The sequence below is a fragment of the Diabrotica virgifera genome, chromosome 6 (genome assembly GCF_917563875.1).
Source record: "Diabrotica virgifera virgifera chromosome 6, PGI_DIABVI_V3a".
NCBI lineage: Eukaryota > Metazoa > Arthropoda > Insecta > Coleoptera > Chrysomelidae > Diabrotica > Diabrotica virgifera.
In genome coordinates, this window is record NC_065448.1 from 251046180 (window position 1) to 251118268 (window position 72089).

At 32.3% G+C, this 72089-nt stretch overlaps 1 protein-coding gene across 1 annotated transcript; it reads left to right on the plus strand.

Moving 5' to 3' along the window:
* Positions 1 to 37547: 37547 nt before the first annotated feature.
* Positions 37548 to 43807, plus strand: LOC114338420 (cytochrome b-c1 complex subunit 8-like). The gene is made up of 2 exons (XM_028289020.2): positions 37548 to 37770; positions 43428 to 43807. The coding sequence occupies exons 1-2, from the start codon at positions 37617 to 37619 to the stop codon at positions 43610 to 43612; spliced, it is 339 nt and encodes a 112-aa protein (XP_028144821.1). The 5' UTR covers positions 37548 to 37616; the 3' UTR covers positions 43613 to 43807.
* The last annotated feature ends 28282 nt before the right edge of the window (positions 43808 to 72089 follow it).

Genomic DNA, 72089 nt, shown 5'->3' on the forward strand with positions numbered 1-72089 from the left:
CTGGGCAGGCCACTTAGCTATAACGCAAGATGGTAAACACGACGAATGCTGAGAAACTACAAACACAACCATCGACTAGATGGGCCTACACAACACAAGAGGATGCTGTAGCGAACATTAGACAAACTTAGGGAGGCCTATGTCCAGCAGGGAACGCAATTTATCGATTAAACTGCGCAGGGCATTTATCCAGAACTCAAGATTATGAATACTACGAATGGTTGAAAACACTAGCACGACCATCTACTAGGTAGACCTACACCACAACAGAGTAAGGGAACGCAATTTACTGATTAAACTGGGCAGGGCACTTAGCTAGAACGCAAGATGGTAAACACGACGAATGCTGAGAAACTACAAACACAGATATCGACTAGATGGGCCTACACAACACAAGAGGACGCTGTAGCGAACACTAGACAAACTTAGGGAGGCCTATGTCCAGCAGGGGATGAAATTTACTGATTAATGTTGATTATTATTTAAATAAATTTAAAAAAAAAATACGACATGTTTTATTTATCTATTTTAAACTAAGAATTGTTTTATGATTATAAACAGAAGCCTATGTTCAAAATTGGATAAAAAGGACAAAAGAAATAATACATAAATTACAACTACAAATATACCAATAAATATTGTTTACCCATTAATAATAAAAATAAAACAAGTAATTTACAAATAAAAATAAAATATATATATTACCTAACAGTTACTTCTTGGCTGATTGTCTAGACTACTAGATAATCTTAATACAGTGTTTTCGATTTTATAGTTCTTAATTGACCTTTTTAAAATTCATGATGTTTAAAAAATTAGTATTCAGAATCTTAGATCCGTAATTATTTGCTTAATTCATTAAAATTCAGAAGTCAATAAAAATAATTTGCATACATTAGATTTCTTTTATTGATATTCTTAAGTGGTTATATTAACAATTTATGCAAAATTCGTAGATAGAATCAATAATGTGTTATTATATAATTTTGTATACCTAAGACAGGTATTTTTTGGTAGATTTTTGCGAGAAACAAATACAGAGATATAGAAATATTATTATATCAAGATATAATAATTAGTTCCATTACTGCATACTTAATTCACGCATATAGTCCCAGAAAATGAGAACTAAAACCCTAGAATATAATTCCACTCAATCAAAATAGCTGCCCTCAGACACATCTCTTATCCAGAACTGTGAAAACGGCCCTAAGTAATATTCATGATCCCAAAACCCCTACATGGTGTGGAAGGATAGCGATTTCATACCCCCATATCATTGTTTACGTGGGGTTTCAGAATCCCCCTTCACTGTATAGATCACGTTCGACTTTATGAATCAATGCTAATTTGGCCGTGCTTTGATTCTAGAACCCCCCCTAAACCCCTACTTATATTGTTTATATGATCTGTAAGTTTCATCGGTTTAAAGTCCTTATTATTGAAAGGGCTGTAGTTAAAATGGGTTGAACGAGTCACTAATCACGAATGTATGCAAATTTAGAAACACCAAATCTTAATCAATTTTTGTCTAATAGAAAAACAAAAAAATACATGATATTCAAAAAAGCAAATCTGACTTTTTTTGTTTTTCGAGATTTTTGGTATCTCTAACAACTTTTAAGTTATTTAAAAAAAAGCATATTTTTCAAAATTTAAATTTTTAAAAATTTTACTTTGAAACCAATTTTTTTCAAAAATAAGCACTTTGAATCGAAGAAACTTACAGATCATATAAACACAACATAAGTAAAATAATTTGTGGAGCGGTAACGAATAATTTCATTTAAGTTGCTAATTAAAGGGTGGTCTTCCCGATTTTTTTTTTACAAAAACAAAAGGGACCGTCTTTATTTTGAACGTAACTTGTTTAAATTTAATGCTAGAAACTTTTTGTAAAAACAGAAATAAAGCTTTTTTAAAACACTTTAAAAAAGTTATAATGAGTTTTCCCCAAAAGTGCTTAGTTTTTTGGATATTTCACGTCGAAGTATTCTATTTGAAATTTGGTGAATATGAATATATCTTTCATTGGCTATAACTCTGGTTCTACGAGATCCAGAGACCTAACGCGTACACCATTTTTTTTACTTTTTCATGGGCTATATTTTTGCTAGGAACGTTTCTTTCGACAAAATACTTACTTTTTGAGTTATTTGCGAAAAACCGTCTAAAAATGTGGTTATTTTGTTAAAAAATGAACATATTCACTCGCAAATAACTCGAAAAAAGTTGACTTGGCGAAAAAGCTCTATATAACAAAAGTTACTTAAAATTAGTCAGTTTACCTATTTCCGGACTTATTTTGGACATGTATTTTTTCACCCCCAAGAGGGGGTGAAAGTCACCCCCAGGGCAAAAGCAAACATGGGCACAATATCACTTTTTTTCTTTGACATGTAAGCTATAAGTATGCCAAATTTCATGTCAATCCAAGCGGTTCTTTAAAATTTAGAGCAAAAACCGTGAAAGAATGGACTAATAATTTCTATTATGATTCTTTTATCACAATTTTCCTGCATTTTTTTATTAAGCATAGATATAGTAGCATGGTTCTATGATTTTTTTATCTAAAGTTTATATTGTATAATAAAGTACATAAATTACCTAAATGGAGTTATTCCAAAAACCAGCCTTACCTGGAACAAAAAATATGATTAAAATATATCACATTAAAGTATTTTAAAAATACTAATAGCACATAAAACAACATCAAAAATGAACCTTCTCTGGTTACACCTCCGAGGCTTCTAAAATTTGCAAGCCATAACGAATGCTGAGACTAAGGAAGATGAGGGAATTTTATAATTTATAATTTACGTCCCATCTCCTCAGCGTGGTAAAGTTCCAACGAGAATGGCTCCCTTCGTACTCCAATCAGAGTAAACAAGTAAATCAAAATTGAATAACCATTTTCAATTTCGTTGCTACACGAAACTACAGCCGCATCATATTCTAGTTCAATCAGAGAGTGCTGCAAGCACCTCTACTGGTTTTGAAATTTATTAGTCTCTCATCAGGAGGCACATATGCTGCTCTCTCTGAGCCAATCAGGACAAACACCCGCGTGCAGTTACGAATTGCAACGAACGAAATGGCATGTAGCGGCAACTGCTAACAAAAGACTAAGTTTTCAATAGTAATACCACTAGTGATTCAATTTTCGCGATAAGTCTGTCGATTTACTTCTAAACGAAACTGAGTTGCTTGAAAACACCACGAGTCCGTAGGACGAGTGGTGTTTTCTTTAAGCAACTCAGTTGAGTTTAGAAATAAAAGACAGACTTATAAGATAAATTAAATCACAAGTGGTATTTTATTAGACTATTTCACGAACAAAGTGATAGGTCAAAAATTCAGTAGAATGAGAGGAAGGAATTTAATAATAATACATTTGATCTAGGTAACCCAAATCTACCCATTTTTTGAATAATTCACAATTAGTCATAATCATGAAATATTTATTATAACTATAAATAATTTGTTATAATTATTTTTTACCTATAATGGTAGGGGAGCAAAGTATGCTAAATGTGCAGTCACTCGAGCGCTTTGGGGACCTATTGGGTTGTGAAGAGTAGGTCCTAAAACCAAAAAAAGTTAAGTAAAGTTTTCCATTTTAGGGGGCGCTTGCCATTTTTTAATTTAATTTTTCATTTCCAACAATCGTTTTTTCCGACTATAACGCCATCTATCCATAATTCGAAAAAATGTTTTGAATAAAAGTTACTTATTTTTACGTAAGGAATCCAAATCCGTAAGAAAAAATGGGGGCTCCTATTTAAGATTTTAAAGTAACCCCCCACCCCACTCCCATGGGGGGTTGTGTTTGATGCCATCCGATAGATTTTTCAAAAATATTAAATAAGTGTATTTTACAGTTTTTCGATCTGATGTTTATTTCGCGAAATATCGCGGGATTCGTATTTAAAATATTAAATTTGCCCCCCACCCCTCTCCGTGGAAAGTCGTGTTTGGTATCATTCGATAGATTTTTAAAAAATATTGAGCACATATTTTTTAGTTTCTCGATCTGTCATTAATTTCGCGAAATATTCGTTTTTTTCTTGTGAAATTTTGGGGCTCACCCATTTCCTTACGCCTGGCTCAAATCGCCAGATTTTTGAAATATACACTCTTTTGCATGTACTTACCTTATCTTAATCTGACAATTTCGAGTTTTTTTAAGGATAGATTTTTTTTTCGGGCCCCCCTTAACGAACTCCCCTGTGTTAAGACCCAATATATGGTAGAGGTACATCTGCAGTGTACCAGGTTTCTCCCCATATGATAATCTGACGCGCTCGAGTAACTGCAAAAATCCCCGCTTGGGCTCCCCTACCATAACAATAAATATATTTTCTTCAATGTTTTGGTTTATAACTTCGTTTGAAGTACCACCGAAACGACTCATTTTGACGTATACAGCTACAATAATTTTTTTGGCAAACGTCAAACTTTGCTTTGCGATCGGTATCCATGGTTACGTCGTTGAAAACACGAAGCTGATAGACCAATCAGAATTGAAAGACAGTTGGTGTTTTCGCGATAACAAGCTGTCTTTGGTTTGTGATTGGTCAGATTATGTGAAAATTTTAAGATGAGTGAAATAGTCATTATAACACAATAACATCTTTTCAATATCTAAACAACATTTTTGATGTTGTTTTATGTGCTATTAGATTGACTATTTCACTCATCTTAAAATTTTCACATAATCTGACCAATCACAAACCAAAGACAGCTTGTGTTATCTCGAAAACACCAACTGTCTTTCAATTCTGATTGGTCTATCAGCTTCGTGTTTTCAACGACGTAACCATGGATACCGATCGTAAAGCAAAGTTTGACGTTTGCCAAAAAAATTATTGTACGTCAAAATGAGTCGTTTCGGTGGTACTTCAAACGAAGTTATAAACCAAAACATTGAAGAAAATATACCGAGTAACACAACCAAATCTAAATCTTATATATGGAGACAATTTATGATGTTCTGTGTGGATCGCAACTACAAATTAGATGCAGAAAATAACAACGAAAGACTAGCATTCATTCTAAAAGACTGGGCCTTCAACATGCGAAAAATTGATGGTAGTGATTACAAGGAGAGTGTTATTAAAACCATATGGAAGACTACTGCAAAATTGGTACAAGAAAAATATTTCTGTGAGTATCAGAGACATATTGATCCCTTCAAAGATATAACCTTCAATGAAGCGAGAGCGGCTCGTGATAGTAAGAGAAAATTGTTGCAAACTGTACCCGATAAAAGGAAAATGAGTTCTGTATTATGACTAATTGTGAATTATTCAAAAAATGGGTAGATTTGGGTTACCTAGATCAAATGTATTATTATTAAATTCCTTCCTCTCCTTCTACTGAATTTTTGACCAATCACTTTGTTCGTGAAATAGTCTAATAAAATACCACTCGTGATTTAGTTTATCTTATAAGTCTGTCTTTTATTTCTAAACTCAACTGAGTTGCTTAAAGAAAACACAGTGTTTTCAAGCAACTCAGTTTCGTTTAGAAGTAAATCGACAGACTTATCGCGAAAATTGAATCACTAGTGGTATTACTATTGAAAATTTAGTCTTTTGCAGTTGCCGCTAGGGCATCTATGCCATTTCGTTCATTGCAATCTGTGACTGCACGCCGGGGTTTCTCCTGGTTGGGTCAGAGAGAGCAGCATATGTGCCTCCTGATGAGAGACTAATAAGTTTCGAAACCAGTAGAGGTGCTTGCAGCACTCTCTGATTGAACTAGAATATGATGCGGTTGTAGTTTCGTGTTGCAACGAAATTGAAAATAGTTATTCAATTTTTATTTTAAAAAGGTTTTGAAGCTATTTTCATGTTTCATGTTAAAAATTGTGAAACGGAGTAGTTATAAGTAACTAGGATCGGCATTACAGAGTAATGGAGAAATAGACGGTAATAGAAATATATGGAGATATATGCAGTAGAATTAGGGCTGGATGGATAAAGTGGAAGGAAGCGATGTGTTGTGCTGTGTGACAGAAAAATTCCAATGAAGCTGAAAAGAAAATTCTATAAAACAGCCACAGAACCGGCTTTGATGTACAAAACTGAATATTGGGCAGTTAAAGAGAAAGAGGAACAACGAATGTATGCGGCGAAGATGAGGATATCTAGAGGGATGAGTGGACTGCCAAAAAAAAAGAATAAAATTAAAAATAAGTATATTAGGGGAAGTCTAGGTGTGGCACCAATTGATGCCAATATAAGAGAACATAGGTTAAGACGGTTTGGTCATGTTCAACGTCGAGACGACAATCGACGACGACGACGAAGAATTGCTGATGTGTAGGTTCCTAGAAGGAGTAGGAGAGGAAGATTAAAGAAAACCTGGGGGAAGACAGGAAGACAAAGAGGATTAATATTAATATGAACCAAGATACTAGAAACTTACGGAGAAATACAATTAGAAAAGCACACTCATAGGCTTAAAAGGAAAAGAGAGTGATAATTATGTTAAAAATTAGATCACAGTTGATGGCAATGAGAAATATTTAAATTTTTTTGACAATTCGATTTCCAGTCCTTACATTATTTACAAAAGTTTTAAAATTTTTTAAGTTTATTTATATAATTTTTACAGATTTACAGTTTTACAGATAAACGATTCTAGCCTTTTATTTGTAAAACTGTAACGAAAAGTTTATCAAACATTTTATTTTTTATTGTAGTCCAGAAAAAATTTTAAGAATTAGTTGATTGGTTTGTTGCAGGGGTATTTGAACCTCCACATTTCATTGCACAATCCAAGGTGCAAATACATAATTACTTTTTGAGTGGTTTTACTTTCTTATTAATAATAATATAATAGTCTCCCGTTTTATACTGCTGACGCGGCTTTAGGGCAGTCTGCTATATCTCCAAAGTACTCATTTTATTCAGGCTGAGTCGACCTAGGGCCTATAGACTATAGACATTTTAAAAATGTCCAGATGTTCTCGTCGGCGCTGGGATTTGAACCCCGGCCTACCAGCACGCGAGTCAAGCATACTACCGTCTAAGCTATGCTGGCTCTTTCATACTATATGATCATATTCTTTATTTATTAACACAAATAATGACATTTTCCCATATTTACTACTTTTATTAGTTTTATATAAATTTTTCACTAAGAGTATTGTTACTTCGGTATTAGTCCAGAAAGCCACTGCGCATCCGCTAGGGAAAATATTCTAATTCGGATTTTTTGCACAATCTTACTCAAAAAGGCCTACTTTTAACAAATTTGCATGTTGCCAGAACCAAAAGGTGGTCAAACATTTTTTAAACGTTTTTTTTTGTTTTTTTCCTAAAATTATTTTTTTTTTCATGGAAAAAAGTTTTTTTAGGTTTTTTGGATCATTTCAAACAGAAAAGGTCTTTAGTGACTTTTCTCTAGAAATGACAGTTTTGACATATAAGCGATTAAAAATTGAAAAATTGCGAAATCGGCCATCCTTAACCCTCAAAAACTATATAAAAAACTGAAAATTTGAATGTTGCCAAGGTAGGTAGATATTCTTTAAACATCGATTGAAGAAATCACGAAGAGTTTTTTGCAATACAATATTCAAAACTCCTTTGTTTTTTAATTGCCAATCAAGCGTGCGCGACACTATTTTCCACCGACAGTATGGTGCAAATGAAAGGAATAAATTCGTTATTTCGTAAACCGGCGACTTTAAGGAAAAATCTCGAAACAGGTCGACTTTTATTTTTAAGTTATGATATTGTGGCATATATGGTATACTAGTGACGTCATCCATCTGGACGTGATGACGTAATCGATGATTTTTTTAAATGAGAATAGGGGTCGTGTGCTAGCTCATTTGAAAAGTTCTTTAATTCTCTATTCAGTAATATAAACATTTACATAATTATTTATACAGGGTGTCCAAAAAATTTTTATTAATTTAAATTATTTGACAAAAAAATAAGTCGAAGGACACCCTGTATAAATAATTATGTAAATGTTTACATTACTGAATAGAAAATTGAAGAACCTTTCAAATGAGCTACCACACGACCCCTATTCTCATTTAAAAAAATCATCGATTACGTCATCACGCCCAGATAGATGACGTCACTAGTATACGATATACGCCACAATATCATAACTTAAAAATAAAAATGGACCTGTTTCGGGATTTTTCCTTGAAGTCGTAGGTTTACGAAATAACGAATTTATTCCTTTCATTTGCACCATACTGTCGGTGGAAAATAGTGTCGCGCACGCTTGATTAGCAATTAAAAAACAAAGGAGTTTTGAATATTGTATTGCAAAAAACTCTTCGGTATTTCATCAATCGATGTTTAAAGAATATCTACCTACCTTGGCAACATTCAAATTTTCAGTTTTTCACATAGTTCTTGAGGGTTAAAAATGACCGATTTCGCAATTTTTCAATTTTTAATCGCCTATATGTCAAAAACTATCATTTTTAGAGAAAAGTCACTAAAGGCCTTTTCTGTTTGGAATGATCCAAAAAATATAAGAAAACTTTTTTCCATGCAAAAAAAATAATTTTAGGAAAAAACAAAAAAAAAACGTTTAAAAAATTTTTGACCACCTTTTGGTCCTATCAACATGCAAATTTGTTAAAAGGAGTCCTTTTTGAGTAAAATTGTGCAAAAAATCCGAATTAGAATATTTTCCCTAGCGGATGCGCAGTGGCTTTCTGGACTATATGGAATTTAATATTTGCAGATATAAATTAAATAAATTTAAATCCCACACAGTCTAAATGTCGCATGTCGGCTCACTGTTATTTTTGATTACAAAAGTGAATTTAAATTAACACAACGATGCTGCATATACATAAACGAACAGTCCTACCTGTTAAGTATCATGTTTTAATTGCCGCCCCCTAAAATAATGTCAAAACGAAAACATGAAAATATAAAGTAAGTGGGTAGAAACAAAGTTTCCACGAAAATCTTTCATTAATCACTTTATAAAGTTTCTGTAGGTTATATTATATTTCTTGGTGTTTACGAATTGGAAAATATTTATAACGTAATGACAAGTCGATATATGCTTTTCCTTTAAAAAAGGATTCGGCAATTATCAGGAAAATGAACTTTCTTAAATATATTTCTATTTTAATGCTGCATAACCGTTTTTATATCTGCACCTTTATCTAGTTTATTCACAAACCAAAATGTCTAGCAGTGTTAAATCGCAAGATCTTGGAGGCCAATTCACGGATCCGAAACAAGAACTATGCGGTTACCAAACGTTTCCTTCAATAAATCAATTGTCGAACGAGCTGTGTGATATGTTGTGGCATATTGTTAAAACCACAGCTCCTGGGCATCAAAGCTCTTCAATTGAAAAATGAAAAAGTCAGTAATCATGGCACTATAGCGGTCACCATTTATTGTAACGTTCAGGCCAACGTCGTTTTTGAAGAAGTACAGAACAATGATTTCACCAGCCTATAAAGCACACCAAACAGTCAATTTATCTGGATGTAATCGTTTTTCAACATACCTATGCTTGAGGATTTTCTTCACTCCAAATACGGCGTTTTGTTTGTTGACGTAGCCATTCAATAAAAAGTGTGCTACATCGTTAAACAAAATTCGCTTATGAAAATCGGGATTAACGGCAATCTCGTTTTGGGCCCATTCACCGAATCTACTCCTTGCTAGGTGATCATATAGCTTCATTTATAGCACCAGTTGTATTTTGTAAGCAAATAAACTACGATCTTTCCGCAAAATTTTCCATAAAATGGATGGATACATATCCATAAAAAAAAAGAGAAAACTTGAATATCTGGGGCATATAATGAGAGGTAGCAGATACAGGATGCTGCAGTTAATACTCAATGGAAAGAGACGGAAAAAGAGGAATTGGTCGAAAGAAATATTCATGGCTCCGAAACCTTCGTCAATGGACTGGCTTATCAGCAGATCAATTATTACATGCCGCACAAGATCGAAAACGATATCGGCAAATTGTTATGGAAGCTACCCACGCCTAAAAATTTGGGCACGGTACTTAAAGAAGAAGATATCCAGCTGCTATGCACTACGGCGGATAGATTGATTCGGATCTTTCTCTATGCTCTACGCTTTAAAGTAGCAACACCTTCTTCTGTACGCACTGTATGACGTCTCTGTAGATGCATGTTATCATTTAGAGTAAACGTGGTGTAAGAACGTTCCATGGTTAATCGAATTAATTGTTCTGATGGACGATTAGATTGACCATAAAATGGACGTAGTACGCGATATGTATTTCGGACAGAACCATGATTTTCAAGATAAAGCACTCTTTGAAAACGTTTAGACGTCAGCTTATTCATTCTGCCATGTCAAACCAAACTCAACATAAATCAGTAGACAGCTATCATAATAACCTGCAGTTAAAAAAGTGTTAAACCAAATACCTCTAAATAGCACCAATACTATTACCCACATTAAATCATGTGACTTTATTAAAATCTGCAAAAAAACTAGATTCTTTGGTCCCTGTTAACCATGTCAACTATTATATTATTAAAGTAAATTTACCGCATCCACCAACAGGTTATTAGCGGCATTACTTGATAAACAAAGGTTAACAATGATTTTTAACAAATAACAAATAGCTAGATTTGGTACAAAAATATTGATTTAGATTAGATAGTTAGTCCTTTACTGGACAGTTTTCTCCTGATAAAGCTGGTAGAGTGTTCTATACGTAGGCGCGTTAGAACCGTTTGAATAAACCGTGAACTAGCACTTGTTTTCCACTGTCGTGTGTCTGGTTTTACTGATCTTAAATTAGATTTCGACAGAAACCATTCGCGTTGCCACTGACCAATCACTTTTTGTTAAAAGAAAAACGTTTTGAGATCATTACATACACACTCGCACACTAATTCAGAATTCCGCACTTAATGCTGCATTACGAGAAACTTCTGTCTACCTCTTCCTTGCCGATAATTCCTATAATATGTGATGGGATCCATATAAATTTCGGAGTCGTGTTGTTTTCTTGTGCAATTTGTAGTTCAGTTTTTATTAGTTTCTCTAAAGGACTTTTAGGATACAGGTGCTGCATTGCAAGGAGAGAGTTGGGTGAGTCGGTGAGAAACAGAAATATTTGACAGGTTTGCATGTTTCAGGGCGCGATACAGAGCAAATAGTTCGTTGCAAGTAAAAAAGGAGAATATAAGCTGCTAATCTATGATGACTGTGATATATCACTTTCTAATCCGGAGCTCACCTCTCCAAGATGAGCAAGTATTTTTTTATTCAAGTTGGTCAGCCTTGTTTTTATTGATCTTTCTTTTAAGTAGGGACGGATCTTCTTTAACATGTCACTGAGACCTCTCAAATCAGAAGTGTAGTCATTGAGATTATGGGGTTCGATAAGCCAGCTATGCTCTCTAGGAGGAGGACTAATTGATCGCAGTTCAACGGAAATGGTGGTTCGTGATTATTGATGAAGGTTTTGGCAGGATATATCATGCCAAAAATGGATACATTGGAATGCGTTGTTTCTTCAAGTTTAGATGTCTTTGGCTTCTTTCGAGTTGCTGTAGGTTTTGGTACTACAAATGGGTTTTCTTGAAGTGTAACGTCGGTTTCTGGAGAGGCGACTTCACTTATAGAGCGTTTTAAATGAGTTTCTTTGTTTTCGGTAACTTCTGTATTTAGATTTGGTAATTTTGACTCAGTATGTTGTGAAAAGGTGCTTTGGTGTGATAATGTGGTTGGAGTTTGATTAGATTGGGACGTTTCAGGTTGGTTAGTCGTACTGGTAAGGGTTTGCGTAGGAATTGATGCTGTTGCTGTTTCTGCAGCCGAATTGGCTACAGTTGTAGTATTTGAAGTTATAGAGCTTAGTGGAGTTTGTTGTGTCGCAGATATATTTGTAGGTTCGGTGCAGGCTGCTGTCACGTGTCCTGGTTTTTTGCATTTGAAGCAAACGTTTCCATCTTGAGAAAAGAATATTGTGTAGTTTGTGTTTTTGAATGCTATTGTTGTGGCGCTTGGGATGGTTAAATTGTGAGGGCTAACATATACTTGCCGTCGAAAGCTTAGGATATGGCTATACTCGGGAAGATTTGCGCCGATTTTTAGAAATGTTATGGGAGATACAAGATGTAGACCGATTTTTTGCAGTTCTTTTTCAAGAACATGGTGTGGAATCGACGGGCATACCTGTGACATAACAATTCTTTCGGCAGGTGTTATAAGTCGTCTAGCCTTTAAAAGTTCTCGTCGGATAGTGATTTGGCCATGGTTATCTAAAAACTCATCTAGGATATTTTTGTTTGCAAGGTACATGCAAACTCGGTTGTTGGAAAGGCGGGAGGCAAAAATGATATTTTTAGGTTGAACAATGTTACCGAGAGGGATTAGGTAGTCATGAAGTGGAGTATTTTCGATGGCACTGAAGACTAGTGCTAGCTGTCTTGAAGGGAATTTAAATTGATTTGTCACTGCTGAGTAGCTTTTCGGTGAAATTTGGTTTTGTTGAGATTGTTGATCCATGCTTGCTTCGGTGGAGATCATTTTAGAAGAACTGGTATCACCCGCAAGAGTGAGTGCGGCCCTGTCCCCTATTGGGAACGGAATCCAGTTTTGTCAGTATAAATCGCAATAAAATTGAAAATGTGTTTAAAATGTTACTGGTATACATATACGGTCATTGTACATTATAATACAATAAAACATTTACTATTTCAAAAATTTACGTGTATATAATATACCGTATATAACTTACTGCTTTTTTGTATGTACCACTTTCACAAAAACTTAACTTAGGTATATATAAATAAAATTTTATTTATATTTACTTGTTGAAACGACAAATTTTCTGCTAATTGCTTTTTGATAACTAGGTACAGTGGAACCTCGATAACTCGGATTAATCGGGACCGCGACAGATCCGGGTTATCGAAAATCCGAGATAGCCGGAGAATATGGTAAAAATTAATAAAATACGGTATACTTACAGATAAACTCCGTTAGAATTGAAATAACATGAAATATATTTATAAATATGCACAGTACCTACTCATTAAAATTACTAAAAAAAACACCAAACCCAAACGTAAGCAAATGGAAGCGAACAATACAAGACACACAATACTAAAGACCATTGTTTATAAAATAATTTTTTAAATAGTCTTTCCTAAAACAATGCTGACAGTTTGAAATAAAAAGGAATAGATACTACAGACAGGTGGCTGTTGTTTCAGCGGCGTGTGCTATGAGTCATTTTTAATATCGTATAGTTCAAATTACACACATAAGTACACATTATCTCTCAAATATTATATTACATACATTTTTATTGTTGAAAGGTTTGTCTGATAATTAACTATTTTGATTGGAAATAAGCCACAATTAAATTGAAAAATACAAAATATTGAAATCAAAATGTTTATCTGATGAAAATCGGTCCGGGTTAGCCGGACTTCCGGGTTATCGGGGGCCGACTTATAGGGGTTCCACTGTACTTAGCTCGTCTTCGATACGATGTTAACGGTACAAAAGTTCAAACTCGAATCCGTCAACTATTATAGTTATTAACTAAATAAATACTTTTTTTCAAAATGTTTGTTTCCTGATTTCGTTAGCAAATCCTTGTTATTCGTAGGTCAACTTTTACCTGTTGAGTACGGCCCTGATTGAAGTGCTCGCCCTAAATAAACCTCATCACATCAACTTGTTGAATATGGTTGAAGGTACATTTACAAATTCGCAGCCTAGAATAGGATCGCTGAAAAGTTAATAGAGTACGGGGACGGGGTTCAAGGGCGAACATTCAATGAATATTCCAGCAAGTGTTTGACGACAACTTTCTCGTATAGGTTGTTTTTTGTTTTGTTATTTTGTCATCCGAAAATAAACAGGGCCTTGTGTTCTTTCCAAATTACTGTTTTTCTTATTGTTTACACAGTAAAAATGGTCTGTGAAGTTCTTTACGGGAGAATGGATATGAAAAGTGTTTAAATTTTATATAAACATACGAAATAATAATTATAAGTTAACATGTGCTATTAAATTAACTGTTTGATTTATTTTGTTATTTTAAATGAAAGTAAATAACTTCAAGAATACTCTCTGAAAATTCCAGAATGATCGAAGTAAAATTACTGGAGATACAGCGTGTTGAATAACCATACCTTCGACTCGCATTGCAGAGGTTTCGTACCAGCACGCTTGAGCGTAGTGAGAAATATTCAACAGCTGTTCCTTTTCTCTTTTGTAGATTATTCCACGATTCAAAAACATATTCCGGTCTGCATCACCTTTCTCAAAATTGATTTTTCCAAAGGCGGTAAAGATTGTAACTCAAAAATTAATTGACTGGTCTAATTGAAATTTTAAATAGATTTTCTATAGACATTTTGTGACGTAACGCTGTCGAGATGTTTTTTGTTTTATGCCTATTTTTTTAATCAACAACAAATAAGTCGTTTTTCACCTTTTTACAAACAATTTCGGTATTTTGATTACTGAGAGATACCAAAAAGTCAAAAATCGTTGAAACTAAAAAAACTCTAAAACAATACCTCGAGACACTCAATAAGCTTATAAAATCTTCTTGATTTGTTTGCTTCACATGATCCAATGACGAGTTCTGATATCCACCGCAAAATCTATTTTTGTTTTGTTATTTTGTCATCCGAAAATAAACAGGGCCTTGTGTTCTTTTCAAATTACCGTTTTTCTTATTTTTTGTTAGGATACAACCGTATGTTTATACAGTAAAAATGGTCTATGTTTACGGGAGAATGAATATGAAAGGTGTTTCATTTTCATTTAAACATACGAAATGATTTAAAATATTTCGTCAAGTTCCATTTTTAAGAGCAAACAGTAGCAATCAACAGGTAGCAACAAACGCTTTCCAAGATTGCGGCTCTAATTTTGAATATTTTGTCGGAATATTTGGCACACATATTCGTAATATAATAAAGAATGGCGGTACAGAGCCTAATTTTAGAAATATGTTAGTATGTGGAAATTACTCTATAACTGAATAAAATATTGAAAAAAGGAGCCTGTACCGCCATTAAGAAAGACAAAAAATACACTTTCTTCAAATAAACTTTTTTATCCCGTGCCTATATTTTGTGTCACATTGGAACTACTAAAAATTAATTTTTTTATAATAAGAAATCGAACGTCACTGACTTGGCAACATTTCGCGCCTATGTGTATAAAAATTATTGTTTTTGATAGTATAAACGTCACTGTCAGTGTCGACGCACTGTTGCCTCACTTTTGAAAGTTCGCAGAACTTTTGAAATCTTGAACCGCTTTTGTTGCTACCTGTTGATCGCTACTGTGTGCTCTTAAACGTCAATTTGATAATATATATATATATATATATATATATATATATATATATATATATATATATATATATATATATATATATATATATATATATAATTTGTACAAATATTATCGACCGTACTGTGTTAAATAGTAATGTTTGAATAACGGCAATTCGGTCAGTTGAAAGAAAACTCTATTTGTTTTAAGTCTCAATATTTCGTCACTATTTGGTGAATTTTTTATATATAATATATATATTTTTTTAATACATAACATTTAAATAAACAAATTACCCAATTTATCTTCTAATAGTTAATCTACCTCAATTTTATTTAAATTTCTAAATACCAGTCTTACACTAACTCATGAAGTACCATCAATTAAATTTTATAAATCAATTTAACTTACTCTAGGTCCTTTGTAAGTTTTCTACTATTACCTTTCCACCTTAAAATTTCGTAAATGTATAATTTCCTTTTTTACTTTGACCTATTCACTAAAAATTGTATATATCAGATAACATTCTATTAATATAAAATATATTGCAGTTACCATAACTCCCCAATAAGTCAAAATAAAATCTGTCATTTTCTAAATCAATTTTCAAAATAATGTTAAAGAAATTTAAATTTTTACTCTTATAGTTGTAAGTATCGAAATATTTAAGTTTGTCCATGTCTAATATTAATAAATTTGCAGTTTTCTCCTGAAGAAGTCACCAAATAGTGACGAAATATTGAGACTTAAAACAAATAGAGTTTTCTTTCAACTGACCGAATTGCCGTTATTCAAACATTACTATATATATATATATATATATATATATATATATATATATATATATATATATATATATATATATATATATATATATAGTTTTGGGTAGATTTTAAATTTAAGTGAACATGTGCTATTAAATTAATTTATTTTAGATTTATTTTTTTTATTGTACATGAAAGTACATAACTTTAAGAATACTCTCTGAAATTTTAGATTGATTGAAGCAAAATTACCGGGGATACAGTTGAATATGCTGAATAACCCTACCTTCTACTCGCATTCCGAAGGCTGCCAACACGCTTGAGCGTAGTGAGAAATATTTAACAGCTGTTCCCCTTCTCTTTTGTAGATTTTTCCGCGATTCAAAAATATATTCCGGTGTGCATCACTTTACGATTTGACAGACAAAAAATAAATTGAAAATAAGTTGTCAAAACTTTAAACGCGTTTTTCTCAAAACTGCTTTTTTCAAAGGCAGTGAACATTGTAATTCAAAAATAATTGTCCGATCCACTTGAAATTTTGTATAAGTAGATTTTCTATAGACATATTGTGAGATAACGCTGTCGAGATATTTTTTGTTTTATGCTTAGTTTTTGTTTAATAAGTACAAATATGTCGTTTTTTCGCCTTTTTACAAACAATTTCGGTATTTTGACTTCTGAGTGAAACCAAAAAGTCAAAAAGCGTTAAAACTTAAAGAACTCTACAGTATAGGTACCTGATCTGTAAATAGTTGTAATATGTATTTAGAGTTAATTAAAAATTAATTAGTGATTAATTAATTTAGTTGCTACGTATTCTTACTTATATAACCAATACTTAATACTTTTCCTTATATAACCAATCACATCAGGTTTTTTATTTCTTAGTATAAAACCAAAGTAGCTCATTTTTTTCCTTCATAGTGTTGAGTATTTCTTTTTTTTTCTTCATCTTTCTTAATGTTTCCGTGTTTGCTATGTGTTGTGTCCATGATATTTTTTACATTATTCAATAACACCACATCTCACCAATGGCAAGTCTTTCTTCAGATGCGCCCGTGATTGTGCAGGCTTCGACTGACGAGTCTGACGAAGAAGAAGAGAATTAATATTTAAGCTCAGATGAGGGGTTTGAAGAAGATGTACAAGATTAGGACACCGAATTTATTTAGCTTATCCTTTTATACTTTTCTACCTATATATTTATAATAATAAATTTGCCTTTTTCTATCATATTTGCAAAATCTATTGTATAGTACGTATTATTTTCCTTTGATTAACAAAAAGTTACTTAAAAAACTATAATACATAATAATTACTCTAACGTTTCGAGGCACAACAACATGGGTATCGCTAGGTCACGTGATTTTTCTCGAGCGAACGGACTCGCTCCGCGAGAACAGAGGACGCAAACAGCTATCGGTATACGCCCTTTCTCACATTGCTGCTTACCTATAGCGCTTTTCATTTATATGCACGCGTAATTTGTTTGATGACATGGCAGTTGGAAAATTTCACCAAAAAAACCTGTCTTTAGAATATTTATTTTTAATATTAAAAAATATTCTGTCAAAATAACAATTGCACCTCCTTGTCCGGATAGAATATACCTAGCTATTTATGTATAGTTGTATATTTTATACTCGTTAATAGTATGTACAGATTCAGATGAAATCTTCTGAAGTTCAGATGCATCCCCTGAAAATAATCCTGGGACGCCCATGCAAGTATCTTGCAAAGTTAAAATCGCCCTCAAATCGCCTGGCTTGTTTATTTTCTTTATATTTGAATACTTAAATTTACTTTAAAGTCACGTCAATGATATTTTTTGTAATAACAATTTTTGCCCTTTTTTTAACTTTGGGGGGGATTTTTGGGGAAAATAACCGCTACCCTCCAGCCAGACCGGCATTTTTGTATTAGGCTATCATGGAAGAGTCACCTGAAAAATTTTCAGATTGCCTAAAATACCTACTCAAAAATGTCTCACAGCTCTTGGACCATAACATTAAAATTACGAATACATTATTACATTTCTTAAAACAACTTTATTTTTTGTCAATTCTCATTTTTGACTTGGGGTAATTTTTTACCCCCGTTGGTCATCCGTGTAACAAAAAAGGTTGGTCATCGGAAGGTTAATGTATGCTGATGATATAGTGTTAACAGAAAATAGTGAAAGATACGAAAAAAACTGGGACAGTGGAGACAAATTCTGAAGGAAAAAGGTTTTAAAACTTAGTAGGGCAAAAACAGAGTATTTGGAATGTTCATTTAAAGATGTAGTTACTACAAATAAAATGGTTTCTTTGGATGGTGAAATGATTGTGAAAAGCAATAGTTTTAAGTACCTGGGTTCGCATTACAGAGTAATGGAGAAATATATGGAGATGCATGCAGTAGAATTAGGGCTGGATGGATGAAGTAGAAGGAAGCGACTGGTGTATTGTGTGACAGAAAAATTCCACTGAAAATGAAGGGAAAATTCTATAAAACAGTCATAAGACCGGCTATGAAGAGGAACAACGAATGCATGTGGAGGAAATGAGAATGCTTAGATGGATGAGCGTAGTGACAAAAAAGGATAAAATTAAAAATGAGTATATTAGGTGAAGTCTAGGTGTGGCACCAATTGACGCCAAAATGAGAGACCATAGGTTAAGTTTCCTGAAGTGCCTTCCCTAATTACTGAAGTGCAGATTCCTGGAAGGAGTAGGAGAGGCAGACCAAAGATGACCTGGGGGTAGATGATTAAGCAGGACATGTTGGTAAAGGGGATTAATATTGATATGACCCAAGATAGGATTGTGTGGAGAAATGCAATTAGGGAAGTCGACCCCGCATAGGGATAAGGCAAAGATAATGATGATATTCACCATTATTATACAACATATTCTGAATATATATTGAGGAAAGTACTAAACTAAAAAATCAACCATTTTACGAATAGCCTAGACTATAATAACTAAAATATATCCATTGCAAATAGTTTCGAGAATCTCTCAACCCTTACGAAAATTATTTAAAGCAATTAATTAGTCGAAATGTTCTTCTACTAATTAAAATAAACAGTTCTCTAAGTTCTTAACTAATATTAAATTACCGCAGATAACTTTAATATAATTTCGCCAATGTAGTTAATAGGCAGAGGGATGAGAGAGAATTTGAGGATGCGGTTTGTCGGTACAATTGCTAAACAAGTTACTTTGACAGAACTTCAAGTAAATACAATTATTGAACTTAACTTATGTAACTTATTTAACTGCTTTTAAAAGTACTTTTTATTATTTTAAGTTGATTATTCTTGTACTGTTAGGCAGGCCGCACATCAAAGAAACATGAAACGTAAATTACGTTTCATGGAAATAAACCACTGCTAAACAAATATATATCCGGCCATTTATGAAACTCTCCGAAAATAAAAATGTGTCATGAGCATGAATCACACTCGTTTCATTGGTAGGCGGACTTTGAGATTTGTTTAGCAGTGTTTTCTTTTCATGAAACATGTTTTTCGTTTCATGTTTCTTTGGTGTGCGGCTTGGCTAATTGTTCGTGTTTCTTTGGTTGTTTTTAACTTTTATTTAATAGTATTGGCATAAAAAAGAATTTGGCAGAGTAAAATGGGACGACCACAAAGCCGAATGACAACAAATTGAGTAGTAAGGACAGCAGCAACGGTTCCCCAATAGTGATGTTGATTATAGTTACTTTCGAGTATTCGTTACAAATCGTTACTTTTGTATAAAGTATTCGTTACTTTGATTAATTTGATTACTTTTGTTACTTTTGTATTTTAGTACCAGTAATCATATCGAGAATCGCATTTCTCATTACATATTTTGTATTAGTATTAGTAGGATACTTTGATTACTATGATTACTTTTGTATTTGAGTACCGGTAATCATATCGAGAATCGTATTTCTCAGTATTTCGTATAAGTATAAGATCCGATAATATAACAACGACCTTCACCGATCTATTTAATGGATAGAAATTCTGGAAAATGGATCTATTATGTTAAAAATTATTAAAAACAAGGGGTGCCCGACATAATTTTGTCCAGACTAATTAATAATTAAAAATGATTTTTTTTTATAAATTCTACTATTTTTTTGGCCCGGGCAGATATTATTTTAGATTTATTGGATCATAACAATAAAATACACATAGACCAAGACAATTAGGAAAAAATAAATTATTTTTAGGGAAATAGTGAAACAGGAAAAAGTTTTAAATAGAAAATTGGGTGTGGAAATGCAAATAAGAAACGCTCCCTCTCGTTCCATCCCTCCTTGTGGAGTATTGGGCGCTTATGAGTTTCTTGGCCAAAAGTGTAAGATTGCTGTTTGGCCGGGACATCGCAGTGTATTTATTATTAAAATTTAACGTGTTACATTTTTATTTTCAAAGGAACTAAGATCTGTGAAATTGTGTGAATTATCTACCTCGACAAATCGTATGTATAGACATCTGTTTCTGGGTGCATTCTTTGTTAAATGATTTACCTCCCTCTGTTTCAGCTACTTCTCAGCGCCCTGTAATCCTGTAAAACTCTTCATAGATAAAATTTTAGTTAACTGTACTGATACCGAACACTCGTGGAATAAAGGTCCGATTACGATATCAACCTATTGTTGTAGATACAATACTCAAAATAGGTACTCACTCTGATACGATTGGTACGAAGTAACGAATTAATCAGAATAATCAAAGTAACGATTTGCCTCTCTTTATAGTAATCGTTACTTTCGGTATTCGTAAGTAACGAGTACTTTGTAACGAATAGTTACTTTTTCAACATCACTATTCCCCAATGCCGATCACTGCCGATAAAACGTGGAGTACGACAAGGTTGTGTTTTATCACCCACCCTTTTTAATCTGTACTCTGAAGAAATCTTTAGGGAGGCTTTGGATGACAGACAAGAGGGAGTAAGGCTAGGCGGAGAAGTAATCAACAATATTAGATACGCTGACGATACAGCCATTCTTGCTGAAAATTTACAAGATCTTCAGACACTACTAAATCTAGTCAGTGAAGCAAGCTATCGGAGAGGCCTTAAAATCAACATTTCAAAAACAAAGTGGATGGCCGTTGGAAAGATTAATATAGATCAAGGTCAGCTTTCTCTTGATGGAGAGGAGTTAGAACGGGTAAATCATTTCAAGTACCTTGGCAGCTGGTTAAATTTAAATTGTGACTCTGATGAAGAGATAATAACTAGGATCGAAACATCACGGAAGGCTTTTATGACCTGGAAACCAGTTTTATGTAATAGAAACCTGTCGATGAATATTCGAAAGAAGGTGCTGAAATGTTATGTGTGGTCTATCCTATTGTATGGTTATGAGACATGGACGTTAAAAACCACAATGCTAAACAAAATATAAGCATTCGAATTGTGGTGCTATCGACGAATCCTAAAGATATCGTGGATTTCGCACACTTCCAATGAAGGTGTTCTTCAAATGACGAATTCGGAACGTCTGCTCATAAGCATCATAAAGAGGAGAAAAACAGAATACTTCGGCCATATAATTAGAGGACCTAAATACCATCTACTTCGCCTTATAATACAAGGAAAAGTGGAGGGAAAGAGATGGATTGGTCGAAAGAAACTTTCATGGCTGCGTAATATTAGAGAATGGTGTGGTTCCACGGTAGAAGAATTATTTCGCGCAGCAGCCGATAGAGAGAGATTTCAGGAAATTGTAAACATGATGACGGCCAACGTCTGAATACAGACATGGCACCTAAAGAAGAAGATTCCCCAATGGACCGTGATAGTCGTGACGTCAAATCAATGTTGGCTACTCTGAAATGGTTTCCAAACAAAGCAAAAATTCACTCATGATGTTTGTTTTCGTTTTTATAATTGTAATATATTGCTTGTAGGATGTTTAATTTTTACAAAATAGTAATGTGTTGGGTACCCGTGATTGTAATCAATGCTCATATTATATTTCCCACCATATTTCCAAATAGGACTGGTTAAAATCCTGAAGAAACGCAGTAAGTAGTAAGTAGTGTGTAAACCCTTGATTTTGTGTAAGGACATTTATAAAATTAAAAGCAATATAATTGATATGACTAACAAGGATTGTGTCTTTAGAAAAAATGTGCAGATAATTGTTAAAACAAAATAAAATTAAAAATGATTACACAAATCACGTGTATAATCAATCGACAGTTGCTTTGTTTGGAAACTTTTTGAAATTTTGACGTCACACTATCACGGTCCATAGAAAGACGATCAGGGGGAAGACCACGAAAACGATGGAACGATAATTTACTGGAGGCACATTGAGAAACAGAGTTTATTTTTTAATATAGTCAATGGACCTCTAAATATGAAAAAACCGCGGAGTGCTACCATTTAAAGGGGTTGCTTTTTTGAGAAAGGGGTGCATTAGTCCCTGGGCACAGAGCGAATTGGGGTGAGTTCTATGCACTTTTGGTACAAACACGTCTACATGAAAATTGTTCCAGTTTAAATTTACTATTGAAATATCACATTTCAAAGTGAAAAATATGTTTTTTTGCAAAAATAGATTCAAAAGAAAAACAAGAAAACAACACGAAAGATAGCAGTTTTGTTTTTTGCCCCATAACTTTTTCCCATGGGAATATAGGTATAGGCATTGCTTTATAGAAAAAAAACTACCATCCTTCTTCTTTAAAATGGTGTTTAGTAGAAGTCTCTATGGTTTATGGTTTTCAAAATATGATTTTTCAAACTTCGCTACTCACAGCGATTTTGACCCATTTTCCTTGTTATTTCGCAAACATTGTTGTGTAACTTTTTTCTACGCAGCTTTAGGTGTATGCAATGGTACATTTTGTAAGAAGAAAAGTCAAATACCTTTAAAATGGTCTATTGTAGAAGGCTGTATGGCTATATTAAAGCAATATATGGTTTTTGAGAATTGTATACTATTAATGATTTTTGATTTATTTTTCGTTTATTTTTAAATTTCTCACTATAACTTTTTTATTGTATATTTAGGTGTATAAATTGTGCAACAAAAGAAAAACGTGAGATGAATTAAAAAATATGAATTTTGCTCAAGAGTGAAGTACCTTTATATTTCACAATATCGAAAAGTGTTATTAAGAAAAGTTATTTGAAATTAAAAATTATGTTATAATTTGCAACTATATTCTTCTAATTGAAAAAAAAAATAAAAAATAAAAAAGTTACGGATACCCTTGGATATCCTACGGATATCTTCTTTAAAAATAGTCCTAAAATTTTTTGCTATTCACCATTTTAAAGTAAAGAAAATATTCTTTTATTGCACAATGTTTATAACTAAATGTTCAAGAAAGAAGTCATCATAAGATATTTAAACAATAATCATAAAAAATATTAAAAATCATTAAAAGAATAAAACCTTGAAAAAGCATAACTTGCTTAAAAATAGTCGCACAACCTTATACAATAGACCATTTTAAACGTAATTGACTTCTATTTCTACTAAATGTACCATTACATATACCTATATACATATACATATACCTAGAAATGCGTAGAAAGAAGTTACAGAACAATGTTTGCAAAATAATGGTGAAAATGGCTCTAAAACTGCTGTGAGCGGCGAACTTTGAAAAATTCTATTTTGGAAAATATAAATCTTAGTGGCTTCTACTAAACGTCATTTTAAAGAGAAAGGACTGAAGTTAGTTTTCGCTGAAGCAATACCTATACCTATATCCCTAAGGAAAAAAGTTATGGGACAAAAGATAAAATTGCGTTCTTTGGTGTTCTTTTCTTGCTTTTCTTTTGAATATATTTTTGTAAAGAAAACATTTTTTACACTAAAATGTGATATTTCGATAGTAAATTTATCCTGGAACAATTTTCCTGTAGACATGTTTGTACCAAAAGTGCATAGAACTCACCCTAATTCACCCTGAGCCTAGGGACTAATTCGCCCCTTTCTCAAAAACGCACCTCTCTGTAGCACTCCGCGGTTTTTTAAATATGAGCTTCGTTGACCATATGAGACAAAATCTTATTAACGTTGTAGTTCCTTTTAGCTCTCTTATGTTGAACATAATCAATAGCCTATATTGAAGATGTGTGTTAATCTTTGGAGATCGTCTTCTGTCTGGGCGATTAATGCGGCGTCGTCTGCATAACATAATATTGCCTGTATTAGATTATGGAAGAATGTGTTTTCGATGGTTTGTATAATATTGATTGGTATTTTTCTTCTATACAGTAAGTGTAAGATGTCTTCGACTTGGATGCGATCGAAAGTCTTTGTCAGGTCTATAAAACACAGATATGGTGGTTTATTGTACTCGATGGCCTTTTCTGTGAATAGTCTTGGTACAAATATTGCGTCTACGCAGGATTTTGTAATTTCTTAAAAATATTTAAATTAAAAAATGTCAAAAATGATTTATTACAAATGTATAAATTGTGAAAATTATGGTAAAAATGGATAAAACACCTTCAAAAAGTAATTATAATTCTTATAGAAAACGAAGTTCGTCAGAAGAATCCCATCGGAAATTTAATTTTTTGCAATCCTTTCTTGAATATTATGAGAGATTTTCGGAGGTCCCATAAACAAAATTTAACAGTAACTGAATTAGGTGAGAAGAGGAGCCCAAAATTGAAGTCAGATAATGGAAAAAGACTATATTTGATTCCTTTTTTAACCTATAAGATAAATTAATTTTATTTAATATGCTTAATCAAAATTTAACCCTCACGCACAAGTTTAAGGGCCGGTTGTTCGAACGCTAATCAACAATGATCACTATCAAATATTTAATTAGTGTCACCAACTGTGAATGTGAACTTTGATTGGGTTGCTGAAAACCTAATTGATTATAATTATGAGATTAGTTAATCAATTAACATAACAGTTATTAACATAATTGATTAACTAATTTCATAATTGTAATCCATAATTACGTTTTCAGCAACCCAAACAAAGTTGACATTGACAGTAATTAAATATTTAATAATGATCATTTTTGATTAGCGTTCGAACAACCCGCCCTCTATTTGACAAACAACTTCAGTGAGAAACTGGGTTTATTTATTATGTATTAGTTGCTACAAATAAACTCTATTATTATAATAATTGTTATTTTGTAATTTCTTAATAAATTTAGAAATCAACTGTACCATGCCAATTGCCAAAGTTGTAGAGGTGTTTAAGCTAAATAAAATAACATATCCTTGAAATGTACCAATTCAATTTTGAAATCAACTAACTTAACATCAACATTTCTAAAATCCACCTCTTCTATTTTCACAAGCCGTCCGGAAAATTAGAAAAGTGCTAACTTTGCGCTAGCTGTCGATGAAGTAAAGTGTTCTCTTAAATCAGGAAGACACCTGGGTGAACAATATAATTCGTCCTCTAGCAATTCACCTCAAAAGCGACACAATAAACCTCTTCTCTCTTGACCCAAATTCTTCTTGCAAAATAAATATTGTAGAGCCTACGCAAACAGAGTCGTTTAACTTACAATTTATTTAAGGGTACATTCTGTTTAAATGTAGTTTTAATTTTAGATGAGACCAGGTAATCCTAATTTGATCAATTTGATTTATGCCGTGTATAATTTAACCAAAAAATTCTCAGAATTAAATGTAGTTATATTTTCTTTTTTTATTGTACAGCACTTCGAAATGTCCAACATTATTACCTTATAATTTTGGAGCAAGTTAATTTTTAAAAAAGGATAAAAACAGAGAATAATCGAAATTACTTTATTTATAAATAATTTGCTACTTCTTGTCAATTTCTGAAACGTTACAATTTATCCCATGGGGTAAATCTATTTCTATCCCGCTCGCGAACGTCTAAATTTATATTTTTTATTCATTGAAGAAAAATCTCAATTGTTGAATAATACAGTTAATAAATGTATAACAATCAGTTTGTTTCGGACTTTCCGGACATGGAAAATTACTAATCTATTCATTTATGTTAACATAGAAGCACTGGTTTCAAGAAAACATTTTAAGATGGAATGGGCAGCGAGCTTGAGTGTAAAAAATATCAGTTACGTAGGCACGAGATGGTTTAGAACTAAGACAAATAATGGTTAAGTGCTATATTTGGTCTATGCTTATATATGCTGCAGAATTAGGGATACTAAAAGTATCGATCCTGATCAGATATGAAGCACTGGATATGCACATTCATTGGCAGATGCTGAAGATAACTTGGACAGCAAGAAAGACTAATGTGGAAGTAATAAGGAGAGTCATCAAATATAGAAAACTGATAAAGACTGTTAAACACCGCAATATGTCTTCTCTGGGACATATAGTGAGGGGAAATCTATATAAAACATTACAACTGATCCTTACAAGCAAAATTATTGACCAAAAAAAAATTGAGTTGGCAAAAATTTCATATTGACGATATTATTAACAATAAAACTTAGTTAGTTAAAAATGAATATTGAGGAAGGTGTTAGCTTAGAACAAAAACGAAAGCTTTCAAAGTCAGAAGGATTGGCAGTGAATCAAGTCATCTACAATTGTTATTGGTTTTGCAAAGCCAGAAATAAAACAATTTCAGAATCTGGTCTGCTACTTAAAAAGAAAGGACGCAAGGTAGCAATCAGTTTGAAGATGGACAATTTTGCAGCATCAAATGGATGGTTGAAATCTTATACCAAGATCAAAAGGTTACATGTAGAATAGAACAAGCAAAAAACACCTTCTTAAAGATGCGACAGTTACTCACTGCCCGCAATCTTGATCTGTCCCTAGGATACTGCATGATAAAGTGTTATGTATATAGTGTACTGTTACACGGCGTGAAAGCTTGGACGTTAACAGTCAGCTCCTTACGACGTTTAGAGAACTTTAAGATGTGGGTATTTCGTCGTATGCCGAAACTTCCATGGACCGACCATGTTAGAAATGAAGACGCTTTAAAGCGCTGGTTTCCTCGAAAGCGGTGCCGACAACCTCCGATCGTAACACTGCGATGAATGACATCATAAAAAACTGTACCATGCAAAATAATAGCGTTGGTTTCCAAGGATGCGTTGGAAGCCACCGCTTGCTGAGCTTGCACATTCCATTGCTCCAGTGAAGAACCTTGAATTTTTCACCGTAATCTGACGTAATTTATCGCAGTGCTACGATCGCTGTTTGTCGGTGCCGCTTTAGAGGAAACCCAGGCTTAAGGCGTATGAATAGAGAACGTGAACCCACAGAAATTGTAAAGAAACGTAAAACATCTTATCTTGGACACATATTTAGACACGACAGGTATAACTTCCTTCAACTTATTATAGAAGAGAAAATAGAAGAAAGACGCTGCCCGGGTAGACGACAAATGACCTGGCTGCGCAACATCAAAGAATGGACAGGATTAGACTTTCAAAGTCTAATAAGAAAAGCTCAAAATAGAGGAGACTTTGCAGAAGTCATGGCCAAACTTTGCTAGGAAGACGACACCTAAAGAAGAAATGAATGGTTGAAAAGTTTCTGAAAGAGTCATAATACGTAAATATAACATTTACGTAATTTGTGGTGAGTATGTAGAGGTTAATTAGATGACATAGGGGACTGGAAAACCAAGTTACCATTGTATATTAAGGCCATCGGTACATATTTCGTAAATATTTTACGACTATCCCTACTTTTCTGTCTTTACACGGCAAATTACGTGTAATAGAATTCTCACTGTATGGATATGTAAATATTACTACTTGACAAATATCATCACTAACTTTAAAGAGATGGCTTTTGAATGTTCTTGAATAACTGTTAGTTGTATAATTGAAAATTAATCATTCAGCTAATAAATATGATAATTTTTTCACTAATTATATATTCAGTGATTGTAATAATTTATATACTGTACAACAAAAACTAATACTCAATCGAGAAAAAAGAAAAAGTGTTAAAGTGATTTTTTAATAATATATTGTTACTATGGAAAGCTTACAATCTTGAACATCTTTAACAACAAAATACTTGGATCACAGAATATACCCTGGTCAATTCTCTGCTTGGATCGTCCATAAATAACACACAATTAACTTTTTATTAAGTTCACGTCTTAAATCAATTACTTATCAAATATACTATCAATATTATTTAATCAACAACTCAAAATATTCCCGATGCCATGTCAAATATTTAAAATTGTCACTGTTTTATCATCATATTCTATTTGACTCAGTGCGTTGTATGACAAAGATAGCGAAAATGTCCATTTTTTTTCCAAATCCTGAAAAAACTAATAAATATTTAAAAAAAATTTAAACGCAGAATGAAAGAATAAATTATTATCGAGGGCCGAAAGTCCCTTAGAATAAATAAAAAGTGTCTGTTGAACGAGGTATTTGAAATTAAAAATCGCACTACATTTTCTCTTAATTTTTCACCCCTGTAACTTATTAAAATAAACATTACAGAAGTTTTTAGGGACTTTCAGCCCTCGGTAAGAACGTAATCTTTCATTCTGCGTTTAAATATTTCAAAAATACTTTCAAAAAATTATTAGTTTTCTCAGGATTCGAATCAAAATGAATGCATTTAAATAGAATTAGAGCCGAAATTACGTACCCATCCCCTTAAGGAATTATTCTCCACGAGATGTATAATACAATACTGACGAAACATAGCTTTATTACCGAGCGATGTCCAACAGGACGTCTGCATTAAAAAATGAAAAATGTGCAGGGTAGACAGCAGCAAAATAAAGTTTAACTATTTGCTATAATATTAGTCCAGTCGGGTTAGACGAATAACAGGCCTAACCTTGCATTAGGAGCTGCCCCAAATTTTATTTTTCTAATCTTTAGGGAGGGTCAATATTAGTATAAATTTAAAATCTCGACTGAATTCCACCGTTGCGTTAGCCACCATCTTGATTTTTAACGAGAACCGTTTTTGCTCAATATCTCCGCCATTTTCAATTTTTTGACAAAAAGTGTAGAAACTGAAATTGTTGAAAATACGATTTTCTATAATTTTATTTTTATAATTTTTTTCGTGCGGTCGATATTTTCCGAAATATGAGGGGAAAATAGTGACAGTTAGAGCATAATTATTGAATTATTGAATTATCTCGTTTATTATTAGTTTTACAACAAATATGTGCCTGCATAAAAATGAAGATAATTAAATTCTACACAATTTTGATCTCTTTCACTTTTTTGTTAAAATTAATATTTAAGGAAGTACGTATGCGGTAATGGCGCGAGCGTAAGACCGGATTGATTTTATAGCAATTGTTTTTGTTCAATATCTACGCCATTTTCAACTAAAATCTTCAAAATATAATTTCCTACAATTTCTTTTTAACAATTTTTTTCATGCGGTTGATATTTTCCGAGTTACATGGGAAAATATTAAACAGTGGTGGGGAAGCATAATTATTGAATTGAATTGTGTATCCGAGCTGCCCCAAATTTTATAACTATATCCTTTAGGAGAGATCAATAGTAGTGTAAATTTAAAATCTCGACTGAATTCCGCGGTTGCATTAGCCGCCATATTGATTTTAAATGAGAACTGTTGTTGCTTAATATCTCCGCCATTTTCAACTTTTCGACATAAATGGTAGCAAAGAAAATTGTTGGAAATACAATTCCCTACAATTTCTTTGGCACAATTTCTTTATACGATCAATATTCTCCGAGTTAAGGGGGAAATAATGGAAGCGGAGGGGAAGCATAATTATTGAATTGTCTCATTTATTATTAACTTTACGACATAATTGTACATAAACAAAAATAAAGAGAATTATATTTTATACACTTTTTGAAACTTCCATTGAAACATCAACCAAACTAAGTATATAAAAGACATAAAAGACATTATATACATTAAGTTCACTTAATTTTATTAACTAGCGGGTTTTATTGGTTGAATTTGTCTGTCGATATTTTAAGTTTTATGTCAGCTAATATATCGTGATGTTCCAACAATTTTTTTTTAAATTTTGGACCCTGTTCGGGGGAATTTTCCCATTTCCCCACCTTGTAGACCCGCCACTGGTTCTCTCGAAAAATTGTAGTAAATCGTAATTGCAACAATTTCAGTTCTTACACTTTTTGTCGAAAATTTGAAAATGGCGGAGATATTGAACAAAAACAATTGCTACAAAATCAATCAGGTCTTACGCTCGCACCTTTACCACATACGTACTACCTTAAATATTGATTTCATCAAAAAAATGAACGGCATCAAAATTGTACAAAATTTAATTTTCTTCATTTTTGTATAGGTAAATATTTGTTGTAAAACTAATAATAAACGAGATAATTCAATAATTATGCTACAACTCTCACTATTTTCCCCTCATAACTCGGAAAATATCGACCGCACGAAAAAAATTATAATAAATGAAATTATAGAAAATCGTATTTTCAACAATTTCAGTTTCTACACTTTTTGTCAAAAATTTGAAAATGGCGGAGATATTGAGCAAAAACGGTTCTCGTTTAAAATCAAGATGGCGGCTAACGCAACGGTGCAATTCAGTCGAGATTTTAAATTTATACTAATATTGACCCTCCCTAAAGATTAGAAAAATAAAATTTGGGGCAGCTCCTAATGCAAGGTCAAATGCTATCCCGACTGGGCTATATGCAAATATAGAAGGTGAAGAAGACACTTTAGATTAAGATTAAGGAATAATTCAGAATTTCGAATTGATTTGCCAGAATTCTACACTGTAAAAGAGAAAAACCAAAAATGTCCTGGAGTATGATTATAAGGAGGGCAATTGAGCTCAGGAATTTAAAGGAAGAACGCTAAGACAGGCAAATATTGCGTATAGAATATATGAAAAGATGAACTTCCATTTTTCTACTACGCCACTGAGGTAAATAACGATCACCAAGTAGGGGGCTTCCAATCCTGTTGATCCTTGAGGTCCCCTGGAGTGAGACCGTCCAGTACGGTTAGTGCGAACTGACAGGATATTATTAAACTTAAATATATTTTTGGAATGAGTATCTAGATGTGAAATTCTAGAATACTTTTAAATCTATTTCACAAAGAACGAAGTTTTGATAAAAGTTCTTGCTGAAATTTTAAAAAGCTCGAGATTTTGTAAAATCGCACAAGATTTTGAATAATTATTTTTCCAGTACTGTATAGAAGGTTTGGATTAAGCTATGAAACGGTAGCTATAAAAATAGAATCACAGAAGACAGTCAGAAATATGGGTTTTCACTAAACATTAAGAAAATAATATGTATGATGATCTCTAAGCCAAGCCGCACACCAAAGAAACATGAAACGAAAAACATGAAACATGAATCTAAAAACATGTTTCATGAAAAGAAAACACTGCTAAACAAATCTCAAAGTCCGCCTACCAATGAAACGAGTGTGATTCATGCTCATGACACATTTTTATTTTCGGAGAGTTTCATAAATGGCCGGACATATATTTGTTTAGCAGTGGTTTATTTCCATGAAACGTAATTTACGTTTCATGTTTCTTTGATGTGCGGCCTGCCTAAGAAGGAAGAGCAATTTGGACGAAAATTGGGACCATTCCCCGGAAATCAAACGTAGGATAGAGTAAGCCAGATCTGCATTTAAAAAAATGGCTCAGTTATTCAGATGTCGTGATTCATCAGTACCCAAAAAAATTAGGATACTACGATCTTCTATCTTTTCTACACTGTTGCACGGAGTTGAGTCGTGGACTCTCACATACGCCAAAAAACATGTCAAAATCAGTGTACTAGGGCTAGTTTTTTGGTCAATAATATAATTGTACATTTCCACACATTTTTCTATAGTGTACTTTTTCCCTTACGTCATCCTGAACACAATATAATAAGTTGTCGATAGTTGCTGTATTTAAAAATGGATTTATTTCAGTGTTCTTCATTCTATATAAATTCCTTGTCAGTCGACTGGAAGGTCAAAATTGGATAGAAATGGGCCAAGTATGCGGAAATAACAAATGTTTTTTTAAACTATAACTAGTGTGACCAACTCCAATTCAGTCGAATCCGGGACAATGCTGAAAAAAAAAAATACCTAAAATCCGGGACTTTTGAATGAAAATCGGGCCATTTGTTATTTTTTTAAATATAGGACTTTATCATCATTTTATTGGTTATTTAACATTTTTATGTTGACAATGATATTTTTGATGGTCTTAATCAAATGATACGCTCAAACACCTTCCCGAGCTGCTGTCTCTAAATCAATGCTCGATGAAGCTGTTGGCTTGAAAAATTGAGTCAATTTTTTGCTGCTGGACGCGGAGCAGATACCTCTTCGGTGTTTTTCACTTTTGATGTGACTTAGTATATCCGCTCTACCACTGTGGGCGATCGAAAATTCCGATCCACAAGTATCACACTTCATGTCACTGTTAGAGTTACTTTTTTTTTCAAAAATAGAAATTCTTCTTCCAATATTTTATTGAAAGTGCAATATCGTTTTCTGTTTTTACTTTCGTGTGTTGGTTCCATATTCATATTAACAATAATAATATATTGGAATGAAAAAGTCGGGTCAAAAACAATAATTCCGAGATGGTCACTAATCGATTTTCGGATTCAAACTGATTACTGTACTGACAACAGGGTTGCCAGATGAAGTGAAGCAAAAATCGTGAAACTCGACTACTGAAAATCGTGTAAAGTCGGAAAATGCTATATAAACCGTCCTTGAATGGTTACGAGTCTGCGCAGTAACGAAAACTGTGTTACTGCGCATAATTATTCGCTATCGCGCATGCGCCTAACCATTCAAGAACGGTTGGTGACAGGCTAATATTTATACCTTCCTAATATTTTCAGGGGATTCCACTATATTTTACTTTAGTGTAAATGAGTACTTAACTTGAGACTCTTCCAATGATGTTTATGTTATCATTATGGTATGTTATGATTAGGTATGAAAGTATAGATTACAAATATCCGAGGATTTCTCTTTCTTTGCAAAGTAATTTTTAAACAATACAGGGAGTATTAAGTGAATATAAAAATGTATTAAAAATACTACTGAAAATTTTTAATGGTAATAATCGTAAGATTTCGTACTTGATTCGTGTAATCGTGTAAAATAGGAACAAATCGTGTAATTACACGATAAATCGTGTAATATGGCAACCCTGACTGACAATAAAATAAATGTTTAGATAAAAAAATCATATTGCAACGCAGCAGATTTGAATTTGGCTCAAAGCATGCAACGGTTTGGAAATTAATCATATTTCGCGAACGAACTCAAGAGGTTTATCTACTTAAAGTAGTTGACAAAACCGAAAAAAAAGATTCATCAGCAATCATTACATTACATCGTTCGATGCGGCATGCGTGCCTAGGCATGATTCATTGTGACATGAATTATTATTGTTTTTGAATGGTCTTTTCGGAAGACGATAATTAAAACACAAATAAAAAAAATTCCACAGTTTTCGTTTTCTTTCATAGAACTATTAAAATTTATACCACGATAAAAATTTTTTTTTCGTCTCAACAATTTAATTTGATGTAAATTCTTAGAATAAAAACGAAAATATAGATTTTTACCAAAAAGTTGAAAATTCGGATGGTCCGGAAGCCTTGTCCTGGACGCCGGGACACAACTTCGTAATTCGGGTCATGTCCCGGATTTTTCGGGCTAGTTGGTCACACTAACTATAACCAAAGAGGAAATAGGAATTTCAATACAATCAATCATGACTTAATCCCATAAAGATAATGTTGAGTTGTTTAATGTATTCTCTTACAGAAAAGTAAATTTTAATGAGAAAGCTCCTGGTTTATTCTAAAAATAAACACAAATCCCTCGTCGTCTCTAGTTACCTATTAGAATGTAAACAGACACACCTAAAGTATCAGATTATCTTTTTAAATATGTCTTAAACAAAGTATAAACCGTTTCAAATTTTGCAATTCAATATGGTAAACAGGTTAATTAAACTAATTTATTCATTTAAATTCTGAATTTTCTTGTAAATTTATCTAAAATTATCAGTAGTAATTGCACAAGAGCTCTAAAATTATCGAATTTTTCCCGAGTGACACTATGACAGTTTTAATTTCACGACCCGAAAGGGAGTGAAATTATGTCAAAGTGTCACGAGGGCAAAAATTCGATAATAATTTTAGAGATCGAGTGCAATTTGTTGCGATTATTTCATGAATAAAACTGTTCAAAACCAAAATTTTATTGTAATTTATTTATGTAAGTACAAATTAGTACAATTAAACACACAGTTGTTATAAATATTTGACAGTTGAAAGTCATCACTTTTATAATTTTTAAAACATTAATTGTCATTAATGTCACTGAATTTATTTTTTTTGTGGCAACGAAGGGCATCTGACGTAATATACTTGACGACGGGATATTCTAAAAAATTATCACTTTAATTTTTATTTCTGTAGCTTTCTATTGGTCAGAATCTCCTATGAATAAAATAATCAGTAGTAATTGCACAAAAGCTCTAAAATTATCGAATTTTTCCCGAGTGACACTTTGACAGTTTTAATTTCACGACCCGAAGGGGAGTGAAATTATGTCAAAGTGTCACGAGGGCAAAAATTCGATAATAATTTTAGAGATCGAGTGCAATTTGTTGCGATTATTTCATGAATAAAACTGTTCAAAACCAAAATTTTATTGTAATTTATTTATGTAAGTACATACAAATTAGTACAATTAAATACACGGTTGTTATAAATATTTGACGGTTGAAAGTCATCACTTTTATAATTTTTAAAACATTAATTGTCATTAATGTCACTGAATGTATTTTTTCGTAGCAACGAAGGGCATCTGACGTAATATACTTGACGACGGAAAATTATCAAAAATTATAGGGTATAATATCACAAGAGAGTGAGAATAAATTGAAAATAATGCGACGGTTTTTTGAAAATTTGTTGTCTGGCAATAGACACGAGAGCCCGCAGGGCTCGAGTGGCTATTGCCCAATGACAACAAATTTGAGTAAAAATCAAGCATTATTTTCTTATTTATTCTTACTCTCATGTGATATTCGTAAGATTATTTTTTAATACGTATATTATGGATATTTTCTTAAATGTGACAATTGTCAAAACTAGGAAACTGGTTGCCATTAAACAGAAACAATCTACTTAAATAAATTCTATCGGTAATTTTCTACAGTAGATAATTCTCAGTAGTAATTGCACAAGAGCTCTGAAATTATTGAATTTTTCCCGAGTGACACTTTGACAATTTTAATTCAAATTATTGGCATCATTATTGACATCATTCAAATTATTTGACAGTTTTAATTCAAAAATTATGTCAAAGTGTCACGAGAGCAAAAATTCTATATTAATTTCAGAGGTCGAGTGCAATTTGCTGCGATTATTTCATGAAACAAAGGAAGGATTAAGACAAGGAGACCCACTATCAACGACTCTTTTTAATGTAATACTGGAAGGAATAATCAGGAAAAGTAAAATAAGCACACAGGAAACGATTTTTAAAAATGGCCACCAATGTATTGCATTCGCAGATGATCTAACATTATTATCGACAAGTAAGAAAGAGCTAACAAAATTAATGAGCAATATAATAAAACAAGCCAAACCTTTTGGTCTTCTCATAAATAAGGAAAAGACAAAATACATGATAATGGGAGAAACAGATAAAGAAAATGAAGACAATTTCACATTGGAGATAGAAGGAGAAAATGTATGCGCATTTAAAAGAGTTTCAGAATTTACATACCTGGGTGTAAAAGTAGATGAAAAGGGACATGGGGAAAGGGAAATAAAAGCAAGAATAGCAAAAGCAAACAAAAAGTATGGAGCATTGCGTCCATTAATGAAATCCAAAGATGTGTCAAGAAAAGCAAAAATAAGAATCTACAAAACAGTTATCAGACCTACAGCTACATATGCATGTGAAACATGGGTGCTTAAAAAATCAGAAATAGACCTTTTAGAAAGATGGGAGAGGAAAATACAACGAGCAATATATGGAGGCGTGAAAATAGACGGTCAATGGAGAAGAAGAAATAATAAGGAACTTGAAGAACTATATAATGAACCAAAAATAACAACGGCAATCAAAGCACAGAGAATCCGATACTTAGGACACATAGAAAGAATGGGAAAGGCGAGAATGCCAAAAATGGTTCTATTACGTAAGCCAATACAAAAAAGAAGAATAGGAAGACCAAGAAGGAGATGGAAGGACAGCGTATATGAAGACTTAAAACAAAGTAATATTGTAAACTGGAAAGAAAAAGCTTTGGACAGAAAACAATGGAAGGAAGTGGTGAAGAAATGTATGGAAAGACTATAATGTTAAGTGTAGTATTAAGTGTTTTATACAAACAAATGTAATATTGTATATATTATAGTAGTATAGGATATAGCATTATATATAAATATGTAATAGTAATTGTAAGGAAAAATTAAATCTTTCAGCCCTAGGCCTTCACGGCCTGTTGAGCTTAATAAATAAATAATATATTTCATGAATAAAACTGTTCAAAACCAAAATTTTATTGTAATTTATTTATGTAAGTACCATTAAACACACAGTTTTTATAAATATTTGACGATTGAAAGTCATCACTTTTATAATTTTTAAAACATTAATTGTCATTAATGTCACTGAATGTATTTTTTCGTAGCAACGAAGGGCATCTGACGTAATATACTTAACGACGGGAGATTATCAAAAATTATCGATTTAATTCAGATTTCTGTAGATTTCTATTGGTCAGAATCTCCTATGAATGAAATAATCAGTATAATTTTAATCTGATTGGACAGAATTAAACACGTGATCAAATATCTTACTATACGATTGGAAGTTAAAATCATTAAAAAATAATCAGTTTAATTTTTATTTCTGTAGCTTTCTATTGGTCAGAATCTCGTATGAATGTAATAATCGAAAAAATATAAATCCTGATCTAGAAATAATATCTGGGAATAGAACTATCAAAAGAGTGCTATGTGATTCTCGAATAAAACTCTAAATTTGACAACGTTTATAAAAGTTACGTCTGGTCGACTCTTCTGTATTCAGTTGAGATGTGGAAACTTAAAACATCAACCGTAAATAAATTCGAGGCATTTGAAATGTGGATTTACCGGAAAAACCTCAAAATTTCATGGACGTCGCATATCTCAAACGAAGAAGTGCTGCATATAATAGGCAAGGAACAAGAGCTTTTCAACACAGTGAAAATTACAAAAACATCACACCTAGGCCACATACTGAGAAGTAGTAAGTACCGATAATATGTTCAACTAATAGTAAAAGATAAGTTAGGGGAAAGGAGAGAACTTGAAAGAAAAAGACTTTCGTGGCTAAGAAACATCCGACAATGGACAGTGCTAAAAATTTGAACTTCTAATAAGAACAGCTGAAGTCAGCGAAGAGTTTGCAATTGTAGTAGCCAACCTCCATTAAGGAAAGGGCACTTTAAGAAAAAGAAGAAATATAGATTTTACGTGTCAGATTGGTAGCTAACCAACGGTGATCTAAACAGTTTGAAAAATTGCTTTTTAATGAATATTGTCAAACAGCTACTTACGAAAGTCAAGAGTTACTTCTAAGAAATGACCGGTCATCATCCGCAATTTGGAAATCTTTTCCACCTTAGAAATATTGTATTCTACAAAATGTCACCTTATCACGTGAGATTGTTTCCTAGTTTTCGGATTAAAAATACTATACGAAGAATATGCTATGAAGCGCCATGGGTAGTAACACGTAAGTTTTACTCATTTTGGTATATTAGATCGGCCAATTTTTCAACACATAAATTCATGGACTACCATGTGTATATGGAACTGCGTAAGGATCCTTTTTTTCCCTGGAAGCCGTCTGTTGTGAACCGGTTGTACTGCAGCCACTTGGCTTATTGTACATCTTCCATTCGTTTATGAAACCCATTCCAGAATTCTGGAATCCTGTACCAGCTTGTACAGGTCTAGTGGGTGGGTGCCATATATATTTAGAGTTACTTCGATGTCTCCGAAAAGTGTTTGACGCCTCCGATCCAATGCCTCACAATCATGCAAAATATTGTTGACTGTTTCAGGTTCTCTGTTGCAGAGTCTGCAGCTCAAGTCTCCATGAAACAGCACCATTGTATGCAGGTGACCCTTAACTGGCGCATGTCCAGTGAGGAAACCTGTTATGATTCTGAGCTGATTCCTGGTTGTTTTCAGCATTAACTCAGCCCTACTAGCAAATGTCCGTCCAATATACATCTTGCCATGTGTTTGACCGGGTACACTCTCCCAGTGTGAGTTGTGTTGGCTTCGGATCCAGGCTTTTTTTCGTTCGCGGGCGGTGCTTTTTGGCGCTCCCACGGCCGGCTATGGACCCAGGTATTTTGTAGCTGATGCTCTCTTGGCAAGTGCATCAGCTCTTTCATTGCCGTATATGCCCCGATGATCTGGAACCTGTACCAGTAAACCACTGTTATGCTACATTAACATCGACATTCCCACAACAGCCTAGAGTTCACCTTAAGGGTTTATAAGAGCCCCAATGGCTATCTGTGCATATGTTAACTCGCTGTAGTTCGAATGCCCGCATGTTGTTTTCTCATTGCAAGATTGCAAAAATCTGCCCCCACCCCTGCTCTGCATAACATATCTTGTCAGACTTCTCGGAGTATCATATATTAAGTTTAATTTAGAGTTTAATTAAAATTTATTAAAATTATCAAGGGGACTCATTAGCAGCCTCTGCAAGAAGTTGGATTGGTACTAAATTATATAATATGCAAAATATAAATTTTCAGAAAAGCTTTCTGAAGCTTAAATGTTCATTATAAATTATACCGGGTGTCCCGAAAAGATTGGTCATAAATTATACCACAGATTCTGGAGTCAAAAATAGGTTGATTGAACCTCACTTACCTGGGTGTTTCATTAATAATTGTCCATATAGTAACTGGAGAAACCTTAGCACAAAATACAAAGATTTAACGTAAAACACTTAAATAAAATGTGGTTCCTTACTGAGTTACAGGGTGTTTTATCTAAAAATTTAAAAATTATTTTTGCTCAGCATTTTAAAACTATTCGACGTATCCTTTTCATACTTGGCAGGAAGTATAGGTACTGTACAAACTACTGAATTATGTTAAAAAACGTTTCTGGCTGTTACCAGAGGCGTACGACGGGGGAAAGTGAATGGTTAACCCTTTCCAAATTCTACGCCACTGGCGGAATTGCAATTTCAGTTTAATTTTTGGATTCTCCAATATTTTCGATAAAAATAATATCCTTTGCATTCGTAAAGATAAAGTCATTAGTTTTCGAGATCTTTGAAGTTAAAAATGAAACGACACGGTTATTTTGATTAATGTAGTGTGTCGCTTTATTTTTAATTTCAAATATCTCGAAAACTAATCATTTTATCGTTACAAACGAAGAGTATATTATTTACGTAAAAAGTATTGGAAAATCAAAAAATTACACTAAAATAGCAATTTCGTCAGTGGCGTAGAATTTGGGAAGGGTTAAGCAGCCATTATCCCCTGTTGTGCGCCTCTGGTAGTAGCTAGAAACGTTTATTTATCTTAATTTAATAGGGTGTACAGTACCTACACTTTCTGTCAAGTAAGAAAAGGATACAATAAATAGTTTTAAAGTACTGGCCACAAATACTTTTTAAATTTTAATCATATGGATCATATTATAAATTAATCAAAATAACTGTGCCATTTCATATTTAACTTCAAATATCTCGAAAACTAATGAGTTTAACGTTACCAATGAAGAGTATAATATTTACGTAGAAAGTATTGGAGAATCTAAAAATGGCACTAAAATAGTAATTCCTTCAGTGGGGTAGAATTTGAGAAGGGTCAACCATTCTCTATCCCCTGTCGTACGCCTCTGGTAGTAGCTGGAAACGTTTGTGTATCATAATTTAGTAGGGTGTATAGTAGTCGCACTTTGTGCCAATTATGAAAAGAATATGTCTAATAGTTTTAAAATGCTGAGCAAAAATAGTTTTTAAATTTTTAGATAAAACACCCTGTAACTAAGTAAGAAACCACATTTTATTTAAGTGTTTTAGGTTAAATCTACGTATTTTGTGCTAAGGTTTCGCCAGTTACTATATGGACAATTATTAATGAAACACCCTGTATACAATAGTGCACACAAAAAAAGTTACAGTCCTTTGAAGTTACAAAATGAAAATCGATTTTTTTTCATATATCGAAAACTCTTAGAGATTTTTTATTAAAAATGGACATGTGGAATTTTTATGCCAGCAATATCTTAAAAAAAATTAAAGTGAAATTTGTGCACCCCATAAAAATTTTATAGGGTTTTGTTCCCTTAAACCCCCCCAAACTTTTGTGTACGTTCCAATTAAATTATTATTGTGGCACCATTAGTTAAACACAATGTTTTTAAAACTTCTTTGCCTCTTAATACTTTTTTGATAAGCCAGTGTTTATCGAGATATTTTGAATATTTGTCGAATTCACCACATATTTGTATATGGTTAAGTATGATTATAGACACCTGTTAATAATCTGAAAATTTATTTATAACTTACATTTTTAGGTATATTTTGAAAAAGAAGCCACATCTCGATAAAAGGTGATTTATCAAAAAAAGACTAAGAGGCAAAAAAGTTTTAAAAACACTGTGTTTAACTAATGGTACCACAATATTAGTTTAATTGGAACGTACACAAACATTTGGGGGGTTTAAACAAACAAAACCCCCATAGAATTTGTATGTAAATATATTAAAACAGAAGCCGCATCTAGATAAAAACTGGCTTATCGAAAAAATATTAAGAGGCAAAAGAGTTTTAAAAACGTTGTGTTTAACTAATGGTACCACAATAATGAATTAATTGGAAGGTACACAAAAGTTTGGGAGGGTTTAAGGGAACAAAACCCCCATAAAATTTTATGGGGTGATAAATTTTACTATAATTTTGTTTTAAGATATTCCTGCCATAATAATGATACATCTCCATTTTCAATAAAAAATCTCTAATAGTTTTCGATATATTGAAAAAAATCGATTTTTATTTTGTAACTTCAAAGAACTTTTTTTATGAGCACATTTGTACTAAGGTAAGTTAGGTTCAACCGAACTATCTTGACCCCAGAATGTGTGGTATAATTTATGACCAATCTTTTCGGGACACCCTGTATATTAATTTATTACTCACGACGACGTACTTTAGACGTACGTATAAAACCGATGTTCAAGATGCCCTTCGTTCAGTTTCAAGCATTTTTCGTAGCGTTCACGAAGGTTCTCAATCATATCTGTGAACGAAGGTTGTTAAATGGTAGGAAAAAAATGAATTTTACTCTGCAATTTCGGAATGTCAAATAGTGGATCGGTTCGAAAAAAAAGCCTCCTTCAGCATTCCCTCTATGTACACATCAAGTAGCGTTAGGTCTGGTGAATGCAATGGATAAGGAAAATCACTGCCACGCGAAATAAGACGATCGCTCGCCATTTGACAGGTTGCCCCGTCCTGCTAAAACAATTTTTGATTTAGTTTTAGGTTCCAGGTACGACAAAATTTTTGACACCCTGAATTTTGTTCATAAATTCTGACATCTTCCCAAATCGAATGCAAAAACTTGAATAGCGATTCATCTTACTGTAATAAATTGGTAGGTTTGGTGCTTTTCAGTGCTACATTTCCTCGCCTATTAGGTGTGTAAGACGTTTTGAATAGCATTAAAATTTGGTGAATACAAAAACTTAGTGATCAAAATTAACAACTTCTAACTAGAACCTGTCCTATATCTTGGTAGAAAATTAAAAGAAAACAACAAGTTAATGGATTTCTCCACTGAGAATAACTGTTTGATTTTAACGAAAAAGTTATGCCTTACAGCTACAGAAAAAAGTTGGAAGTATAATTAAAATTGCTATATAACTTCGGTTATACGTAATAGAAAATTTTTGAGATAGGAAAAACTTGTAAATTATCATAACCTATATTGTAGTATGTTTTTTACGGTTATTACAACAGGCAGGTACCCAGTTGGAAACTTTTTAATATATTTTGTCTACCAGTTTTACTTCAGATTATAACATATATTGTACAATATGTATGTGTAAATGGAAATTAGTTGTATAAACTTTTGTAAGCCAGATATATGTATGTTATTGATGTTTCTATGTGTTCCTCTTCTTTAGGTGCCATATCCGCGACGAAGGCTGGCAATCATCATTGCTATTCTAACTTTTGACGCTACAGCCCGAAAGAGTTCAGTTAAGCTGCATTCCAACCATTCTCTGAGATTTCTCAGCCAGGACGTTTTTCTGCTACCTATGCTTCACCTTCCTTGAATCTTTCTCTGCATAATTAATTTTAGGAGTTCATATCTGTCTCCACGTGTTATATGACCCAAGTATTGAAGTTTCTTTATTTTGATGGAATCCAGTATCTCCCTGTTGTTTTGTATTCTTCTTAGTACTTCTTTATTGGTTATTCTGTCTGTCCAGGAGATTCTCAGCATTCTTCGATATTTCCACATTTCAAATGCTTCCAAGTTATTGAGACATTGTTTATTAAGAGTCCATGTCTCCACACCATACAAAAGAACAGAAAATACATAACATTTTACTAAGATTTAGGCTGAGGTCTCTACTACATATTATTTGTTTCATATTAATGAATGCACTTCTAGCCCTTTCTATTCTAATTCTGATTTCTTTGGTATAATCGTTTGTTTCACTATTGTTTGTCCCTAAATAGTTATAATTCTGAACTCGTTCTCTCGTCTTATTATTTACGTGTAGATTGATGTTTCTAATATTTTTCTTTGATATAATCATGAATTTTGTTTTCCGTATGTTTAGTGACAGACCAAATTCTTCACTCGTTGAAACAACCTTATCTAAAATTCTTTGTAGATCTGTAATGTGTGTGCTCCTATTTCATTTCAATTCTATTTCATTAATTCCTCAGATAATTTGAGGCCAATCTAATGCAGCTACACTCACACTGCCACCTACCCAAACTATTTTGCATACACTATTTTATGTTTGTAGCGTTTATATTCTGTTTTTACACATACTTAAATAATGACCCATACGCACCGCTTATCCTACTTGTTATTATCTTTGTTTCTGATCAATTCTTCTCGCACGACCAGCTAGAAAATTAATAGCCACCTACATAGCTTCCATTCGATTGTATTCACTATACGTAAGTGTTTAGGGTGACCGAGCATGAAGGCCTCGTCCACCACCACAAGATCACAATGCTCTCTGAAGGGATGAATAATGTATGATTGATATATTTTTTTAGTTTTTGATTGAAATCTAAGCTTAACCATACACCATTGCAATTATTTTTAATATATACTTCTAAAAGAACTATTAAGTATATTAACCAGATTTTATTTATTTCAGCATTAGCAGTGGCGTGCTTAGTATACTATTCTATGGATAATTTACATGAAAAATATCAAAGAAAAATTCCAGGACAATTTGATGACGAAGATAATACAAATTCTCAAAACAATAACAACAAAAACAATAACAACAACAAAAACAAAAACAACAACAACAACAACAACAACAACAAAGGAAAATAAATAAAAATGTGAATAAAAATTTATAAAAATTTTACTTATATTAATTCTTCTTCCTTTTTATTTCATGACGTATTTTTTTTTATTTTATTCTTGATAAAATATACCTCTTCAAAGATTTATAATATATATTATGCTGTAAAATATATTTGTATATTTTTTAATTTATTCTTCTTAATAAAGAAGCCTTGTAGTTGAGTTTTAAAATTAAACTAGATTAGGGTATTGCTCAAAATATCTTATCAAATCAATGTTCAGAGAGATTCACTGGACTTTTCAACCTTAGATGATGTTTAACTAAGATTTAGGATTCTGCAAGAAAATAAAAACATCAACGAAGAAAAATGAACAACAAAGAACAATTAATTGTATTTATAAAATACCTTGTGAATGTGAATATTTCTAATCAGGTGAAACATCAAGACCATTAAACGTTAGAATAAGTGAACATCAATATTATATTAAAAATAGATAATTTGATAGATTTCAAACATTTAAACACACATGGGGCAATGAATAGGTACAGAGTTCAGTGGAAAGATGCAAGTATGGCCCTAAAAAAACATAAGGTAAAAAGAGAAAAATCAAAGAAGGGGATCTAATTATGTTAAATGAATTCAATTTTTTCGCAAATTCCTCGGCAGAATGCAGTGGAATGTAGTTACCCATATTAAAAGAGAAAATCAATAGAAAGAAAATTGACGTTTTTTCCTGTTTTGTCCTCATGATTTATTATGGGATCACTAACACGAGAATTTTACTGTCATCATTGCATGTGATTGTCTTTTTAAGACAAATCACTTGCTATGATTTTTTCTGACTGAAATTCTAAAGTTGATTTCATGTAATGCAATGAACTATCTTCTAATAAAGTCATTCCAGGAACGCAACATGAAAGCTAACAACGAAATTAAAAAATAAAAATAAATAAAACATTTTTATTTTTCCACTTATTGAAGTTTTGCAATATTTGGCAATTGTTTACTTGTATGTTGTGTATACAACTAAAATTTATATATACATCACGAATATAGTAATCCAGATTTAATTGGTAATTTCACAGCTATATTTGCTATTACGTCAATATTGTATTATCACCGACAGAGTCCAATTATTTAGACACCATTACATTAAAAACTGATTAATTTTTCAATCAAATAATTAAATGATCAATATGTTTCAAATCAATAGTGAACGAAAAACTGGTATTATATGCATGTAAAATTACAGAACCTAAATGAAAAGATGTTCAATCTGGAAATATCTATTCTCGGAATAAGTGAAACGGGACAGCAAAAAGTAAAAAGTCATTCAAAATGTTCATTTCTGTGCTGGAAATTATACTTACAATCTATCACGGAAACTCGGAATAGATCTGTTAATCACTTTTACACTAATTCCCTTTATTTCACTACGTATAACATATTTTAAATTATTATTTAATTTGGTTGGTTTTTAACATAAACGCGGCTTTTTCAGTTAACCTAAAAAAAGAAAATCAAGTGGTGTCAAATAGGGTGATTTTAGAGGCCACTACCTCTTGAACAATGTAGGTAAGGGCAAAGGAAAATTACATGTCCTAACATATCTATGATAATGTGGTTATTTATCATCTTGTTATATATAATATGTATTCGTTTATGTTTGGAACGAAACCTTTTTACAAAAATCCTGAAATAAGTCGAATTTTAATTTTAAATGACGATTTTTGGTGAACATGGTGACGTCACCAGTTTTGATGTGGTGATGTATATATGTATACAAATTCCACCAGCTTCTATATTAAATATCAATTTAAATTTAATGATATATTATTTCATACTCTGTATCAATATTTGCTACATTAGGCAATAATTTAATATTATATAATATAACAAGTTAATTAAGTGCTAACCTTAATTATGAACAAATATTTAGTCGCGTTAGGTATACATTTTGGATGACCTATTTTCATCAATTATATGTATAGGTATAGTTAATTAAAATTTGAAACAGCTTCTTTTGGTCGGCTTCAAGACTTCAATATCTGCTAGTGACAGTGCTGAAATTGAAGACTCGAGTGACGCATCAAAATTACTAAAACGAAAAGCGTGAAACAAGAATAGCTATTTGTATAAAAAGGGAGGAAAGTGCTACTTTTCCTCCCGAGAATGAAGTTTATTGCCTGACGCGTAGCGGAGGGCAGTAATCAGTTAAGGGAGGAAAAGGCACTTTACTCCCATGTTATATATATGGTTTTTCCACCTTCCTCAAATAACAAGTCATTTTTTCATTTTTACTTAATTTGTTTATTAAACTAACCAACAAAATTTACTAGAACTAAAACTAAAAAGTAGGTACAATATAACTGTCAACTGTCAAATATAAGTCAAATTATTAATGTAAAAATTTTTAAATCAAAATAACAATTTACTGTTTTTTACCATTCTGAGAAATACATGCTGTTTTATAAATAAACGTTAAAATGTATAGCTACTTACGTAATAAATAAAAGATATTGTACAGGGCGTAAATAAGTTATATTTCATGAATGAAATACCATGAGATACCAAGAGATAGACCTCACAATGGAATATGAGTATTTAAATATTACTTGGGCATTTTAAATATTGGGATATGGATATAAATATAACAGACCAATCGTCAGAGATATCTAAAAATCAAAACAACCTGAATTTTGCTGATAATGTCAATTTTGGGTACCAAAAAATATACAAAAGCTCCTCGGCTACTCCTACCTCAGGAATTCTTCTTAAAACCCCCTCTCATAAGGAGGAAAACAGAAAACATTGATGTACCAAGAAACGAAGCTGAGAGAATTTTGAACAAAAATGTTTATTTTGAACAAAAAATAAGTAATATTTAATGAACAAAAATGTGTAAAACGATCCGTTCTCTCAGAAATCACACTTGAAGAGACTAGCGATTTTGAATATTAGTTACGCGCTCAAAATTAATGTTATAGATATAATTTGCATCAACTCAACCGCAACCGTAACAATTCGATATATTTTGACCAGAGTTGTACTATCGACAAAAATCTTAACGTGTATTTGTATGCAGTTTTTGCATTTTGCCGCAAATGAAGTAATTTTCTATAAAGCTGTTCAAGTAAGGGCAAGTCTGGCATAAAAGTAACAATGCCGCGATGTTACGTCTTGTCTGTCCTCTTTAATGGTGTTGAATAGTGGACCTTGAACAAAGATATGTGCAAAAAAATGGAAGCATTTGAGATGTGGCTAGATCTTAGAATACTTGAATTCTCTTGGACTGACCGGGTCACAAATGAGGAGGCCCTCAGAAAAATGAAGAAGCACCGAAAGGTACTGACCACCATCAAATCTTGAAAGTTACATTACTTCGGACACCCTGTATAAATAAATATGATGTTAATGTTTATACTGCTGAATAGAGAATTAAATGAGCTACCACACGACCCCTAATCTCATTTAAAAAAAATCATCGAATACGTCATAATGTCCAGATGGATGACGTCACTAGTAAGATATACGACATGTCAAAAAATCATAATTTTAAATTAAAATCTACCTGTTTCAAGATTTTTCCTTAAAGTCGTCGGCTTACGAAACAACGAATTTATTCCTTTCATTTGCGTCACACTGATGTGAATGTTTGTAACCGCGTACCTTTTTTTTGGGCTAATTTGACTGGGCTATTTGTACCTAGAATGATATCCCACAAAAGCGTGATTACTAAAAGCACTTTAGTGGTTACTGTGTTGAAATATTTATGATCATAAATGCAAATCCAAAATAAACAACAATTGCGCCACCGTCCGAAACTTGGTGCAAATCGATAAATTAGTCACACTGATTTTAGCACTTTCTAAAATTATAACTACTAAAATTTACTGGTATGATATAGCATGAACAACAATAAAAGTGCAGGCAGCAATGGAATTACTGCAGAATTGATCAAGCACACGGGGGAAGCAATGGGGAAATATAGCAATATATGACAACTTACAGGGGTATCACTCTTCTAGATTTAGATAGATAGATAGATACATTTATTGACAATTTTTACATAGTAAACACTACATGTCATGTCACAATATAAATAAGTCACTTTTGTATACATAGGAAATAACTAAGAAATAATACAAGAACACATAATGTAACATATACAGTGAAAAATAGAAATATAAAAATATAAAAAAAAACAATTCAGTTAGGTGTAATTTAGTTTTCATAAAAACGACCACACTAGGAGCTCAAACGAACAAATTCCTGTATACTGTATACTATAGAAACAGTGTTCCACCAGGAAGTGTTTTGTTATTTATAAAATTGTTTAGAATTCATTGCCTTAATATCAATATTTTTGTTTAGGTTTAAACAACAGTTATACATATTATAATCTATTGTATTAAGTTGTGTAACATACAATCTGGAATAAGGTATAATTATATGACTTTTGTTTCTTGTATTGTACTGATATTGATCAATATGTGCTTTTACATCTTGTATATTATTATGAACAGTTAACAAAGTTTCACATATATACATTGAAGGTAAAGGAAGAATGCCATACTTTTTAAACAAGGGTTTACAGCTGGCGCGATATTCCGATGAGTGAATAATTCGGATTGCTGCTTTTTGAAAAGTGAAAACTTTATAAGCATAGGACGAGTTTCCCCAAAGAAGTATGCAATATGTCAGGATACTATGAACCATTCCAACATAAACTGACCTAAGAATATCGCGACTCACAGAAATTGCCAATCTGCGCATAGCAAAAATTTGTGAGGCGAGCTTCTTACACAATCCTTCAATATGGCGCGACCAATTCACCTTGTATCCATAATAATAGTCTCCCGTTTTATACCGCTGACGCGGCTTTGGGATTATAGCAGGGTAGTCTGCTATATCCAGGGGCCTGCGGTATACAAGGAAGGTAACAGGGCCAGTGCTACGCTTCAACCGCCTATTATTACCCCTGGTTTTATCCAAGGTACTTATTTTATTCAGGCTGAGTCGACCTGGGGCCTTAGACATTTTAAAAATGTCTAGTTGTTCTTGCCGGCGCTAGGATTTGAACCCCGGCTTACCAGCACGCGAGCCAAGCATACTACCGCCTGAACTACGCCGGCCATAGCTTGTATCCATAGTAACATTTATTAACTTTACTGGTTCAGATGGTTTAACCCATCTATCAGAACTAAATACTATTGTCTGGGTTTTTGCTCGTTTAACTTAAGTTTGTTACAGTTACACCAGGATTTAGATTTTTGAAGTTACACTTCTTTAGACACGAGGGTGAATTTTTACATTCCCTGGCGCATGCGCACACCGACGCTATCTTATTAGTCGCTCAAACGTTATACGGGATCTTATTGGGTGTTAAAATCATCTGTCAATAATAATTGTTGGATATTATGGATAAACAAATGTTGTGTATATTAGTTTTTATTCTTGTGATGACGGAGAAAAAAGCAAGTTTATAATTGTAGTGACTTTTTAAATAGTTTTTAAAAGCGACAGGTACGTATTAATTGTAAATGTTTCAGTATCCTAATAAAAAATTACATAGGTACCTACCTATTTGGAAAATTTAAAATGAACATACCAAAATAGTATATAATGCTTTGATTTACATAATTTGATTACCATCAAAATTTCTGTCAATATTCACCTAATATATTGTTTTATTACTCTATGTTTTGTTGTACCTATTTTAATATTTCAATATTCTACAAAAATAAAAATAATGTGGTTAAATTCAGAACTGTCAAAAGTTTAAACCGTTTAGTTCGTCGATCTTCCCACATAATGAATGTGCCTTTGTGGGTAAAAGTGTAAGGTGAATGAATTCCAATACCAACTGCGCAAACATAAGCGGGTTCGAACCCCAATAGAAACTTTTATTTTTTTTATACATTTTATGATTGTAAGAATATTTATTATATTTTTTTTTTCAGAAAATACGTATTTAGTTAAAAATTTTTCCGACAATTATTGTTCATAAATCATTTGTGGCATTTTTAAATGTGTTTGTGTGTGTTTTATTCTTTTATTTTTTTTAATTTTTGGTACTGTTTTAATCAAAATTTTTGAAAAGTAGTAAGTATTAAAATTAGTTTAATATTTAAATAAAATATAAATAAACTGTTTAAAGGATATTAATTTCGTTGCAGTTTATAATAGAAGTATAACTTCTTACGTGCGTACAAAGTACACACTCATTCGTTTCTAATATTTCCTGACTGTAATGTTTTACTTCTGCATAATAAGGTCCAACGCACTTGGTAAATCATTTATATATATCAAGAACAGCAGAGGTCCCAAAACTGATCCTTGTGGTACTCCGGTTGAAACTGGTAAAGGATTAGATTCTTGATTATTAAATGCAACAATCTGTGTTCCTTCTGTAAGATATGATTTTAAAAGGTCGTTTATGGTACCCTTATTCCATAGTACTCCAATTTTATCAATGGTGTTTGAATCTCCACACAATCAAGAGCTTTATAACATAGAGGCTACCCACCAGAGTCATAAAAAACAAACTGGAAAGGCACTTATACGAATAGGCTGGTGAATATCAGGGAAGATTTAAAAAGAGCAGGTCCATTATGATCAAAAATATTCGTGTTGAAAATGATGAAGAGCAGTAATACGTACGAGCAACAGTTAAAGCCAAACTTCCTCTTTATAGATTTCAAACCAACTAACGATCATGTGATAGCAAGACGTCTGTACCAGGTCCCAAGAGTACTTGGAATTCCAAAAAAGATGATCAGAGTATTATAAATGACGTTTATTCAGACCAACAATAGAGTTAGGAGAGAATGAAGCCTAACAGAAAAATTTGAAGTTAAAAGCGGATTCAAGCAGGCAAAGAGATCCGATGTCCATAGTTCTCTTTAATTGTTTGTTGGAGGCAAAATTGAGAGAGAGTGGAATACGAACGAAAGGTATGATTTATGACAACAGAATAGTCCAGAAAGCCACTGCGCATCCGCTAGGAAAAATATTCTAATTCGGATTCTTTGCACAATATTACTCAAAAAGGACTCCTTTTAACAAATTTGCATGTTGCCAGGACCAAAAAGTGGTCAAAAATTTTTTAAACGTTTTTTTGTTTTTTTCCTAAAATTATTTTTTTTTGCACGGAAAAAAGTTTTTTTAGGTTTTTTGGATCATTCCAAAGAGAAAAGGTCTTTAGTGACTTTTTTCTAAAAATGATAGTTTTTGACATATAAGCGATTAAAAATTGAAAAATTGCGAAATCGGCCATTCTTAACCCTCAAAGACTATGTGAAAAACTGAAAATTTGAATGTTGCCAAGGTAGGTAGATATTCTTTAAACATCGATTGATGAAGTCCCGAAGAGTTTTTTACAATACAATATTCAAAACTCCTTTGTTTTTTAATTGCGAATCAAGCGTGCGCGACACTATTTTCCATCGACAGTATGGTGCAAATGGATTTATTGATCTCCAGAGTCTCCCATTCTCGAGAAAATGAATTTATTCCAACTCAAACGTCCTCACTGTACCTATAACTTCAGAGGCTTATATCTTAGAACTATGATTTTTTGGAGCTACGCGCCCATGGAGTCTTTTGTTCTACATATCAAGAACTACCAGAATCCAAAGTTTCAGAGCAATTGACAGAGAGACATTTTCCATAAGGTTTCTGCGGGGTCCTTTATAGAACATTTTTAAAATTTTCAACGTGAACAATTTATCCTTATTATCCATGTAAATCGTCCTATTTAAATATCCTTCCAAGTAATGCCTCAAATAATTCCAAATTGTTTGTTACGTGGACTAAAAGCTTAGAGGCGAAAGAAAGCGCTTAACTTTAGCGCGGGTTACAAAGTTGCCGAATTAAATTTTCGAAATGAATAATTTTACACGAGTAAATTCAGACTTTAAGGCTCAACAAATTTCAAATGAGTGTAATCTTCAATACGTATAAACATTCATAAGAATGTAGTAGCTGTATTTCTGTTTAAAATAAGTTTAAATTTAGTACAGAGATTCAGAAATATTAATACAAAGTCAATGATTAGAACGTGTAGAAGAAATTATTATAAAAATCAAAAATGAATAACTATTTTCAATTTCGTTGCAACACGAAACTAAAGCCTCATCATTATTCCAGTTCAATCAGAGAGTGCAGCAAGCACCTCTACCCGTTTCGAAACTTATTAGTCTCTCATCAGGCGGCACATATGCTGCTCTCTCTGACCCAACTAGGACAAACCTCGGCGTGCAGTCGAAAAAACTAAATTTTCAATCTAATAGCAAATAAAACAACAACCAAATTTCCCATTGTTTTCAGTCTGGTAGGATGTACAATAATATTTTTTCTCAAGAGTCTATTTGCCTTTATATATCTGACTAGATTTTCTTTTCCGAATAGAGACTCTAGCTCGTTATTGTATCTACGCCTCCATTCGTTTGTCTCTGCAAGGGCCATATATCATTCGAAGGATTTTACGTTCCCACACCAGCAATTTATTTATTTCACTTTTTGTTAGCGTCCATGTTTCGCTTCCATACGCGACTGCTGGTCGTATTATGGTCTTATATATCTGGATTTTTGCACCTCGTGAAAGAAGTTTTGACTTCATTAGATGTTTCATTGCAAAGAAAGATCTGTTTCCTGCCATTATTCGCGTTTCAACTTCTCGTTTTAAGTTTATAGTAATATTTTGCTTTATTCGCCGTCGTTATTGTTTTGAGACGACCATGCATTATGTTTTGTCTTCATTTATTTTTAGACGGATATTTAATGCAGCTTCTTCAAAGCTCGACAAAAAATCCTTAATTCAGAGGCGGCTGATTCTATGAGGCAGGTGACGCAGTGCCTCACCAGTATATCAATCCACTATTTACGTTATTTCTTTATCCCGTCATCAATTCATTAAGTAAAATTTAACTTTTTGAAATTTGTTAAAAAACTTTATTTTTATAAAAAATAAAAATAGGTAGGGCCCTGATCTCTGTAGTTCACGTGCGAGTAAGCATCTCATTTTCACTTTCTCAAATAATGGTTACAGGAGAGGCATGCCTGGGCCAGCCTCTCATGGGTTCTATATCTAGCTTATGGTTTCGTAAAAGGGACTAGACCGAGCATCAACAAAATTCAACCTCTGAGAACAATTTCGAACGCTGCGGTGATTCAAATATCCTGCCTGAAGCATGCCTCAGTAGTGTAAAATACGATATATACAGGGTGAGGCAGACAAAGGGCCTATTAGAAATATCTCGAGAACTAAAGGTAAGATAATCATGAAAATTGTTGTACAGGGGTTTTGAGGTGTGAGCTATTTAATGAAAATATTTTGGTCTCTTTGCTACTTCCGGTTGTACCGGAAGTTGATTGTAACTTCGTTTTTTTTTAATAGGACACCCTGTATATTTTTACATTTTTGGATTCTCCTCGATTTCTTCTTTCTTTAAATATAAGGTTTTGTAATATTATACAGGGTAGGTTAAAAGATAATTACGTTTTCTTATTAATTTCGTAGCAATATTCACACCCTGTAAGCTTGTAGTAGTTTGACATAATAAACTCTATTTATCTTCCAATGATTTTTAATATAGTCTTCTATTGTTAACAATTATTAGTATAGCTTAATTTTTCGTTTTAGTGTACAGGGTTGGTCGAAACAGGGAATGAGTATTTTCTGAGTTTTCTTAAATGGAACACCCTGTATTTTAGTATTGTAATGAAATGTTGTTTTATGGTACATTTTAATTACTTAAGCAATCCCTATACCTAACTGCTTTAATTTGTGAGTTATTGGTGATTAAAGCAAAACATTAATTGCAACACAAAATATGTGAAATTCTATTAGGTTGGCCGTGAAAATATTCAATCACAAATAATTTTTTGGAAATAAGTACATATTAATCTAGACTGATACTTAAAATTGCCAATAATGGTTGAACTGTCAAAATACCATCGAAGTTAAGATTGTTGGTGCGATTAACAATTAAGCACAAATTAAAGCAATTAGGTATAGGGAATGCTTAAGAAATAAAAAAGTACCATGAAATATCATTTCATTACAATACTAAAATATAGGTTGTTCCATTTAAGAAAACTCAGAAAATACTCATTCCGAGTTTAGACCCACCCTGTATACTAAAATTAAAAATTTAGCTATACTAATAATTGCTAACAATACTAGACTATATTGAAAATCATTTGAACATAAACAGAGTTTACTATGTCAAGCTACTACAATCCTACAGGGTGTGAATATTACTACGAAATTAATAAGAAAACGTAATTATATTTTAATCTACCCTGTATAATGTTACAAAACATTATATTTTAAGAAAGTAGAAATCGAGGAGAATCCATAAATGTCAAAATATACAGGATGTCCCATTTAAAAAAACGAAGTTATAAGCAACTTCCGGTATAACAGGAAGTACCAAGTAGATGAAAATATTTTCATTAAATAGATCAGTCTTCAAAACCCCATTATTCCAATTTTCATAATTCAGTTACCTTTAGTTCTCGAGATATTTCTAGTAGGCCCTTTATCTGCCTCACCCTATATATAAGCGTATAAGGTTGAACTGCACCGATCTGTTCAATGGATAAAAATTATTGGATATGTAATTTAGTATGTTAACAATTATAAAAAGCAAAAAGCAAGAGGTGTCCGATCTAATTTTCTTCTGACTATAATTAATAATAATTATTTAATTATTAAAAAATTACTTTTTCTATAAATTTAAAAACATTTCGGCCCAGACAGATATTATTTTAGATTTTTTGGATCGTTCTAAACAAAAAACGTCGTCTTTTGTAATTTTTCTCTTAAGTTGATCGTTTTCGAGTTAATAATTTAAAACCCTTCGGTCTTATATCGGATCCTCTACTATAGCTTTTTTGTCACGATAGAGAGAGACTTTTTTCGCGATAATGATTTAAAACTTTGTATGCCAGTTTTGAAATTACTACTTATACATTTGTGTTGTTAAAAATTATATCAGAAATACAACTGCATAGACACGATTGAGTAATATGGTAAAAATATCAATAGAAAAATCATTTATGAAATCACAGGATGAGAACGCTTTTATAGACGAGGTAATAGATCATTTTTCAGAACAGAAGTCTCGCAAAGTTTTTTTAATTAATAAAAAAAAAATTTAGAACTCAGTTTTCTATTTACCATTTATATTTTATGAAGTTTTTGCTAAAATAACTTTAAAATAGGAAGTGGTTCGAATATATGAATTTTACGAAATAAAAGAGAGATATCGAGCAGTGAGTTTTATTTAATCTGGCTCAAGTATCCTTTCGCTCCTAGAGCATCTTCAGGGGCATTTCGTCAAAAAAAAAAGGAATGTATCCTCGAATGTCATTAATTGTCTGAAGTTAAGGCAACTTAAATTAACATATCTAACAAATACTTAACTTATACAACACTGTAACGTACAAACAGATACATTTATCTGTTTGTACCTCCATCTTCAAAAAGTACCAAAATTACCTGCACTCAAATTTATCTGTTCGTCCTTCGTGTAGTTTACGTTAAATATTTGTTATATGCATGTTAATTTAAGTTGCAATTACTTCAGACAATTAATGACATTCGAGGATACCTTCCTTTTTTTGACAAAATGCTCCTGTAGATGCTCTAGGAGCGAAAGTATACTTGGACAAGATTGAATAAAACTCAGTGCTCGATATCTCCCTTTTTTTTTTGGTAAAAAATAAATTCATTTTATTTATTTTCATCTTATTATTATAATTTCATAATAATTAATTTTCTTTTACGCTTTTTATATAAAAAAACAAAATTTAACCCTTAGTTTATTTAACATAAAAATCAATCTTATAATATAACAGTAATTTGTTTCTTGATTGTTTGTATTGCCCTATATTCAATAGGATTTACAATATAAGATTGGTTCTAAAATGAAATTATCACGTGTTTGTAGGTATATTGTTTGCGTACAATAATTTCATTTTGGCAACTGATTAAACAAAATCAGTTGTCAGTTGTTCTCATGTATTTTCTAATGTAAATTTTGCTTAATATGGCTGTACAACGCTGATGAGACACAGGAAGTACGAAATATCTGATGCATACTGTTTTGATACGTGGTATTAGTAATTATTATTAGCTAAAAAACTGCTACTATGAGTATGAACCTATCACAGACTTAGATCAGAAAATAATTTGGCTCTCTGTAAATACCAGCCTGCCACGGAAAATGGTATCCGAGCTTTTGTTGCTATTTTTGCCAATAAACTGTTTATTTAATATAATTTGCAAGGGTTAAAATAAATACAGCAATGTTCTGTAGACGGCCTCACGTTATGATGTCACAAAATTGACCTTTCGCTCATTAAAGAGAAGCTAACCACAATAATAATATTCCTCAAGTGTAGTGTGCCTCACTATCTTGTACTATCACGAGCCGCCCCTGCCTTAATTTCTAATGTTGATTGTGCTACTGCGTCTACGTCATCGGCAAAGGCGAGTATGATTTTTGCTCCCCAGCATTTATGTCTGGTTTGATTTTTGGGTAAATGGATAACACACAGTCTTATAGCAAGACAGAAAACAAAAAACTCTTTTCTCTCACTAATATATATTTTCTATTTCTCTTTGCTGACGTTTAACTGGGTGAAGCGTGCCACGTCACACTCCGTTGGATGCAATCTTTACGCGGAACATTATCGTACGTCTTGTTTTCCGGCTCCCTACCCATCGCGCTTTTCATGAATGAGGCCCTACCATTGATTTCGTCCAATCGATCGATGCCACCGCTTCGTCTATTTTTAGCTTAAACTATAAAACATGAAAAACAAATTCTCTTGAATAATATTATAGTCCTGAGTCCTGACAGATCCTCAATGATTTTCTCAGGGCCTGTGAAAAAGTTTTCGCTATACCGGTCGGTGGTACGGTCTAGCCTTGTTTTCTTTTATCCAATTAGATTTTTCTTTTTCTTTTCGAGTGTGTTTCCGAAGACGTGCTTAAAGGAATTTTTTATAAGCAATATGTTTGCTTTAGATATTGTCCGCAAAGGTGACCCAAATTTAAAATATGTATTGTCTATTCAGCTTTGTACAGAAGTTTACAGATAACAAAAGCCAGGAAAGGAAGCTTTTATTAAACGAAAAATTTCTTTGCGGATTTTTAGAAAGACGAGAACAGACTATATTTTTATTTTTAAGTTACATGTGATACTCAGTTTAATTAAAAACTTTAAACAGATAATGTGAAATATTTCGAAACTTTACATTATGCCACAATAACTATAGAAGGCGAACAAGTACAAATTGATGCAGCAATAGTGACTAAAGTATTAAAAATGGAAAATCCCCCGTCCCCGGCGGAATATCAGCAGGATTGATAAAAATCGGAATACAGAAATTGTTTAGATCTCTTGCATACATATCAATACACACTTGCATCAATGGAGAAAGCATCCCAGAGGAATGGAAGACAGCTTTCATAATCTCTTCTTCTCTTCTTTTTCTTTTTGTATAGACATGACTCTGTCTGTTTTTTGTAATGTACCTCTAGTAAGTTGTCGTTCCATCGTTTTCGTGGTCTTTCCACTGATCGTCTTCCTATTGGGGAACCGTCTCTCGTCATCCTGACTACCCTATTTGTTGTCAGTCGGCTTATGTGGTCATTCCATTCTATTCTTCAGTTTCTTACCCAGTTATTAATTTTAACCACCTTGCATCTCCGTCGTATATCTGTACTTCTAGCTCTGTTCCATAGAGTCTTACCATCGATTTTTCGAAGGGTTTTCATCTCCGCTGTTTCGAGCAATCTTTTTGTCCTCTCTGTGTCGGGTCGTGTTTCTGCCGCGTATGTCATTATTGGTCTGATGACTGTTGTGTAAATTCTGCCTTTCATTTCTTTTCCGATATTTTTATTTCTCCATATTGTGTCATTCAGGCAATCTGCAGCTCTGTTTGCTCTATTCACTTGATCTTCTATTTCTGTTTCGAACCTTCCGTAGCTAGATAGTGTGATGCCTAGGTATTTAAACTCCATTACTTGTTCTATTATTTGACTTTCCAGCTCCAATTTACATCTTATTAGACCATGCATTTTGTCTATTTTAAGGAAATTAACATGTTAAATTTTCTGGCGATTATGTTGAATTCGTGCAGCATACGTTGTAAATCATCTTCACTTTGAGAGATTAGTATTGCATCGTCTGCATAGCAGATTATTTTAAGTTGTTATTCTCCCATTTGGTATCCTTTCTTAGTTCTTACTTTTTTATTATTTCGTCCATGATCAGGTTGAACAATAAAGGACTCAACGAATCCCCCTGTTTTATCTCATTGCCGGCTTCAATGGGGTCAGTTAGTTCATCCGACACAACATTCCTAAAGAAAAGTAAACGTCCACTATATTTTAAAAATCATTTTTAATAATAAAATGTAATTTTAGTTTAAAATAATTTGTTTTTTAAGATAACATAAGTCTTTCTTTAGTCAATGACTGTGAAATAATTTCTTAATTGTTATAAATAAAGTCACTACGATTTAAGAAAACAAAAACAATTATCTCCGCTTCAGTTGGTCGTAAAAATGTTTTATTTTGTTTCGAATTGTAGTATTGCATCGTCCGCATAGCAGATTATTTTAAGTTGTTTTTCTTCCATTTGTTATCCTTTTTTAGTTCTTATTTTTTATTATTTCGTCCATGATCAGGTTAAACAATAACGGACTCAACGAATCCCCCTGTCTTATCTCATTGCCGGCTTCAATTGGGTCAGTTAGTTTATTTTCAACTTTTACTTTTATTGTGTTGTTCTGGTAGATGTTTTTTATCGCTTTAATTATTCCCAGAGGTACCTCTTTCGAGTATAACAAGTGAATAACGTCCTTTAATGTGACCCTGTAAAATGCTTTCTTAAGGTCCACGAAACATAAATATGCCGGTTTGTTGTATTCCAACGATTTCTCTTGAACTTGCCTCATTATAAATATAGCGTCAGTGCATGACCTTCCCGACCTAAAACCTTGTTGTTCTTCTGCTAATGTTATAATTTCATTCAATTTGTTTGCTACCACTTTTGTTGTTAATTTTAATGTTGTGTTTAAGCCCTCTGTAATTCTCCGGGTCTGATTTGTCTCCTTTTTTGAACAGAGGTATTAGGATGCCTGATCTCCATTCTTTCATAATCTCGACACATAAAAAAGGTAACAAATGAAACTGCAATAACTACCGAGGGCTATCAGTAACAAGTATGGTGAGTAGGATATATGGAAGGATACTGAAAGATATGATCGAAGAGGAATACAAAAACCAAGAAGAAGAACAGCACTGCTGTTCACTGCGGGTTTCACAGCACTGCGGCTTTCGAGCTGGTAGATCTTGTAGAGACAACGTGATCTGCTTAAGGGGCTATCCTACTCTAAAAGTACGAAATTCATCTACTTTTTTTGGGAATTTTTAAAACAAAAAGTACTGTACCAATTGTTTTGAAACTTTACATGAGAATTTACTATAAAAATTATTAGTAAAACAATTTTCATAAAAAAATATTGAAAATTAAACGATTTATGCGCCATCTACTGTCACCGCGAAAATAAAAACATAGGTCCACTGCTGCAGTGAAAGGGACTAATAGAGATCCTGAAGCATAAAATTTTAAAGTGATTATTGGAATATGTTATTATACCATCAATAAGATTTTTGAAAAATATTAAAATTTGGAAAAATAAAGTGTTGAATTTTCTTTAAATTAGCTAAATCATTTTCAGTTTCAAAAACCGCCAAATAGAGATATTTTATCCGTTCAAAAAACCCTAGTTAATGGTATAGAAAATAACTTATATTTCAATAATAATTTTGAAATTTTATGTTTACTAATGAGGGTGTTTTGCTGAGAATGCAAAAAGAAAAAGAGCTGTTAATCAAAATAAACGTTAAACGGGATCTGATTGGGTGTTAAAATCATCTGTCAATAATTGTTCAATATGGAGAATTTGGATAAACAAATTAATGTTGTGTATATTAGTTTTTATTGTTGTGATGGCAGAGAAAAAAGCAAGTTTATAATATTGTAGTGACTTTTTAAATAGTTTTTAAAAGTGATAGGTACGTAATAATTGTAAATATTTCAGTATTCTAATAAAAAATTTCATAGGTACCTACCTATTTGGAAAATTTAAAAAGAGCCTACCAAAATAGTAAAACTAATAATGCTTTGATTAACATAATTTGATTACCATCAAAATTTCTATCAATATTCAGCTAATATATTGTTTTCTTACTCTATGTTTTGTTGTATTTTAATATTTCTTTCAATTCTAAATAATTTCAATTCAAAATCGAAATAATTCGGTTATATTCAGAACCGTCAAAAGTTTAATCCGTTTAGTTAGTTGATCTTCGCACATGATGACACATGGTCTCCGTGGGTAAAAGTTTAAGGTGAATGAATTTCAATACTAACTGCGCTGATAAGCGGGTTTATTTTTTATATTTTTTTATACATTTTACGATTGTAAGTTTATTTATTATATAAATTTTTTTCAGAAAATACGTATTTAGTTAAAAATTTTTCCTACATTGTTCAGAAATCATTTGTGGCATTTTTCAATGTGCTTGTTTGTGTGTGTTTTATTCTTTTATTGTTTTAATTTTTATCACTGTTTTAATAAAAACTTTTGAGAAGTAGTAAGTATTAAAATTAGTTTAATATTTAAATAAAATATAAATAAACTATTTAAAGTATATTAATTTCGTTGTAATCATATAATAGAAGTATAACTTCTTACGTGCGTACAAAGTACACATATATTCTTTTTTTTTCTTCTCGATTTTGCTAATTTGACATATGAATGATATCGTCCCTTTCCATTTTGGGATAGTGTTAAAGGTATTCAAGGGAATTATTTATAGTCCACTGTCAAGTTTTTATAAAAGTATGAGGAAATGAATTAAATTATAGAAATGCTAATTATGCCATCCAATAGGGCAGTAGTACGCCCACAACTACTAATTATTTGAGATTTTTAAGAACAAAGGTATTTAGAAAATCAGATGTAATGCAATGTTGTTTATATTTTTTAACCCTCCTTGGCCCTTCTAGGGTTAAAGCGTCGCGCAGTGGGTACTGGCTTTCTCGGATCTCCTCCAGAAATAAAATATTATTTTATCATAAAAAGAAGTCGTTAGGTTATTGTTTATTTATAAGAATATATTTTTATTTCAATTAAACCTGTGTTTTAACGAATCATGTATCTAACGGAGCTATCCGTCACAAAGTAACTACGGTATGCTAGACCAGTAAGGATCTGTTTTTAGGTGGATGTGAGAGGTGGCATTCAGATTTTTGCGGATAAAGTTAGGTGATAACTTCGTTAATAATAATTGATTTATGCTCCTTCTCAAATATGCCCGGAACATTAATAAAAAAATAAAATATTTAAAAATTTCAAAAAATTTCGTTTTTTTTCTATTTTTTTGCTTATAACTTTAAAACGATTCATTTTGGAACAAAGTCGTATAGGAATAAAACAAAGATAATTAAATTTTCTATCAGATGCAATTGGTTAAAAATGTCTTAATTTATCACCCTTGCTGCAAAATAGCAATAAATATAAAATAAGGGGGCAAAACAAGCCTGTCCTTATTCAATGATTTTCCATCACTTAGGTTACACTTGGAAACATTCGCTTAGAAAATTTTTGTAATGTGCTAAAACCGTACACCAAATTTCATTAAAATTGATTTACTAGATTTTGAATAATAATTTTGCAATCTAAACTTTTTTTAAAAAATTAAAATTTTTTAAAATCTTTCACAACAAAAACTAGAACATACAAAGATTTTTTACATATAAAGAAGCACTCCACCTATCCAATGCACTTTACATAATTGAAATCGGATTGTTTAAACAGCCTCAGAAATGTTTTAAAATTATAAACAATTTTTTGGCTTATAAACAAATTAGTCCTGTGACCAGGAGGGGGTGCTACGGGCTCCTTTATTTAGATGGACTTACCCAAGATTTTTATGTATTTTTTGACCCGTAGAACACGATTTTTTTGGGTAACAGTTGATCCGGATGTCGATAAGATTGTTATAAACAAAGAACTTGAGGAATTAAATAACATCAATTTTTCGCAAAATAAAATTTTTTTTTGTATTTCTTGGGTAATTCTAAGCAAAAAAAGGTTCTTACAAGTTTTTTCGTAGGACGCATAGTTTTCGAGATAAACGCAGTGGACCTTTCAAAAATTCGAAAAATTGCAATTTTTGAACGCGAATAACTTTTGATTAAAAAATAAAATAGCAATTCTGCTGACAGCATTTGAAAGTTTCGGTCAAATTATACCGATTTTAATTATTTGCATTGCTAAAAATTAATTTTTTTAATATTAAACAAAGCTATTTGTTTATAAGCCAAAAAATTGTTTATATGTTTAAAACATTGCTGAGGCCCCTTAAATAATCCGATTTTAATTCTGTAAAGTGTATTAGATAGGTAGAGCACCTCTTTATATGTAAAAAAATTAGACAACTTCTAAATGGTCTACATTTTGTTCAGAAAGATTTTAAAGAATTTGAACTTTTTTTAAAACATTTAGATTGCAAATTTATTATGCAAAATCTATTAAGTCGATTTTAATAAAATTTGGTACACGGTATAAGTATGTTACAAAGAATTTTCTAAATGAATTACTAGGGTTATAAGTGCCACCAAAGTGGTTAAAAACAATGAATAACAACAGGCGTATTTTGCCCCCTTATTTTGTATTTATTGCTATATTGCAGGAAAGGTAATACGTTAAGACATTTTTGACCAGTCGTATATCATACAAAATTCAATTATATTTATTTTATTTCTCCACGACTTTGTTCCAAAACGAATCGTTTTAAAGTTATAAGCAAAGAAAGCAGAAAAAAAATTGACGTTTTTCGAAATTTTTAAATATTTTAATTTTTTTATTAATGTTCCAGGCATATTTGAGAAGGAGCATAAGTCAATTATTATTACCGAAGGTGTCACCTAATTTTATCTGCAAAAATCCGAATGCCACCTTTCACATCGAAAAATAGACGTTTTTTCACACATCCTTACTGGTCTATGCGGCAAAATAAACAGTACCGAAATGCGTATACCTCAAATTTGTATATTATGTCATTACATGCGCCGAAATGTACGTGGTTTCCGTAGTCTTAAGGTTAGGTGCTTCAGGATGGTTCTCAGTTTTGAAGAAAAATTTTTTAAAACTTTAAAAAGGGAGTAAACCCTGTAGTTGGCTGTATACCTTCAATATAACAACGTGGAATGAAGTAAACACTTCTGTTATATGTAGTCAAGTAATTGAAACTAGCCACTTCAATAGGTATAAAAACCTCTCAAATACATTATTGTTACATTCTATAATAAAAAGTGGTCGACATTAAGCCGATGTCTTAAGATCTAAAGATCACATGTGAATGTATTTCATCCTTGCTCGAAAATTGCGCAAGGTAAGTACTTGTGTTCAGGTGAGAGGTTACGAACCAACTCTTGCAAGTTGGTGCCACCAAAAATGAAAGAACAATTTTCCGATATAGAAAGGTGGCCGGTATTGCCAGTTTTTGTAGTCTAGATATACATAATTGGTTTGGGGAATTTTTAAACTGGCCATTAGTACAGGTGGCCGGTAACACAGGTTTTACTGTAAAAGTAAATGTGTCTACACTTTTTACAATTTTCTCCGTGCAAAACTGTTGTAACTTTGAAATTCTTATACTAAATGTGTAGTGATTAACAATTTTTTCCGTGCAAAAGTGTTGTAACTTTGAAATTCCTAATTTTTTTTGCATTAATATTATTTTATTTAAATTTCTATTTTTGGTTAATGTAATATAGGCTGAAAAGCATGCAAAATCATAATTAAATGTTAATTTTTCTAAAAACTTGTGTCTTATTTCACCGATATTAACACGAAAATAAACAAAATCGACTTTATCTCGAAACTTACTTATTTTGACTTACTGCAGTCTTGCACTGAGGGTGCGACATAATCATAAACCTTTCAATATTCATTTAAGTATTGTTTATTTTACCGGATACTGTACCTTTATAAATATCTTGTTTCATAATAAGCTTAATGATAGAGTAATTTTAAATTAGATCGAGTCTCCAAATTGGAAAATCTATAATTTCCTTGCTCTACTAAAAATAGCTGGGCAACTATTGATTTTGCACTCATTCAGAAAGAGCACCCGTTAAATAAATCATTTACACAGCGAGTCAAACATTTCTGAGTTTCTGAGTAGTCGAAAGGGAAATATTACAGACGAATAAATTTATATCAATAACTGACAGAAGAAATTGCCTATTGCTTTGACTCCTTTTTCAGTCGATTTAAAAGGGACTGATAAATGTTCTATAATACCTAAGGTGACTCCTTTTGTGTACAGATCGATGAAAACTAATTTAACATGGCTATAAAAAGGAGAGTTTGAATGCAACAAGTAGAAAACATTCTATTTATATACGAACTGAAAGTAACATTTTACGTCGAAATATTCAAGAATGTTGAATAGAACATAAGGTTGTCTTTTGCGATATGAATTGTCTAGTCAAGATTTTAATCTATTGTTATTGTGTAGTATTATGATATTATTTTATTTATTTATTTATTTATTTATTTATTTATTGAAATATACATCCACCAGGTATAAACCCATAAAGGTGTACATAAGAAAACTACATACATTGACTGAACACTTGATGACAAAATATAAAATAAAATAAAGAATAACCAAAAATGTTTCTGTTGTTAATACACATACACAATAATAAACAAAGACCTTAATAAAGAAAAATAACATGGCATCAATTCGATAAGCTATTGCGTATTTCGCGTTTAAAGATGTTAAAACTAAGAAAAAAAATGTCCACAGATCTTAAGTTATTGACACTTCTGCACATACTTTTTATCGGACAATAGAAATTATGTTGCGAATTAGGCACCGAAATATGAAAAGTTACACCTGAACGTGACACAGCTCGTGGTACATTAAAGTCTACAAGACTAAGCAAAACATCGCTATTAATTAGGCAATTGACAATTTTGAAGATGAATATTAGGCCGTTTATTTCACGCTGCTTACGCAGTGAATGGAATCCAAACTCAGAAAGGAGTAAATTATAGCTATAGCCTCTAACCGGATATCTGTTATATTTTTTGAGGTAACAATATCTTAAGAATCTTTTTTGAACAGATTCAAGATTAGAGACAAGTTCTGCATGATTAGGATTCCATACCACGCTGCAGTAATTAAGTTTACTACTAACTAGTCCAAAATATAAACTACGCAAAGCTTCCACAGACGTTACATCTCTGCAGCTTTTAATAATATATCCTAAAGATTTGGTTGCTTTAGAGACCACGGTATTAATATGAGTTGAGAATGTTAATTTACTGTCAAATATAACACCAAGATCTTTAAACTCTGAGGTAAAAGACAGTAAAATGTTGTTGACCTTATAATCGAAATGTATGTTATTGATCTTTCGGGTATAGGACATTACTTTACATTTCTTTATATTTAAGGATAGTTGATTATCGAAACACCATTCATTAATGGCAGAGATATCCTGTTGAAGTTTAACGCAGTAGGAAATATGGTTAATTTTGCGAAATATTTTCATATCGTCCGCGTACAACAGTGTTTCAGAGTCTACGATGGAGCAGATATCATTAACAAAAAGGAGAAATAATAAGGGACCCAGATTTGACCCCTGAGGTACTCCAGACGTGGCAACAAAACGAAAAGATCGAAAGCCTTGATATTCTACGAACAAACTCCTATCAGTTAAATATGATTTCAGTAATATTTGAAAGTTATTGGAAATTCCAAACTGATCTAATTTTGTTAGCAATTTATTGTGTGAGACTCGGTCAAATGCTTTACTGAAATCAGTGTATATGACGTCCACCTGTTGTCTTGAATCTAAAGCTGACGAAACATATTCTGTAAATATACAAAGATTTGTTGCCGTACTCCGAGCTTTCACAAAACCATGTTGACTGCTGGTAATCAAACAACGCACATGAGCATACAAGTAATCTGTCAAGATAATTTCGAACAATTTAGAGAATGCTGATATAAGAGCGATAGGTCGATAGTTAGATATATCAGAGTTTGAACCTGATTTAAAAATAGGACAAACTCTTGTATTTTTCCACGCAGCTGGAAATGCTGTTGTCTTAAGAATGAGGTTAAAAATTACAACAAGTGGTTCTATGAATGACTCGACGTGACATTTAAGTATCGAAACAGGAAAATTATCAGGACCGCAGGAAAATTTATTTTTTAATTTCTTTGCACCTTCTATAATATCGTTACTGGTAATTTTACCGATATTAAAGTAAGAACTTGGATTATAATTAAAATAAGATGTAACAGAAGGAGAGCTATTACTATCAGAAATATAAACACTCTTAAAGAAGTTTGCAAATGCGTTTACTATATCTTGACTCGTGGTAAACTTATCACTACCGTATTTCATCAGACCAGGTATCCGTGATTTATTATTTTTGGCATTAACAAAGTTCCAAAATTGTCTCGCATCTGACTTAAAAGAATTTTGGGATATTTCAATAAATTTTTTATATTCTAGTTGTATTTCTAATTTAATAGCTCTCCTGAGATCTTTAGCTCGTTGGAGGTAAAAACAATATTTACTTCGTCTATACATTCTCAGATAATGATGTTTACGTTTAACTTTGGCGATTATTTCAGATGTAAACCATGCTGGATATTTTTGAGATCTAGTTGAACTAAGTGGAACACATTTATCTATAATTTCTTGGAGAGACAAACTAAACGAATCTACAGCAGAATCTACATCTGAAAAATGTTTTAAATGACTCCAGTCCATTTCGGTTAAAAGTTTGTTAAATTTATTTACGTTATATTTTCTAAAATTAAGACGTTTCTGATTCGGAACAAAATATTCATCTTCTTTGACTTCATACGGAAAATAACAAGTTAAAGCAGGATGATGATAATCAATAGGAACTAAGGCATTGACTTCAGGTGTAACTTCGCAACTAAAAACTGACGGTGTTACAATCAAATCTAATATCTTTCCATGTATATTTTTTATTTTGTTACATTGTACAGAATCTGTATAGTTTAATAGTTGAACAAATCTATTAATTAAAGGAGTTATTTGACTATTATTAACATAATATGCCGCAAGATCTGTTAAATTAAAATCTCCAATCAAAACGACCTCATGAGTTTCATGGAAAGTTTCAATATAGTCAAAAAAATCAGAATACTCACTAAATGTCACGTTAGGTGGAATATAAACTGTTATAAAGAAGATTGGTTTGATATTGGTTTTGAAAACTTTAACACATAAAACATCAATTTTTTCTATAGGAAACACTACACTATGTTGTTCTGAATGACGCACGTTATTATTTACAGCAAAAATCACTCCTCCTCCAAACTTGCCAAAACTTCGATCTTTACGATAAACTGTGTAGGTGTCTTCAGGAAATAGTTCACTACTGCGTACTCCATCCCGAAAACAAGATTCTGTGATTGCAACAATGTGATATTGTGATATTAGGACATTTTGAAAAAATATAGTTGTTTTCGAATTTAGACCGCGACAGTTTTGATAGTATACAAAAAGGTTGTCATTATTTTTCGGTGATCCAGTGGATGATACTACAGGTTTTTTGAGACAATAAATGGTAGATTATTTTTGTATTTTATAATCAAATTTTTTTCACCTGCTGCCAAACGATCGCTAAGTTCCTTTTTGATTTTTGAAGTATACTCACGTTGCATAACAGTTTGATCTGACCTCATATATATATTCTTATAACAGTCTAATGATTTGAGTTTGGGATTTAGCTTTAAAAAATTAGTCACTTGATTACTATTCGGAAACGTAACTTTAATTGGACGACATTTATTTGAGTTGGCTGACGGTTGTAGACCTAAACGGGAAACATGTAAACCATTTAATTGCGGATTTCGATTCATTGATATAGCTGTAAACATATTTTCAATATAAGCTTGCAAATGAATTTCAGTTTCAGGAACACCAAATATTAAATTATAGTGGCGCCAGGTGACAATTTTGTTCAGTGGGGCGCTGATTCAAGAATACAAAAAAAAAACTATTGACAAAAGCCTACTTCTTAAAATGGAAATCCTTGTTTTTCGATAGGCAATACGGCAAGACCAGTCAGTATTTCCTACGACATTGTATTCCTTAGCGCAGTTTGACACACTAAGCGCTGTTTCACATTATAAGAATTTAAACGTGCGAGGGCTAGAACGCAAGACGACATTCTAATGGTTGCTCATGTAATCATATGGAGCCTTTCTCACTAGACGGTGGTTGGAACGTTCGGTGAAGTCGCCGTGTTTATGTCGTTCCTTGCTATAACAACAGACGGCAGCCGTGCCGTCTTTACGCACCCAGTAGCATAGGGGACTTAATGCATCCTTTCATATGATACTGTCGTTCAGTCGCACGAAGGTAGTTTCTTTGGTTGTTTGGTACATTATTTTCATTTACACTTTGTGGCTGTTTGAAGTAGGTGCATATATTTTATATTATGATTTCTCAAATTGATAGTGAAATATTAATAACATTAATTGAAGCGAGACCTGTTCTTTGGGACAAAACAATAGAAATATAATAAAGATAGAAATTTGACGAGAAATGCTTGGAATGATGTATGCCGTGCACTTAACAGTGAATTTGACGAATTAGGTGATAAAGAAAAAAACACATTTATTTTGGTAAATACAGTATGTTACTGATAACAACAATAATTAAAACTGCTAAGTATATTATAATAAACTTTATTTTACATAGTTGCAATTAACGTTGAGTATAGAGGGTATTCCATCAATATTTGTGAATATAAAAATATATAAATCGTATCTTTTTGCGTTAATAGGATGGACCCAATGAATTCGGTTCCTCTTCTTTCTCTTTCTTCAACGATAAAGTAACCACAACGCTATACTTTGATTTCGCTCCATATATCTTTTATTCTACAAAATTATATTTAGTTTTATAGAGTAAACGGCTCGGTGAAGACTGGAGCAGGGCGGCGGTTACGCCTTGTGTGAAATTATCTAAAAACAACATTTAAAACGAGGGGAGCAACATTTAAAAATGAGTGGATGAGAGAGGGTCTTTTAAATTCTGTACATGAAAAACATAGATTGTAATGTTGTTCTGAAGCTGTTTCCTTGTGGAATTTTTGTAATAAAAATTCTAAATGGGAAAAAGCCACAATTTAATTAAAAAAAATAATTTTATTAACGTTTCGACGCCCAAATCCGATGTCGAAACGTTAATAAAATCATTTTTTTTTAGTTCAATTGTGTCTTATTTCCCATTTAGAATAGTTTATTACATATATTGTATCAGCTAATTAGATGAGCTAATCCAAGATCCCACAAATAACTTAGCAGAACAACGATTATAAAAACAAATTAAGACTTTTAATTAAAAACATAATATATAAGGAATAACTGACAAAATAGAAATTGCAAATGAATTAAATACGCATTATAGTACATTATAACAAAAGGATGGACTAAAAATACCCATTTGTAACGATGCATCGTAATTATACGTATCAGACATCGTATCATGTACCTACCTCAGCCACAAATAGTAAATAAAAATCATATACCAAACAACACAGCAAAATATCTTCGTGCGACTCAATTCTTATTGTGTGAAAAGGATAGGTGCGTCAAAACTACCGCACGAGAAAACCCTCGAACGTTAAAAATTCTTATAATGTGAAACAGCCCTAAGAATATGAACGTGCGATAGCTAGAACACACGATGACTATTCCAGTGGTGGCTCAAGTAATCCTATGGTAACTTTCGACGTTATACGACGTCACCGAACGTTGGAATGTTATCGTGCGTTCCACCCATCGTACGTTTAAATTCTTAGGTGTGAAACAAGGGTTAGGAGGTGGTCTCCTATAAACGCCGAACGTCGCGTACAGCGTCACACCATACGTTGCGTCTGTACGTTTGATAAAGACGAGCTAAAGAGGGTTGAAAAAGAAAAGCAACTAAGCACTATAATCAAAATAACTGGAATCCCTGAGCTATGAGATGAGGGGGCCAAAATATGAAATTTTGAGACTCATAAATACACATAAAGACTCAAGGAAGAACAATTCAACGTCATAAATAGAATTCTTGGTTAAAGATTCTGCGTTATCTGGGCCTCTATTTTTGACCCTTCGCTTCGTTATCGAACGTATTCGCTTCGTATACTAATACGCCAGTCAATGGGAGCACGAATAGGATATTACCTATGAATCCTATCCTACTGTAAGGATTTTAGTGAAATTTTGGGAATAGCCTCTACTTATCTCATAATTCAAAGTCTACCCTATGTGGATATGCGCTTTTATCTTGGAGGTGGTTCCCACCCCTTCTCGGGGGTGGAAAAATTCTTGGTTAAAATAACCACGGAAATGGCTAAAAGAACTAATTCTAAGCAAAATCTGTTTTATAATTTTTTTTTGAAAACTTAATATTTTTTGAGTTATTCGTGGTTAAAAATTCGCCATTTTCATTGAAACATAACACCTTTTCCAACGGTTTCTTGCGAATACCTTAAAAACTGTGCATCTAACTAAAAAAACTATAGAAAACATTTTTGTAGCTTATATAAAAACAAAGAGATTAGTTCCTTCAAAAATCTTTTACTTGTCATACAAAAAGAGATAATGTAGGTGAAAAGAGTTTGTTTTTTGGTGCATGCTCAAATCGTTGTATTCAATGTTGTTCTGAAGCTATTTCCTTGTGATGGCATTTTTATGATTAATTATTTATATGGGAAATAAGCCACAACTAAAATGAAAAAAATAATTTTATTAACGTTTCGACGCCCAAATCGGGTGCCGTTGTCAAAATAAAAAATATTACTGAATTAATTCGAAACGTTAATAAAATTATTTTTTCATTTTAATTGTGGCTTATTTCCCATATAAATAATTAATCGTTGTATTCAACTTGAAATACCAGAGAAACGGTTGATTTTAGGTATATAATGCTACCAATACTTTTTGTAGTGCTTGAAAAGACCTTTAAAATCAGCAATATTAAAAGTCTCTTACATTTAAACTAAGCGAGATATGCAGCAAAAAAATTGATATAACTAATGTGTTTTAAGAAAAAGTGGGAAGTATATTTTAACGCCTCATCCAATAGAATTTTAATGCATTATTTTTCTTCTACAAGATCTTTTACTATAGTGTTATTTCTATGTTCAAAAAGTTTGACGGGTTTAAAATGAATAATTTGTGAAAAAAATAAGATCAATTTATAGAGTGCATTTTTAAATTTCCTTAAATATCTTCCTTTTCTACATGTAACTTGAAGATGATAAGAGATACAATAATGAAAAATAAAAATAACATTTTTATCTAACAAGACCCTACATTGTTGTGTGGTATCTCTTTTTCGTATCTCTTAGCATTTTCGACTTACATGAAGAAAAAGGAATATTTTTAGGAAAATCTAAAAATGCGCTCTATAATTTGATCTTATTTTTTTCAAAAACTATTATTTTAAATCCGTTAAACTTTTTGAACACAAAAATAACACAATAATAAAAAATGTTGTAGGAGGAAAAGGATCCATTTAAATTCTGATGGATGAGGGGTTAAATATACTTCTCATTTTTTCTTAAAATACATTAGTCATCAATTTTTTTGCAGCATATCTCGCTTAATTTGAATGTAATGAACATTTAATATTGCTCATTTAATAGTATATTAAGTATGGAGAACGGTAAGGGTTTTATACCGAACGAAGACAATTGTTGAGATCCGTTACCCTTAACGTTCGATATGCTTATAACGTTTTTTGCACGATTGATACCATTATAAATTATAAAATTAAACATTTTCTTCGTATTGACTAGTTTCATTCATTTTATCAAGATAGATACTTTGGTTGTTAGGTAGTAACTAGAGTGCATAAAAACAATGGAGAATTGAGTTTTTATTTAGTTGTCAATAATTTTAAGTATATAAAACTTCGTCCATTACAAGTAAAATCAAATCATTTGTTCTTAAGATAAGCCAAAGGAAACTGTTGTGCTCAAGTAATAGGGAAAGGGACAATCGGGGGCTGGCCTTCTCAAATTGCCAAATTCTTAAATTTGCTTAATCCCGAGAACTACACTGGCCATTCGTTCAGGAGGACATCAGCAACGCTTTTGGCTAATAAAGGTGTTGATGTCCTCGGATTAAAGCGTCATGGAGGTTGGCGTTCATCGACAGTGGCAGAAAGCTATGTAGAAGATTCTCTTCAAAATAAAATAGATTTTGCCGAAAAGATATTGTGCAATACTAGTAATACTACTAATGTATGCGATTCTGCAGGAGTTTCTGTTAGAAGTGAAACCACAGCCCAAACAAGTGGGATTTCATTAAATAATTTAACAAATTTTACCATAAGTTT

Excerpts from the sequence above, each read along its gene's own strand:
- LOC114338420 (XM_028289020.2), top strand. The coding sequence starts at position 37,617 with ATGACCGGTCATCATCCGCAATTTGGAAATCTTTTCCACCTTAGAAAT. Across the intron at positions 37,771-43,427 it reads AGCGCCATGGGTAGTAACAC|CATTAGCAGTGGCGTGCTTA; the intron begins GTAAGTTTTACT and ends TATTTATTTCAG.